The 72,089-nt window shown below is 46.4% G+C and overlaps 1 protein-coding gene and 1 long non-coding RNA gene across 2 annotated transcripts; both read left to right on the top strand.

The window, feature by feature from the left end:
* Positions 1–41,393: 41,393 nt before the first annotated feature.
* Positions 41,394–71,578, top strand: LOC309959260. The gene is made up of 3 exons (XR_014326068.1): positions 41,394–41,701; positions 42,650–42,863; positions 71,402–71,578. It is a non-coding gene; the product is annotated as an uncharacterized lncRNA (long non-coding RNA).
* Positions 45,102–47,005, top strand: LOC309959259 (eukaryotic translation initiation factor 2 subunit 3-like). The gene is given in 3 exon segments (XM_082835461.1): positions 45,102–45,716; positions 45,718–45,942; positions 45,944–47,005. Coding segments are annotated over 3 exon segments (1,419 nt in total). The 5' UTR covers positions 45,102–45,116; the 3' UTR covers positions 46,538–47,005.
* Positions 71,579–72,089: the final 511 nt, after the last annotated feature.

The following is a 72,089-nucleotide window of genomic DNA, read 5'->3' as shown; positions in this document are numbered from 1 at the left end:
GAGACAAGACATTCCCAAGGCCGTAGGAGGCTAAGGTCATCGGGAATGGTGGAGAAAACTGTTAGTGTCCTACCTCCATTATCTGTTCTTCTTTTTCCTTTGTAACAGAATTCCAATTTTCTGTGTGCCCAGTTGAAAAACGGAATTTCCCAGCCTCCTTTGCAGGTAGAGAGACCATGAAAGTCTAAGCAAAAGTCACTGGGTGGAACTTCCAGGAAGTCTCTTTAAAGACAACTGACTAGGATGAGAATGGTGCCTTTTACCCTTCTCCTTATATAGAACTCTAGAACTCAGATGTGATGGCTGGAGCTTCAACAGCCATCTTGGAACATGGGCTGACCTCGAGGATAAAAATCACACACTAAAGACTACAGAGTAGAAGGAGTCTAGGTTCTTGATGGTATCATAGAATATAGCCATCCCAGTCATAGACTGCCTGGCTCTCGATGTCTCATTATATGAAAAATTTAAAAATTTAGTCAGATTTTTAAAACTAGAAATTCAACACAATTTTTTACAGGCCAAGAAATTATGGCGGAAACGGCCTACCATGGCATCCAATATGTACTGAGTAAGTGGATGAAGTAATCAGTTAGTGAGTAAGCTAGGGAGGGACGGGGAAGGAAGGAAAGGAAAGGAGGAAAGAAGGGGAAAAAAGGAAGGAAGGAGAAGAAGGGGAAGGAAGAGAGAGAGGTAGGAAGAGAGAAGAAGGGAGGGAAGAAGGAAGAGGGGAAGAAAGGGGCAATCTGTGATGGCCCAAGAGTGGGGCTCTGATCCAGAAGTCCGTTGAGGGTTTGAAATGAGGAATCTTTTTGGCAAATGCAAGTCCAGACCCTCTCCATGCCTCCCCCTTAGATCACCCTCTTGGGAGAAGGTAGGGGTATCATTTTGTCAATGCGACCCCCCAGGTTCTGGTGGCTGACTCCCTCAGACTCAGGTAAACATGGAGCTGGACTCAGACCAGAAAGGCCTGGCCCCCAGGTTCATGTCTGCTTCACAGAGAACCCCAGAGGCCTCCTTCCCTGTCTGAGCTAGCTTCTCCACCTGGACCCTAAGGCAGACCCTCTGAAGGGTCTGCACAGCTGTGACTCACCCAGTAAGATGTCTTCAGACTTGCCCCAGAGACTTTCCTGTGATAACCGTAACCCCTATGTTCTGGGTAGGCACATCTTCTCCCTTATTCCCCAGGATGACACGGCAAGCTTAATGTTACCAGTATCATAACAGACACAGTAATGGAGGCTCATACACAGACTGCACCTTCCCGGGGCCGCACAGCCAAAGGAGGGCAGAGCCAGCCTTTGGACCCTCGTGGGTCTGACACCAAAGCTGCACTGTCAACATCTGCATTTCATTCCCCTTCCAGACCTTTCTTTCTCTTCACCCCCTCCCTGAGTTGAGACCCCAACAAGTGGAAGAAGCTGGGTAGAAGCTGGGGGCAATTGAGGGTGCTCTGTTCCCCATCACACCTCCGGCCCCTGTCCTCAGCCTCTTCCCATCTCTGGCTCCAGCGTGGAGAGGTGGCCAACCAGATGCACAGCCCAACCCGGTGCCTCTAGGGGAAGACAAATGAAAGCAAAACGGTAATAACTGGGATCCCAGTGAGTGCATGGGCAACAATTTTAGCCAATTAACATTCCTTTGGGGTTTGGGGCATCCCCTGCTTCAGCAGCACCTCGTAAATGTCAGGAGGGGCTTGGGAGCCGCCTGGGTTTCCCTGAGGCCTGGCTGAGGCTGGCACCCTGAGCCAGGCCTGCCCAAGTGGCTTCTCCCTGGGAGGAGAGGGGTGAGCACAGCCTTCCAGGGGCTGCAGGGAAACCAGAGTGAGTGCCCTGCCTGGGAGTGCTAATCAGCCTCACAGGGGCGGGAGAGATTTACGGCAATAACGGGAGAACCTGTCTAATCACGGCCTGGATTGCGTTAAGCCACACACCCCCAACTTCCCTCCCTGGACATAAGCCCACTGGGACAATGGGCCAGTCCTGGCCTCGCTCACACTGCAACGACAAGTCCAAGGATGGACCACAGTTTCTTCCAGATATGATCATTTAGGTGAGAGGTGACTTAGGAGTGTGAAAGCTTGATGGGATCTCTAAGGGAGGTGGAGACAGAGGTCCAGGTAGGGGCCAGACCAAAGTGAGGTCCCACAGCAAGGAACCGCCAAGCTGGGGTCCGAAGCAACCTGAAGGCTCCCTGTGCAGTGCTTTTTCCACTCTCCCAGGAAACCCCACTGATGACTTGCTACCGCTGTCTGTCCCCATACTGGGGGATGCTGGGATTAGGGTCAGCCAGGCCTGGGATCAGAGGGCAGAGAAGCTAGCCACCTGCTCCACTTCTCAGAAGGGCAGATATTCTAGCCTGGGGGTGGGGGAGGGAGTGGAGGAGAACAAACGGTCAAAATATAAAAGCTGTTGAGACCAGAAGCCACTAGAGGACAGAGGTAGAGTCCGATCTTACGTTGTAGTCCCCACTCCACCCCACCCCGCCTCCGACACACCCATGGACTCAGCACGGAGCTGGGCACATGGGAAATGTGGAAAATAAACGCATGCTGACATGTTTGTTCTCTCTGGCTAAGAGAGACGGCGCCCCACCACGCCTGGGGGGGGGCGGTGTTCGGTATCTCTGCTGTCCCTGCACATCTCCTTCGGGGAATCTTGGGAAGTGGAGGGATTTCTCCGAACCGGTGTGTTTGAGGCGCCAGGATCGCTGTGACCTCCGTTGTTCTTGGGGCTGACGGCACCTGCTGCACCAGCTCTGGAGCGCGCGGGTGTGAGCGGGCCGCGCTAATAAATCCCGCCAGGAGGGGGCGATAAACACCAAGACCCAGTGCTGGGGCCAGGATCCTTGAGATTCGCTCACCTTTGGGCATCTAACCCGACACGAGCGGACCTTGGATCGCGCATCTGCTGACGGTCCCACGGCTCTTCCGGCTGCGCTCCCTAGGGTCAGTGGGTGTGAGTGTGGGTGTGGGTTCCCCAGAGTTTGTGTATGTGGGTGAACAAGGTGAACGCCTCCCGAAGACTCCTAGTCCCGAATCTTGAGAAAGAGATGACGCATTTGAAAAGCTGGTATGGTGGGAGGAGGGATGGTAGAGTGATGGAAACCCGGGAAGACTACTGTCTACTTGAACCTCCCATCAATAACCGTGCAATGGGACACTTCTCGTCCGTGTTTCTCTGTCTCCTCCTAGTGGAAATCAAGGAAGCTTTACAACCTTTTTAACAAGGAAGATATTCCTTTTTTGTTTTCCTTTTCTGTCCCTCCCTCCTTCCCTTCCTTCCTCATCATTGCTTTATTTTTAAGTTTTATGTGTCTTTTTCCCCCTCCTTTACTTTTAAAGGAAATAGAGTATGAGGCAACGAATAAAATACTAAAATTTGTCTAGTTCCTGGCAGAGTTCCAAGTCATACTCTTAACTTATAAAACCGAGCTACTGAATAATATAAACTCGTAACTCCGTATGCGTACATGCACATACGTATGAATGTAAATGGCCCGAAGAGTTTGGGGAAAGATCTGAAAGGATGCACACCCAACATGATGACTTCTGGGGAGGGAGAGAGGCAAAGAGATTTTAATTTTACCTACAGTGTTTGCATTGTTAGATGAGAATGCACTATGTGAAATTAAAAATTAATAAAAGTCGCTTTTTTAGTGTACTAATTTATGTTACTTGAAAAATTACAGTACTCACTATATGGTTAAGTAAAATGCTAGTTGTGAAGTAATATATATGGTATAATTCCATTTCTTAAAATAATGTGTGTGCATACACAAAAAAAAGCTGGGAAAATAAAAATTTTACCAATAGTTACTTCTGAGTGATAGGGTTAAGGCAATCTTTTATTATTTATTCAATACTCTATGTCAATACTATAGGTCTATATTATCATTTTTAATAGTCTATGGACATGTAATTTATTTAAGCAATTCCTTATTGATGGACATATAAGCAGCTTCCAGTATTTTCCTATTACAAATGATGTTGTGATAAACGTCTTTCATTACATAAGGATAAATTCTGGAAGGGCAACCTCTGGATCAGAGCGTGGCACGTGACATTTTGATATATATCTCACCAAACTGCTGCCCCCAAAAGTCTGACTCCTTCTCAGTTCCTACACCACAAGCCCCACACACTTAGCAGTGTAGAGAATGTGTGTTTTCCCACTTAACCGCCAACACTGAAAATTGTCATTCCAGATATTTCCAGCCTGGTACGTATAAAAGTCTCCCTCATTTTATTATTTATTTATTTATTTATTTAATTTATTTATTTAATTTATTTATTTTTGGCTGCATTGGGTCTTTGTTGCTGTGCGTGGACTTCTCATTGCAGTGGCTTCTCTTGTTGTGGAGCACGGGCTCTAGGCGCGTGGGCTTCAGTAGTTGTGGCACGCGGGCTCAGTAGTTGTGGCTTGCAGGCTCTAGAGCACAGGCTCAGTAGTTGTGGCGCACCGGCTTACTTGCTCTGCGGCATGTGGGATCTTCCCAGACCAGGGCTCGAACCCGTGTCCCCTGCACTGGCAGACAGATTCTTAGCCACTGCACCACTAGGGAAGCCCGGCTGTCTCATTTTAAATTGTGTTTCTTTCATGACCTAAGTGGTGACATAGGAAGACACGTTTTCCTTATGCTTTTCCTCCTCTTAATATGCGTTCCAGGGACGGTACTCTCTTAATTATATATAGTCTTTATACTAAGTCTTGCTATTTGATAGAAGTGTCCCTTCTACGTCTTCCAGTTTCATTAATTTGTTGACTATTGTTTACACTTCCATGTAACTCTAGAATAAGTGTATTTGGCTGCCTCGTGTGAAACAATAGGAATAATAAGTCCTATCCTGCCCACCCTGTCAACGCTGTTGTCAGAACCCAGTCGAACAATGTATGCAGAAGTATTTTATAAGCTGTAAGAATAATTAACAGCAACACCAGCTTATTTTCAGCTTCTGCTGGAAGCCAGGCTCAGCGCTAAGCATACACATGCATTACCTCACTCAGGTCACACCACAGCCCTACGAGGTCTGTACTGGTGCTAGTCCCATTTTACAGATGAGGAAACTGAGCCTGAAGGAGGCTGAGTGACCTGCCCAGTGTCCCAGACCTGGAATGACCGTCAGGGTCCCAAACCAGGCAGGCTGATTCTAGAGTTCACTTCCTCTACCCACAGCACAAGGCAAGGGCTGCAGAGACAACAACCACAAAACAAGTGTTGAAAACCAGGACCTCGACTCCTAATAGGTGAAGTAGCCACGTGCGTCTGTGCACAGCTCTACAGGCAGCTGAGTGTTCTGTGACGAGGGCCAGCTGCAGGCTCCATCCTGACAAGCTTGGGCAGGTCCCTTGACCTCGCTAAGCTTTAGTTTCTCGAGGACAAAGTGGGGTTAATGGTATCGGCCACCATGTGCTGGAGATTAAGTGAGATAATGCCTATAAAAGTGTTAACACAATGCCTGGCATGCAGGAAGAAGGATTTTCTTTTAAAAATCTGTCACCATCTTAACCATATTTATTTGTTTGTTTTTATTCATTTTTAAAAATTGGGGTAACATTGGTTAAAAATATGAAATTCTTCACACTTTTGCACAGGGGCCGGCCGTGCTGCTCTTCTTGGTATCATTCCAATTTTAGTGTATGTGCCACCCAAGCGAGCACAGGAGCGAGGATGGTAAAATGTGGCCTTTTCTCCTTCCAGCTGTGACACCACAGACTATCCCTGCGTGATTTGGCCGTATCGGCCAACCTTTCGGTGGCTGGGTTTCCTTTTCTTGTAAGCGGTGATGAGGGCAGCGCCGACCTCGGGATTTTGTGTGTGGGTTTATGGAGGGTGGGTCCCCCTGGATGTGGGAAATGCTGGACCGTGTGGCCATGCCATACCCAGTGATGTCACTGGTCAGGTCCTCTGCTGGGGGCTACAGAGGGAAACCCTGAGGGGTTCCTCAGGAAGAGAAGGCATAAATAAGGGGATATGTACACTGTTAAAAGGGCCAGCTGGGAAAGCAGCAGCCCTTGCTGCAGAGGGACCCCCCCCCCGGGGTGGGGTTGCTGAGCTGTGGAGGGCTGGCAATGAACCAGGCACGTTTGGCCCAGCAGAGAGGGGAGGGAAGAAGCGCTGAGGTTGACCTGGCTGCTCGCTCTAGGGTCCCCTGCCTCCCCCCGCCCCAGGGCCGTCTGGCTCAGGTAGGTACCCTGACTGCCGGCTGCTGCAATGCCACCTCCGTCCCTCTTGGGAGGGATGGGGATGGCTGGTGGCCTCGGCTGAGTAACGAAGAGCACCAGCTTCAGAATCACATCCCCCCTCCCCAGGATTGACGCCTGGTCTGGGAGCCTGGCCAGATGACCCCAGGCCAGACGCTCCCGGCTTGGTGACCCCTTGCTGCTTTCGCTTTGAACCTCCCTGGGCCTCCTCTGGGTCCATTTTCCCACAGCCACACTGAGGCCCTCCTCGCTTGTTGCTTAACCTCTCTGGATCTGTTTGCTCAGTGCTAAAAGGGGAAATGGAACCTTCTTCCTCCTGCTGGGGACTGTGGAGGCTATGGGTTTAGCTAATAGATGTGGAAGGGATTCATGTCAAAGAAACCACCCTGCGGATATTAACCTCCTTTCTTGCCATGCAGCCTTAGACCCACCTGTTCCTTAGCCTTACAGAGCACTGCTTCTTCTCTGAGAGTTTGGGGACACTTCTGCATGAGGTGTCTCGTTGCCATGTTCATTCATTCAGCCAGTGTATTTTGGGGTGCTGGGCGCTTTGGGAGCCCAGCCATGCTCAGGCAGACCCCATCTCCTCCTCTCTGCTTCCCCCAAGCTGGCGGGCAGTCCCACTCCAGGAGGGAGGTTCCCAGTGCTAAGCCACGCACCAGAGCACCGCAGGGTAAGAAAACTCAGGACCATGTGGCACATTTCTCACAGAGCTACATTTATCTAACCACAAGCAAATTGTAAAAAGTTCTTTTTTTTTTTTTAATGGGATGGTAACCAGAGGGAGTAGTTGATTTTCTAAATGTTCTTCGTCGGCGAAATGAAAAGCTGGCAACTCTGATGTGGCAGGAAGGTTCTAGAATGGCTCCCTGGGGTCCCCTCTTCCTAGTATTAAGCCCTTGTATCATCCCCTGCCTTGGAGGATAGGCTGGGCCAGGTGACTCACTTCTAAGACTAGAATACAGCAACAGTTCACTTCCATGATTAGGTGGCACAAGATGTGACTTCCATCTTGCTGGGTGACTCTGCTCATGTCTTCTTGCCTTGTATGCACACTTTGATGAAGCAAACTGCGACTTTGGAGAGACTGACAGTGTGGCCAGGAACTGCGGGTGGCCTCTGGCCAGCAGCTGGAAGGAAGTCAGTCTAGCAGTTTATGAGGATGAACCCTGCCAGCAGCCGCATGGGCGTGGAAGCAGACAGCTCACCAGTGGAGCCTTGAGAGTACTACAGCCCGGCTGCAGGCCCCGGACTAGCGTGAGGCAATTGGGGCATGTAGGGGCAAATGGGTTTTAGGGCGCTTCCTGATGAAGCAATAGATAACCAATACAGCTGAGTACTTTTTTAATGTTCCTGACCTGTGGGGTCCAAACTTCAGGTGCCTCTGGTGGTAAAAACAGGTCCTTACAACCTCTTCTCAGATAAGCATGTAAGGTGGTATCTTAAGGGTGGTGAGGCAGCCCCAGGACAGACCTGGATTCTAACTCAGCCCTTTCTTGCTTAGCTAAACAGCTTTGGGCAAGTTACTTTGACTCCTCTAAGCTTCAAGATCCTCAGACATGAAATGGGTATAATACTGCTTTCCTGGGGCTTCCCTGGTGGTGCAGTGGTTAAGAATCCGCCTTCCAAGGCAGGGGACACAGGTTCGAACCCTAGTCTGGGAAGATCCCACATGCTGTGGAGCAACTAAGCCCCGTGCGCCACAGCTACTGAGCCTGCTGTCTAGAGCCCAAGAGCCACAACTACTGAGCTCACGTGCCGCAACTACTGAAGCCCGTGTGCCTAGAGCCCACGGTCCGCAACAAGAGAAGCCACCACAATGAGAAGCCCAAGTACCACAAAGAAGAGTAGCCCCAACTCGTCGCAACTAGAGAAAGCCCACGTGCAGCAACGAAGACCCAACGCAGCCACAAATAAATAAGTTAATTTTTTAAAATACTGCTTTCCTAAAATAAGATAATGGGCGTAAATACCAATAATTACCATTTCTAGAACTTTCTTTGGTGTCAGGGCCAGTGTTAAATACCTTACATGCATTATTGCATTTTATCCGCACAAACATATAAGGTAAGTTATTACCAACCTTCTTGAGATGAGAAAACTGAGGCTTATAGAGGCCTGGGACCATTGACTCCAGCCACACTCCAAGGCACAGGGCTCCTGTGTTCCTGCCGCTTTGTAGACCCTGGGTAAATTGTGACTTGAATGAAAGGGAGGAAGAGAGAAGGCAAGCATTCCAATGGATGCTTTCTCACTTGTGACCACCAGGTGGCAGCAAAGACAGGCAGACGAGCATCCACCACTTAAAAGCGTATGTGAAAATTTGATTCCTGAAAACAAATTTGTTTAGCTGAAAATTGACTCCTACCTTATTTCCCTAACTATGTATGGAATGCTTGTTATGTGCCAAATGATTTACAATAATTAGTTGTATTAATGCTCGTCACCGCCCTATGAGGTCTGTTATTACTAACTTACTAAGTAGGAAACTGAGGCAGAGTTAAGTCACTTCCCAAGGTCACACAGCAAGAAAATGGCAAGAATTAAGTTAGTCATTTGGTGTGACTCCTGCCAGAACTTTCCCATGCCAGTATACCTGAGTTGCTATTTACCTTTATCAAGAAGGAGAGAATAATTTTGTTTATGTGTGTGTTTTCAGAATTCTGTTCATACATATATTCTTCAACGTCCTTTTTCACCTGTGAAAAACAATGAATCTTGGAAACATTTCCAAGGGAGTCCCGAGCCTTCTGACATCTGTATTGTATTCCATAGTGTGGCTGGATCACAAAATGTCTAGGTAATCAACCCTCCGTGGATAGTCCTTTGAAATCTTCCAGTATTGTTATGCTCCTACCAAAAAAGAAAAAAAGCTTCTGCAAACATCTGTGAACAGATGTCTCTGTGGTAGAATTTGTGTCCCGCCGATTCCCAGGAGTATGACCCTGGGTTGTGAGTTGTGTATGTGGCTGTGTGTGGGTAGAGACGCTAATTACCCACAGGCAGGCTGTGCCTGTTTTGTTCCTGCCTGCAGAGAATGTGAATGCCAACCTTGGGGTGATCAGTGTTCATGCTTCTGCCAGTTTAAAATAAGAAACTTTTGCTAATGATTTTGGTAACAGACGCAGCTCCCTTCAGCTTCCTCCTTCCTTGCAGGTGAGTGGTCAGAGGTTGGGTGACCAAGAGTGTCCTGGCGGGGAGAGATAAGAGAAGAAAAGGGCTTCAGTCCCCTCCCAGGCAGAGGCTCCAGCTGACTGGACACCCCCTGTGTGTGCACAGGGCACATTGACAAGATGCCACTTTTTAGATTTCAATGTACAAGTCCCATCACAACCAGACTAGAAGCCCCTAGGCTTTTGTTGACACCATAGGGCAGCAGGGAGGGGAGGAGGTAGGATTTGAGAACAGCTGGAAAATACCTCAAGGGAGAAAGGGGACAGGCAGGACTTGTAGGCCCCACCCTGTGATTTCGAGACTCTCAGAGGGATGATCTCTTCAGCCTCCTTACAGTAGAGGGGGGGCTTCCAGAACATGGGGCTATTGCTCAAATGAGACTTCTGTGCCAAGTCCCCGCCCCTCCCCTGACAGCATCATGCCTCAGCTTCCTCCTTCCTCTCCGCACCCTGTCAGCTAAGAGCAGTGATTCCCTCATTTTACAGATGAGGAAACTGAGGCTTGGGGAGGTGGATGCACCCCGTGGCATAGATGGGGTGGTGGGCAGTACAGGGCGGTCCTAGCCTCAGGAACACCAAGCTCAGTGGCCATGAGGGTGCTCCTGGACCAGCAGCAGAGCTGGCAGGGGCTCTCCCAGGGAGGGCGAGCTGAGTGTCATTCTCCTCCACCCTCTCCTGGGGCTGCCCCCCCTCCCCGGGGCACACGTTATCTGTGTCCTGGGCACACAGCTGCATACTCTCACCAGCTGAGCCCCTCCCTGGAAGGCAGCATCTGACCTTTGGAAATGTAAACAAGCCTTGGCCTGGCCCGGGGTGACCAGGCTTGTCCTCGGGGCCTGCAGACGTGGGCATGACCAGGCAGGCACGTGCACATGGGCTCAGGGTCACGTGGCCTTTGGGCTTCCACTTATCACTCAGAGTTGATCCTGGGGGCCCAAGGGCATTGTGTCCATCCTGATGTGGCCCATACATTGGGGGCTTTCAAGGGTGTTTTCAAGGCCCAGGTTACTTCCTAAAAGAGGACCAGCTTGGAACCAAAGAATCCCAAGGAAACTCGAGGCTCAGAGAGGGGATGATACGTGTCTAGGGCCACACAGCAGACCAAGTCAGGTCCACAAACATAGACCAGGCTGGTCACACCTTCTCTGGGTCTTATCAGCCTTGTCTGTCCAGTGGGGAGAGGTCCATCAACATCCCTGGCTCACACCCCACTTCCCTGCTGCAGACCCAGGCCCCAATGGTTCTCATCACCCACCCCTCGCAGCTCCTGTTATCTCCAGGGCCCTGGAGGCTGCTGATTCCTAGGTCTGGGCCCACCCTCCCTGGCTGCACCAGATGGGTGGGACTGTAGGGGCTGCTCGGGCCTGATATGGGCTCGCTTGGTGGGCCCTGGCTTTATCAGTGGGGCCTGGGGCTCTGGGCAGGCATGTGGCCTGTCTGGAGGAGGGAGCAGTGAGGAGGGGATGCCCAGGTGAGATACAGGACAGGGACTTTTTTTAGTAATTAAGAAAAAAATCTATATTGCTTTCTCTTGATTAGAAAGGTTCAGGCATGTTACAACAAATTTAGCAGAACAGAAGCAGATGGTATTGAAAGCGAAAGTGCCTATAAATGTGTTTCCTACACATAATCCCCAGGCCCTGTTTGGGGTTGTCTCTCCAGATTTTTTTGTACACACAGACTAACCTTGGCAATTATTTATAGGATTGGAGTCACAGTAGGTTCCAACCGTGTGGCTTCTTGGCTTCATACGTGTTACTTCATCTCTGTGAACCTCAGTTTTCTTCTCATCTATAAAACCTTGCATGGATGTTGTCAATATTACACAAAGTACTGCGCGTGAGGCGTGCAGCCTGGGCCCAGCCCCCAGAGAGCTCTCAGTAACCGTCAGTGTCACCTGCGTTGCTACATAACTGCCTTTATTTTTCATTTGACAACACAACATGGACATCTTCCCATATTGGTGCCAAACATGTAGCCCACTCCTTTTGACAAATTCAAAGTCTCCTTGTCTGTGTGAGTCATTATTTATTTATTTATTTATGTTTTTTGGCAGTAAGCGGGCCTCTCACTGCTGTGGCCTTTCCCGTTGCGGAGCACAGGCTCCGGTCGCACAGACTCAGCGGCCATGGCTCACGGGCCCAGCCGCTCCGCGGCACGTGGGATCTTTCCAGACCGGGGCACGAACCCGTGTCCCCTGCATCGGCAGGAGGACTCTCAACCACTGCGCCACCAGGGAAGCCCCATCATTTATTTTTTAACCGACTTTATTGTGGTATAATTTACATACAGTAAAATGCACCCATTTTAAGAGTACAGTCCAATGAGTTTCAAAAGTTATACCATCATCAAGATCTAGAACATTTCTTAAAAAAAAAGAAAAAAAACAGGGACTTCCGTGGCAATCCAGTGGTTAAGAGTCCGCACTTCCAATACAGGGGGTGCAGGGAACTAAGACCCCGCATGCCACGTGGTACAGCCAAAAAAAAAAAAAAAGAACATTTCTATCACCCCCAGAATTCCCTCATGCTCCTTTGTAACCAACCTCTTGTCCCCATATCCAGCCCCGGATAACCACTAAACTAGTTCCTGTCCCTACAGTTAGATTTCCCTTTTCCAGAATTTCATTTGAATGGATTATACAGCAGGCAGTCTTTGGGGCAAGGCTTCCTCACTGAGATTCACCTGTGTTGTTGTGTTCTGAGTTCATTGCTTTTCATTGCAGCAGAGTGTTCCACCACTTGGATGTGCCAGTTTGGGTTTCCCTTCACCTGTTGATGGACATTTGGATTATTTCCCTTTGAGGCTATTAATGTCTTATTTTTAAAACTGCAATGAGGAAGGACATTAAGATTGTTTCCAGGTGTTTACTGTTACCTTATAAATGATACCGTAGGGAGCAGCCTTACACGTCTCTATGGTCATTATTGCCAGGGGAACGTCATGAAGCTGGAGGTACAATACCTAGAAAAAATTTTTTAAATAGACCTCTTTGCTCCAGCTGGAGACCCAGAGGCCCAGACATGACAGACAATGTGCCTAAAATCCGCCTGTGGATCAGTTTCTATGCAGAGGCCAGAACCTACCTCTGCCTTGACCCACCACTCCCCAGGGCTTTGCACAAAGCAGGGTGGGCACTCTGTAAGGAACAGCCCCAGCGTATCCCCTGATGGTGTTCGGGACCTCAACGCTGACAATAATGATAGTGGTGATGGTGGTGGTGATGATGTCACAGTGTTAACTGCCGGTACTGAATGCTAGGCAGTGTCCTAAGTGCTTTGCATGGATCAACTCACTTTAATCCACGCCATACCCAATTGAAGGAGGTGAAATTATTATTCCCATTCTATAGATAAAGACACTGAGGCACAGAGAGGTTAAGCATCTTGCATGAGGTCACATGCCAGAAAGTGGCAACGTTGAGACTTGCACCAGGCAGGGGAGCTCCAGAGCCACCACCCTCAGAGGCACATTGGTCTTGAGTACCTGCTGAGCAAGGAAGGTGGCATATGTCATCACGGTACAACTTGAGTCAGACACCAGGCGGCCTGGGCCCTCTGTCCCCAACTTGCTGTATGATGTGGGTGGTCCCTTTCCGTCCCTGGGACTCAGGTTCTTCCTCTACTAAAAAGGAAAGGGGGCAGGTGGGCAAGATGGCTCTCAGGATCCTTTGGCAATGTGGTTCTAGAATATTTTCTAGAGTCGGGAGGACAGAAGAGGGAGCTAGAGCTTGTGGCTTCACTCCTTGCAGGAGGTCAGGAGAGGCAGGTGGTACGGGGGCTTTTCTGGGCTGGAAACTGGAGGCCTGATCCCAGTCCCCAGTGGCCAGGATGGTGAACTGAGCAAGAGATTTGGCCCTTGTCCCCTGGGGCAGGCAAGGGTGGCCCTCCTGTCACAGCATATTTCACTGCTGGCTTGGGCACCTGAAATCCGTGGAGTCAGCATCAGGGGATGCCCAGCACTTGAGAGCACCACTTTCCTAGTCTCGAGGCTCTCCTTCGTGCTCCAGGCCACCCATCTCCTCACTCCCCTGGCCCCTGCCTTCATCTCTCCAGCTTCAGTGAAACCGTGTGTACAGCCTTGTTCTCAAATTTATAGCAACTGAAAGATGTATACACTATATATAACATTTATTGAGTACTGTAGTAGTTTACGTGACTTAATATTTAATCTTCCCAATGACCCTATGATGTAAATATCTATTATCACATTTTACAGAAGGAGTATCTGATACTCAGAGAAGTTGAATGCTTTGCCACAAGTCACACAGCATGTACAGGGCAGAGCCAGGACATGGGTCCGGGCAGACCATTCCTGAGCCCATGCTCGTAACCACCACACTACATCTCCCTCCCCACTTAATGGCATCCCAGAACCTCTGGTTCCTCCGTGATACCATCCCTCCTACAACATCTGTCCATCAGCCAGGGTCTGGAGTACAGTTTTGCTGTTAAAGACACAGTTCCCCAGAATTGATGGTCTTGGGTTCAAATCCTGACAGTACTGTTCACTGGCTGTGTGTCTTTGGGCAAGCCTCACAACCTCACTGAGCCTCACCTTGGGCCTCTATAAAATGGGAATGACAACCAGATCCACCTCATAGAGTTGTTGTGAAGATTAAATCAAGCGTGCAGACCAGTGGTTCACAAAGTATGGTCCAGGGACCCCTGAAGACCCTTTCAGAGGATCCATGAGGTCAAAACTGTTTTCATTGTAAGACTAAGACCTTTTTTACTCTCTTTCTCTCGTGAGTGTACAGTGGAGTTTTCCAGAGGCTGTGTGTTATGTTATTTCATAGCAGATTGAACACAGATGCAGTTGTGAGAATCCAGCTGCCCTCTATTAAGCCAGACATTAAAGAGATTTGGAAAAATGTAAAACAGTGCTACTCTTCACCCTAATTATTTTCTAGAATATGGTTGTTTTTCATAATATAGATTTATGTTAGAATGCTTTTCATTATTTTTACATCATTTAATATTTGTTATATGTCTCAATTTCTATTTCTGATACAGTAAACATTGATAGACATAACCACCATAAACAAAAATCTTTGGGGTTCAGTAATTTTTAAGAGTTTAAAGAGGGTCTTGAGACCAAAAAGTTTGAGAACGGCTATGTGAGTGCAAGGCACAGGCTGCGTTTGTGGAAGGAGGTGCCCTTGACCTTGGACTCACTAACACGCATCATTTTCTGTCTCCAGGGCCGAGTGTCCACTCCTCTGCCTGCCCTGCTGGAGATCATTGCTGAACTGCAGGTGGCTGAACACTGGCCAAGAGAGACATGGTTCCACAAAGGTTGGTTGCTCTGTGACCCTGGACTAGACCTTGAGACACTTTCAGCTTCTCCCTTCTCCACATGAAGGACAGGCATGGTCAACCAAGCAAGTTTCTCAGGTACCTTAAACTGGTGGATCAAGTGTGAACAGTAAGTCCTAAACCTGCCAGCCTGGAGGCTGGAGCTTGAGAACCCCAGTGGGAACACACAGTCCGCCCCCAGCTTGGAGAGGTGAGATTCCCTATAGCAAGGTCAAGAGACAGGATGTGACTGTGGAGAAGGCTCTGCACTGGGGTCACCTGGTCGCAGTTTCCAACCCCTGCAAACTCTGGTGCAGGACCCGCAGCCTCACGGCACCTCAGTGATGGCATCTGTGAAGTGGGAAGGTTGAACGCTTGCAGCTGATGTTCCCTTGGGAAGCCCTAGGCATGCAGGCCTCCTTTTCCCTTGGTCTCCTCACCTAGAAGGCAGCAAGGTGCAGAGGTGAGAACACGAACAGGAGGAAGAGCTGAATTGGGAGCTGCATGGCCTGATCCAGGCTCTGCCAACTTCCCAGGTGACCTCAGGCAAGTCCCTGCGCCACTCTGAGCCTCGACTCCCAGGAATTTAACATAGGCACAGCCTGATGGAGCTCAGAGTTGGCTTCTGCTACCCTGTAAATCTGATGGCTGGTTGGAGATTCGGCAGGCACTGGACTCTCAGGACCTCATATCCCAGCTGAAATGCCATCCCCCAACATCCTTGTCCTTCTCCAGAGGGGCAGGCTGTTCCCCAGTAACTCAACAAACCTTTATTCAGCACCCACTGTCACCAAGCCACAGGGCTGACTGGAGCCCAGATATTTTCACTTCTTTGTATTCCATTCTACTTAATCAGGATTCCAGGAACATTCACTTGGGGCCCAGGGCTGGGCTAGAGATAAGAGAAATGAAAAGTGTGGTCTTTGTCTTATAATGAGCCTGGGACCTCACTAGGAGAGGCCTTGTTCATTCATGCATTTATACATTCATTCGTTCAATAAATATTTATTGAGCACCTACTCTGCACAGAGAAAAGGTCCTGTGCTATGAAGAAAGCAGACACAGGCCCTGCCCTCATGGAAATTATAGTTTAGCAGAGGAAGCAGACACTAAATAACTGAACACTCAAGTAAGGTATTATTATACATTCTGATGATTTCCATAAAAAAAATGGAATGAGATGGAATAGTAGGAAAGATATTTCGGGGGGATTATGAACAGCTGTTATTAACCCAGACCTTGAGGACAGTGGCATCAGCATGTAACTTTATTTTCTTCTCATAATGAGAAGTCTGGAGGTAGGGGCTGCTGGTGTTGGTTCAGCAGTTCAGGGATGGGGGCCTCGGTTGTACCTCATGTTCCCAAGATGGTTACTGGAGTGTCAGCCTTCACGTGCGTATTCCAGACAGAAAGCAGGAAGGATGGAAAAGCAAAAGGGCACACCTAGGTTCTCTATCCCCTTTTAAGGAGCCTTCTCAGAAATCCACACAATCTCTGCTTATATCTCATTGGCCAGAATATGGTCACATAGCACAGCTGGCTGGAAAGGAGGCTGGTAAATGAAGACTTGAGCTGGGCATCCTGAATGAATTAAGAATTCTGTAAGAATTAAAGAGAGACAGGTTACTGAGTGGGTCTCTTAGTTTCCTGTTGTCACTGTAACAGAGGACCACAGGCTTGGTGGCTTTAAACAACTGACATTTATTCTCTCACAGTTCTGGAGGCCAGAAGTCCAAAATCAGTATCACTGGACTGAAATTAAGATATTAGCAGGGCTGCACTGCCCCTGGAGGTTCTAGAGGAGAATGCATTCCTTGCTTCTCCCAGCTTCTGGCGGCTTGTAGCCACATAACTCCAGTCTTCAAGGCCGGCATCTTCAAATCTCTCTCTGCTTCATCTTTGTATTACCTTCTCTTTGTATGTGTGTCTCCCTCTGCGCCTCCTTCCACAAACGCAGCCAGTGCCTTGCACTCACGTAGCCGTTCTCAAGCTTTTTGGTCTCAAGACCCTCTCTTATAAGGATATATTGGATTGCATTTAGGGCCCTCCCCGATAATCCAGAATAATCTCCCCATCTTGAGGTCCTTAATTTAATCAATCTGCAGCTGTTGCCCTTTTTCCAATTAAGGTAATATTCATAAGTTCCAGGGATTAGGCCCTGATTTCTTTGGTGGCCATTTCTCAGCCTACCATATAGTAGGTGACATCGGTTTCTATTCCCAGGGACTTCATTTAAACTGAGGAGTCAGAGAAGTCCTCTCCAAAGAAGAGATATTGCACCTGAGATGGAAAGGATGCATGGGAGTTAGCCTGGGGAAGTGTGGGGGAAGAGTGTCTTAGAGAGAGGGAACAGCATGTGCGAAGGCCTGAGGTGATAAAGGGTTTGCCATATGGCAGTGGGGCTGGAGGGCAGCAGAGAGAGATGACCTGGGGCCCAGGAGCCCGGCAGCCATCGCAGGGATTTTTGTCTTTATTCTACTTTTTTTTTTTTTTTTTTTTTGGCGGTACGCAGGTCTCTCATTGCTGTGGCCTCTCCCGTTGTGGAGCACAGGTTCAGCGGCCATGGCTCACGGGCCCAGCCACCCCGCGGCATGTGGGATCTTCCCAGACCGGGTCACGAACCTGTGTCCCCTGCATTGGCAGGCGGACTCTCAACCACTGTGCCACCAGGGAAGCCCTATTCTACTTTTAAGAGATCACTCAAGCAGCTGTATGGAGACTAAGGCTGTTGCCATAATCCAGGTGAGAAAGTGTGGCAGCTTGGCCAGGGCCATAGCTGGGGGTTGGGTCAGAGAGGGCAAAGGGCTTGGTGAGAGATTGTATAGGATGGTGCTGCAGCCTTGATACTGGACCAGAAGGATCCAAGGCTTTCTCAAAAGAAAAAAAAAATTCCTGAGTTTCTATAGTTGAAAGAGACCTTAGAAACCATTTTCCAGCTGGGGAAACTGTATCCCAGAGAGGGACCTTGACTCGCCCCCTCCATGGGGAAAGAAGAGCAAAGCGGGGACATAAATTCATTCAACCATGCAAAGAGGAAGAGGCCAGAGAGTGGGCCCATGAAGCCCTGAGAGTTTTCCTGCAGGAGGCGGACGTTTGATGAGATCCAGATAGAAAGAGGGAAGGGACAAGGGGGCCTTGTGATAGAGCTTCGTTTCTTCTGGGTTTCAAGTCTTGCCTTTTCCTTCCAGCTTGGGAGCACTTTGGGCAGGGGATGTATTTGAGACTATTTACCAAACCCAGGAGTTGTATGCAGGGCAGGGTAGTGTGAAGGTCACAGTGGAGAGCCCGTGACCTCGGACAAACCCTTCTGTCTCTGAACCTGTTGCCCCATCCATGAAATGGGGTAACAACAGAGCCTACAAGACAGGATTGTTCTGAGGATTTGGTGAGGTAAAGAATTAAATCCAGGGGTGGATTTACAGAGAAGCGAATGAAGCTTAAACTTCAGGGGCCCTCACTTGCCCTGCCACTTCCCCTGGAAGGGGCCCTGGAAATGTGTCCACACAATGATCAAAGGGCGTGTGGCCAAAAACATAGGACGAAATATAAGAGAGCTGTGTCAAACAGTTACTTCATAACGTGTTACTTTATTTCTCTGAATTTTGTGATGTTTATGGAATTGGTAGTTGTTCTTTATTTTTCGGACGTGCTTTGCTGTTTGCAGGATCTTACTTCCCCGACCAGGGATTGAACCCGGGCCAATCGGCAGCGAAAGCACCGAGTCCTAACCACTGGACAACGGAGAACTCCTGGTAGTTTTTTACAATTTGCTGTTTGCTGTGCTTTCTTTTCACGGGCTAAGTAAACATTCGTGTTGTGCTAATTTTGTATTTATAATTTTGGATTTTGTACTCTTTTTCTTAAAGAAGCCTGCTAAGATCATGTGAGGTTCACCAAACCTGTGCCTGTTGGCTGGGTGGCACTCACTGTCCTAATCTGCCCACTGGTGGGCTGAGTGGGGCGTGTTGCTAGCAGATCCGCCTGGTTTGGAGCATGTAGGTGAGCAAAGAGCAGGTGCCAGGGACCCTTTCTCTCGCCACCTTCAGACTCTCTCCCCAGGAGTGAGCTCCATGAAGGCAGGGATCTCTTCTTACCCCTCACCAGACCTGCTCCACTCACCACAGCACCTGGCACGTGGCAGGCCTTCAGTCCAAAGGAGGTGAATGAGCAAACACGTGACAGATGAATGAAGGGTGCTGCTGCGTGGCTCCTGGGCGGGGCTGACCCTGGACCAAGGACCCGGGGGCGGATTCAGAGGGATGAGAGGATGAGACAGCTGTGGCCCTGGCCTTGGCTGTGGAGAAGAAAAAGTTCTACCCCCATCACTAAGCCACAAAAACGCCTCTCCTAGAAGGGCCACTACCCTCCCGACCATATGCCACTGGGACCTGAGCAAGAGCTCCTTTTCCCCCTGACCTTGGGCTGAACTTCAGACTCTGAGCAGGCCACCCGCTGGTTCTCAGGGCACAGGGTGGGCAGAGAGCAAATTGCTCGGGAAGTGATGCGGGAACTGACATAGGTTATTTAACCTTTCTGGACATCAGGTTCTAGGAGATGTGTAACTCTGAGCAAGTTACTTCACCTTTCTGAACCTCAGCTTCCACATCTGCGAAAGGGGGCAGTAAACATACGTAGCTCATAGGGTTGTGGTGAGGATTAAGTGGGATAGCCCCGTAAAGCATTTAGCACAAGACTTGGTGTGTAGTAAGGGCTCAATAAATATCAGTTATGATTATTCCTTCTACTTATTAGTCCCAAATCAGTCTGAGAAGTTTTCTTTGATTCAAGGTGAAATGAGAAAAATAAATTATGGATGGAAAGCTTAATTTATTAATATCTCTATTTTCTTCTATTTATCTTTTTTTCCAAATCCCAATTAATGTATTAATTTTACAATAAGAAAAAAGGAGCAAAAGTCATATATAAATTAGAAATACCACACACATGATAAACATATATATATATATATATATATATATATATATATATATATATATATACACAACAGCAATTTTTTCTCTGGGCGGTGAAAATAGGGGTGAGTCGTTTATTCTGTTCATGATAAATTTTCCAAATGTTTTGTAATGAGTATGTGTTTCTTTTACTAAATAAGTTATTGGAAAACGAGAACAAAATTTTATTCAGCTCTCTATTCTGAGAGTGTGTCCTTCCCACTAATTTCATGTTAAAAATGTTCCTTCTTTTTATGAAATCATGGTCAGAATAGATAATTCAGTTTTCTTAAAACCCATTGTGGGCAAAATTTAAAATGGACATCCCTATCCCCCCATTTTTTTTCCTGAAATTTTACTGGTCTGTGATAACCACCCACCATTCTAGATCAATGACCTTACTTGAGAGATGAGGAAACTGAGACCTAAGAGGCCAAGCAAGCTTTCCCCTTTTTCATTCTAAAAACGTAAGAAATACAAACAATAATATCACAGGCATCCAAGTCTTCCTACTCAGAATTGACAGCTACTAAAAGTTTATTATATGTGCTTATCCTGTGTGTTTATTTTAAATTACAAATAGAGTTGAAGCCCCACTTGTCTCCTTCATTCTCTGTCTCAGCCCCTCCCCCCCACTCCCCCAACCCCCAAACCCCACCACCACTGTCACATGCAGCACATGCATCAAAGACCAATATGTGTAGTAGTGTTCAGTGTATGTGTTTCAAAGTTACATAAATGGTAATCGACTGCACATATCATGCTGCCACTTGCTTTTTTTCCCCACTCAACATCGTATTTTCAAGGTACATCTGTATAAATATAAACACTCTTTATCATTTCTCTTTAGTATTTATATAAATACTAAAGCTCTGTATACCTGGCTGGTATAACCATTTCACTTTGAAGCACATTTAGGTTGTTTCCAGATGACTTTCCAAGGTCACACAGGAGTCAAATGCCCTTTCCACTGCCGAAGAGCACAGACGCACAGTCACTCCATGGCTGATACAGTTCAGAATACAGAGCTCCACCCGTAGTCACCCCCGGTCCATCTCCCTGGACCCACACTTCTCTGTTCTCCTTACCTCCTGGAGCCCCAGAGATTCAGGGCCAACTCAGCTTCACAGTGTGAGTAAAGAGGGTTGCGAAGTAAGGGTCTTTATTCCAAGACAGAAGGCAAAGACACACTTGGGCGCTTCTGGCCTGGACTCAGTTGTTCCAAAGCAAGGTTCTGATCGTCAGACTCCTTCTAAATGGTCAGCAGAAGAAAAGGCCTGTGGTGGTCGTCAGTGCTGTTCACCAAATATTCTCGTTCTCCCTGCTCAGGGCACACAGCAGGATGTACACCTCTGCAGAGTTACGCGTGCCTACGTGACTTGCTTTGTCAAAAAAAAGTGAGAGGAAGTAAGCAGTCATTTCCAGGCGGAAGCTTTAGGAGCCAGTGTGCAAATGACTGCATTCTGTCTTGCCTCCTGGAATGGCTCGTGGCAGTATTCAGGTTGGTGGCTGCTCTATCAGCTTAGGGCCTGGAGTAAGGACAACACAAAACAGAGCCCCTGGGCTTCCCTGGTGGTGCAGTGGTTAAGAATCCACCTGCCAACGCAGGGGACATGGATTCGAGCCCTGGTCCGGGAAGATCCCACATGCCGCGGAGCAACTAAGCCAGTGCGCCACAACTACTGAGCCCGCACGCCTAGAGCCTGTGCTCTGCAACAAGAGAAGCCACCGCAATGAGAAGCCCGTGCACTGCAACGAAGAGTAACCCCCGATAGCCGCAACTAGAGAAAGCCCGTGCACAGCATCAAAGACCCAACGCAGCCAAAAATAAATAAAATAAAATAAATAAAATAAATTTTTAAAAATAAAAATAAAATAAATAAATTGAAAAAAAAATAGAGCCCGTCACAGCCCCACAATGGGCGTCTTAAGCCACTGTCTTGGGGTTGTTTGCCACTGCAGCATAACCTGGCCAATCCTGTCTGTTACAGGGCTGTGTCTGGGGAGCCCCTGTTGCTGTGAGCCTGTCCTTCTGTTAAACGTGTGTTTGCAGACTCCAAGCCCTCTAATTTCCCAGGAACGTGCTGCAGAGGAAACACAGGTACTCCTTGGGGGCCCTTTTGGAATAAGGAACTTCAGCAGTGAGAAAGCAAGGGATTCTCAATCCTTATAAAAGGCACTCTGTTAGACAACAGAATGATAGCCTGAAAGTGTCATTTCCTAGCTGATGTGCTTGGGCTGGTGGAGGATTGAACAAGGTACATGCATCAGTTATCTGGCACAGCCCCTGGTACGTGGTGAGCTCTGGGCAAATGCCTGGGCAGCAAAGATGCTCCGTGAAGCCTCATTGTTAATAGCAAAGAATTAGAAACTAAGTATCTAACAATAGGGGAAATAGTTTAATTATGCAGTGTCCATGTACTACTAAGCAGCCAAAAAGAGGGGAAAGGGGAAGGAGGTAAAACCATGTATTATCCATAATTACAGACTATCAGGTGAAAAACGCAAGTTATCCAACAGTTTGGTTGGAGACAGACAGACTTGGGTTTGAGTCTCAGCTCTCATAGCTGTGTGTCTTAACTGCTCTAAGCTTCAGAGACTGACAGTATTAGGAGCTCCATAAATGTGAGCTATTGTCAGTACTTTACTGTTATCACTATTAATAACAAACCTATGGGTGAACATTGGCAGAGTACCTGACTCCTTTTATCATCACTCTGTCATCCAGTATTTCATCGACCCAATGACCCTGTGAAGTTGATCTTAATCCATTTTATACGTAAAGACACGGAGGCTCAGAGAAGTTAAGTCAACTGCCCAGTCCCCAAATCATTAATAGGGGAGTCAGGATTTGAATCCAGTTCTGCCTGGTTACAAGGTTCATACTCCTTAGCCACTGCACCCTGCTGGCAAATGGAGCAGATAACAAAGTTTCAGTGTCATGGGATCATAGCTCTTTATTTCTGATGGAGTCAACCTGGGACACTGCTGGAACCACACCCCCAAGGGGACCCCACAGGCAGGTCCAGATAAAATGAAGCCATTGGATGAGCAGCTCTCAACTCTTTGGTGTTCGCAGCCCAGTTTGAATACTGGATTTGATTTGAAATCCAGAGTCTTCCATACAGTAGGAAACAAATGGGCAATGATGACCACTATGATAGCCTGCCTCCAAGATGGCCCCATGATCTTCACCTCCTGGTATTCACGTCCTTGTGTGGTACCCTCCCACACTGAGAAGGGCTGACCTGTGTAAGCAACAGGTTATTCAGGAAACAATGTTGTGTGACTTCTGAAGCTAGGTATAAAAGACAACGTGGCTTCCATCTTGCTGTCCCTTGCTCCGGGGAAAGCCTACCTCCATGGTGTGAGGACACTCAAGCAGCCCTATGGAGAGGTCCACATGGTGAAGAACTGAGGCCTCCCGCCAACAGCCATGTGAATGCGCCATCTTGGAAGCAGATCCCCCAGTTCCAGTCAAGCCTTCAGATGACTTCAGACCTGGCTGACATCTAGACTGCAACTTCATGAGAGACTGCAAGCCATAGCCGACATAGCTAAATCACTCCTGCGTTCCTGACCCACAGGAACTACAAAATAATATTTGTTTGAAGCCACTCAGCTTTGGGGTAATTTGCTACATAGCCATAAATACACCATCATAGTGCAATGAAAAACAATGCCTTGAATATCTTTAAAAGAAAACAAAACAGTTACCAGATGCCTCTCTGTCCCCTTTGGCACATGTGTCGGAAGAACTAACCCTTCCACAAAGGCCATCCTCTCTTATATACTCACCTGGCCTTGTTCTCACAGCTTCTGGTAAACACACCATCTTTCTTTGGCACCAGCTTTAAAATGGGCCTCCCATCTGTCCTGTGACTTGTAGCAAGTTAACACCTTTCTGTACCTTCCTACAATCCAATTCAAACAAAAAGCACTGGAACAATACACACCATGGCTTGTAACAAAAATAAACTTTATGCGCTAGTAAAAGCTTGGCAACTCCTCTTAGAGGTCATGAGACCACAGCCCACTATGTTAGGTGATTTCATCAAAAGCTGAAAAAGGAAACTTCACCCATTTTGAGCCAAACCCCTCCTTCTGTTCCGACCCTCACTGCCTTCTTCTCTGGGCCTCTCAAATTCCCCGGGGGCCTCTCAGCTGGAGAGGAGCCCTTCCTTCCTACGGTAAAATCTGCTTTCAGTGGAGAAGCTCAGAGGCTTTGTAGTAACAACACTTTGGTTCTGGTTCATTTTAGCTCTGTCACCTTGGGTAAGTCACTTACCATTGTACCTGAACTTTCTCTTCCCTGCTGAGGCTAACAACAGCACCTTCCTGTAGAGCTGCTGAAGGGATCAAATGAGAAAAGAATTGTGCAGGGCTTAGCACAGTGCCTTGCAATTAGTAACTGCTCATGTGCATTTCATTGTTAACAGTAATGGTAGCTGTTATTTATTTATTTTTAAACTTTTTTAACATCTTTATTGGAGTATAATTGCTTTACAATGGTGTGTTAGTTTCTGCTTTACAACAAAATGAATCAGCTACATATATACATATGTCCCCATATCTCCTCCCTCTTGCGTCTCCCTCCCTCCCACCCTCCCTATTCCACCTCCAGGCGATCGCAAAGCACCGAGCTGATCTCCCTGTGCTATGCGGCTGCCTCCCACTAGCTATCTACCTTACGTTTGGTAGCGGATATATGTCCATGCCTCTCTCTCTCCCTCCCTCCCTCCCTCCCTCCCAACCAACCTCCCTCCCTCCCTCCCTCCCTCCCTCTCTCTCTCTCTCTCTCTCTCTCTCTCTCTCTCTCTCTCCCTCGCTTTGTCACAGCTTACCCTTCCCCCTCCCCATATCCTCAAGTCCGTTCTCCAGTAGGTCTGTGTCTTTATTCCTGTCTTACCCCTAGGTTCTTCATGACATTTTTTTCCCCTTAAATTCCATATATATGTGTTAGCATACGATATTTGTCTCTCTCTTATTAAGGGCTTACTACAGGCCTAGCATCTTTTAGTGTACTACTGTCTCATTTCATCCTGCCAGATTGGGCTTCTTAAGATCCCCATTTTCAAAATGAGGAAAGCTAAGGCACAGACAGATGAAATGCCTTGCTCAAGACCACACAGGTTCAGGCGATGAGGCATCAGAACCCTCACCCTTGACCACGTGGCTCTGCAGCCTCCCAAGAGGACTGGATATAGGACCCTGTAAATATCAGGAATACTGCAGGGATTGGAGACTAGGAGAGACGGTGCAGCGAAGGAACACATAGCTAAGAGGCAAAGAGAGTTTCCTGAGTGGCAGAGTCAGGCATGACTCTGTGGAAGCAGAAGGCCTCTGCAGGTGTTATCACTTGTGTCTTGTCTGTAACTGGAGTCTGGGCCTGGACATGTGCTCGTCCTGCTGATGGCTCTGCCTCGCCCCTCCTGAGCACCTGCTCTGGCCACAGCATAGCAGGTGCTCATTAAAATTGGGTTCTGCTGGTGGAAAAAGTCAGGCTGTTTTATTTGCAAAGTTGAAACAGCATAAATATGAGAGCGTTGCCTGGGACCAGCTTTGGCCCAACTCTGTAGCACTGATTCCTCACTGAACCAGCAAGCAAACTTGCAGAACCAGCATCGTCTACAGCTTGGGGCCCTCTTCTTCCTGGCTCTGACCCAGGGAATCCCTGTGACTCAGATGATAATAGTAAGAGCCGTGGAGGTGCTGAGCCCTGTGCTTTCTGTGGCTGGGACTCAGAGAGGTTGAGTTGTTGGATAAGGTGGCCCAGCTAGTTAACATTCTGTTTGACTGTGACAGAGGCCGGGCGCTTCCTGTGTGCAAGTGAGGATCACTGTGAAAGGAGAGGGACTGCTGAAGCCACCGGACAGGGTGCAGATGGTGCAGCCCTTCAGAAAACATTTATCCAGGGAGGCAGGATAGTCTAGCGCACTGGTTCTCAATCGGGGGGGGGGTGGTGGTGGTGGTCATTTTATCCCCAGGGGACATTTGGAAATACCTAGAGACATTTTGGTTGTCACAACTGGAATGGGAGGTGCTACTGGCATCTAGTGTTCAGAGACCAAGGATGATGCTGAACATCCTACAGTGCACAGGGCAGCCCCCCAGCACTGAACTATCAACTCTCCGGCCCCAAGTGTCAGTAGTGCCGAGGTTGTGAGACCCTGCCTGGTCCAGCAGTTGAGAGGGCATGCAGCCCTTGGAGCTGGAGGCACCCTTACTAGCTGTGTAACGAGGAACAGGCACTTCACCTCCTCAGTGGCCCCCTCTGTAACATTGGGGATACTAAGCTGAGCCAATGCCTGTTCACAGCTTTTGGGGGACAGGCACACAGTAAGTGGTCCATAATGTTGCTTTTTTTTTTTTATTGGAGTATAGTTGATTTACAATGTTGTGTTAGTTTCAGGTGTACAGCAAAGTGATTCAGTTATATATATTCATATATTCATTCTTTTTCAGATTTTTTTCTCACGTAGGTTATCACAGAATATTGAGTTCCCTGTGCTATACAGTAGGTCCTTGTTGGTTATCTATCTTATAGATAGTAGTGTGTGTGTGTTAATCCCAAGCTCCTGATATAGCCCCCTGCCCCACGTTTCCCCTTTGGTAACCATAAGTTTATTTCTAAATCTGTAAGTCTGTTTCTGTTTTGTAAATAAGTTCATTTGTATCATTTTAAAAAAATTAGATTGCACATATGAGTGATATTTGGCTTTCTCTGTCTGACTTCACTTAGGATGATAATCTCTAGGTCCATCCATGTTGCTGCCATTGACATTATTTCATTCTTTTTTATGGCTGAGTAATATTCTATTGTATATATATACCACATCTTCTTTGCCCATTTCTCTGTCAGTGACATTTATGTGGCTTCCATGTCTTGGCTATTATAAATAGTACTGCAATGAACATTGGGGTGCATATATCTTTTTGAATTATGTTTTTCTACAGATATATGCCCAGGAGTGGGACTGTTGGGTCACATGGTAATTCTATTTTTAGTTTTTGTTAGTTTTTTTAATATATTTATTTATTTATTTATTTTTGGCTGTGTTGGGTCTTCGTAGCTGCGTGTGGGATTTTCTCCAGTTGCAGTGAGTGGGGGCTACTCTTTGTTGCGGTGAGCGGGCTTCTCATTGTGGTGGCTTCTCTTGTTGCAGAGCACGGGCTCTAGGCATGCGGGCTTCAGTAGTTGTGGCACGCAGGCTCAGTAGCTGTGGCACGTGGGCTCTAGAGCGCAGGCTCAGTAGTTGTGGTGCACGGGCTTAGTTGCTCCGCAGCATGTGGGATCTTCCCAGACCAGGGCTTGAACCCGTGTCCCCTGCGTTGGCAGGCAGGTTCTTAACCACTGCACCACCAGGGAAGCCCCTAGTTTTAGTTTTTGAAGGAACCTCCATACTGTTCTCCATAGTGGTTGTACCAATTTACATCCCCACCAACAGTATAGGAGAGTTCCCTTTTCTCCACACCCTCTTCAGCATTTATTGTTTTGTGCCCCTAGAGGAAGCCTGCATACAGCAACGAAGACCCAATGCAGCCATAAATAAATTAATTAATTAATTAAAAATAAGAGATACACATACAGACTCCTATACATCCTCCCAAACACACACACAAAGACATTACAACAAAAAGAAAACCTGTCCTCTCTATGCACACAGATATGCTCCTGTAGCACATTTCGTTCATTCATCAATTCATTTATATTTTTAAAAATTGCTAAGGAAACTTCCTTGGGCCACCTTCCAAATTCAACCTTGCATTATAGCTACTGTGTAGCCCAGCAGAATGTACCAGTAGATCATTTCTCCCTTTAAATTTCTACTTGTGGGTAGGCGATGTGGATTTTCTCTCTGCCTTGCAAGACCCGGGTTAGGAGGGCCCCGGCTCCCTCATCTCCGTCCCTTTCTAACTACCCAGTGCTCCAAGGCCTCCGCAGGGAGAGAGGTGATCACTAAGGGTCCGTGTCTAAAGGTGCCTTTCCCAGCACTAATCCAACAGCGGCAGGGGTGGGTCCGCGGGTGTGGCTAGGAACCACGTGCCAACAAGGACACTCCGGGATGGGGGATGAGTGCTGGAAGTTCAAGACCTTCCCTTTGGTGCCTCCCCCACCTCACCGCCCCCACCCCCACTCCGCTCTTCTCAGGCACGCCAGCACCCACCGAGCCCTAAGTCGTCTGGCTGCGAGCGGGAGGACGCGGGGGCTGGGCTTTCGGCCTCCCCTCCCCCTCCCTTCCTCCGCCTCCCTCCCTTTCCCCTCTATCCTCCTTCCTCCTCGCTCCCCTCCCTCCTCCGTTGGCCCGGCCACGCCCGCCCCTTCCCCTCCCCCGCCTCCTTCCCCTCCCCTCCCTCGTGGCTCAGGCTGCCCGGGGCTGAGTCATCGCCGCGGACGCTGCCCGGAGAGCTGGCGAGCAGGTAGGGAGATTGTGAAGAAAGCGACCCTGTGCGACCCGTGACCGCCACCACGAACAAGGCTGAGTCCCGGCGCATGGCCCTCTCCCCGAGAGGCCTGAAGAGGCACGGACAGGGCCCAGGATCGCGATGGGGAGGAGCGACGGGCCCCGGAAGGCGCTGATTCTGCCTCCCTTACAGCAGCATTTTGAAGAGCTGCACATAGGATGGAATCTAAGCGTAACATTAGGTGGCATCCAGGCCAGGCATCGCAGACTGGCGGCCCACGGGCAGGTTTGGCCTGCACCTGATCTTTATTTGGCCTACACAGTGTTGTTTGTTTAAGTTTTAGCCAGATGCCAGTGTTTAAACACCACAGGATATTTCATGGGGGGGGGGGAAGTCTGATTCCCAAGTCTTGAAAAATTAGAATATATGTCAACACTGGGCCAGTATTTCCCATGACAACAGTAGCGTCCTGCTGAGTGGAGCTGTTTCTTTAGTAAAGGCATTGCGTCCTCGAATTCCCCACATTCCCCACTACTCCTTCCTTTTTCACCTAAGCCATTGAACTTCCTTTGTGTTACCTGTGAAGCCCCTGATTTAGCGATTCCTAATCTATCTAGTCCATGCTACTAATTTCTCAGATGGGAATGAGGAAATGGAGGTGGGAGTTTCCCAGTCACACAACATGTGGCCTTAATGCAGAAGGAGAATCCAGCTTTCCCTCACCTACCAATCTTCCACCAAACCATTTTGCTTCCTTTGGAATGCAGGCTAAGGAAAGGAATTGGCTTGTGAAAAGTGGGTCCCAGGAAATGATCTGGAGATCAGGGTGGACGCCAAATAGAAGATTTTCTGGAACAGAAAAAACCAGAGAAGGGTACAACTTCAGATTTCTTTCTATATCAGGGCAGATCTGTACTAAGGAATTGAGCAGAAGTAGAGTGTACAGCAGCCTGACACTGGAGGTGATGGTAGCTTCTCAGGATCTTTCCCTTGGAGTTGGAATGGAATACAGAACTAGGGTAAGCGGATGGATGGCACAGTTGGCAATTCTGGCAAATTTGGTTATAAGAAGTTGTTTTCAAGTCACTGGAAACTTGGCCTTTGAGATACTAGACTGTTGTATAAGGGTTGCAAAGACAGTGTGCCAGCTTGCTTGGATTATTCTCTAGTGTAGGGCTTCTCAGTCTGGAATGCACATGATTTTTGTAAGAGGAGAATTGATTCACTAGGACGGTGATGGAACTGAAGCTCCTACATTTCTGACAAGCTTCCAGGTGATGCCAATGCTACAGGCTCCCAGACCTCTCTTTGAGTAGCCAGGCTCTGAACTCCTTGTGCCTTCTGTTTATTTGCAAGGGTCTTTGTTACAAGGCAGCCAAGTGGAAGGGCTCAGAATCAGAGACCTGGAATCCCAGCCCACCTTTTAGTAGCCAGGTAACCTTGGGCAGGCTGCTCATCCTCTCTGTGCCTCCATTTTCTCATCTGCTCAGTTGGAATCAAAGAATACTTACTTGCTTAGGAGGATAGGGAAGGAAGAGTGAACTGGGCATGTGGCCTCACCGCAGTGCGTGGCTCACGGTAGGAGCTCTGGAAAGGTAGTTTGTGTTATCATGCTCTCTGTGGGATTGCCCATGGGCAGTGACACCCAGAAGCAGCATGGTCAGGGAGGGGGAAATATGGGACATTTCAGGATGAGGATCGAACCCCTTAACGTGGCCTTACAGGCCATGTGTGGTATGGTCACTACCCAGCCCACCCTTGCCGCACTCCCTGTCTATCCACGCTTCAGCCACACTGGCTGCCTATTATTAATACATTCTTCAGCTATGGTACTTTCTGTCCTCAGAGGCCTCGTACATGGTGCTCCTCATGCTTTAGCTGCCTGGCCCCTTCTTACCTTCAGTCTCAGCTCCTATTCACTTCCTCAGCGATGCCTTCCTTGATCCCCAAAGTCTTTAAAGTAAGGATTTAGAGGGTGTGTTCTGGTAGAAAGGGAGTACAGGGGACATCTCTTGAGGAGATATATATATATATATATATATATATATATATATATATAAAGAGAGAGAGAGATCACTGTTTTTAATAGAGTCTGTGTTTATTTAGAGCAGCTTTTTGGGGAGGAGGTGGTCGGAGGGGAGGAGGAACTAAACACTGCCCCTGTTAGACTACAAAATGCTTCTTCGCAAATTAGAAAAAGGCACAGCATTGGGAATTCCCTGGTGGCCTAGTGGTTAGGATTCCCGGCTTTCACTACCGTGTCCTGGGTTCAGTCCCTGATAGGGGCACTGAGATCCTGTGAGCTGTGCGGCACAGCCAAGAAAGAAAAAAGAAAAAGGCACAGTTCGGGTAGGACTGGCTCTCCGCTCTCGCCTGCCCTCTCCACCTGTTACCTTTGTGCAGTATATAAACTATGCAGCCTTAGTGCTGATGCTTCCCTGAGCAGCCTCGTGGTGACCAGCTTAACCTTCCTGCCTGGATTAAGTTCCTTTTAGAAACTCTCTTCACTCCATAAAACTCATCACACATCGGAATTAGGTGTCTTGAGAATGATTAATTTAAAAATACAGCCCCCTGTACTAGACTCTATATTCCATCCAGGCAGAGACTGTCCATCTTGCTCTAGGCTGTATCCCCAGTGCCTAGCCTGGTGCCTGTAACAAAGCAGGTGCGCCATAAATATTTGCTGAATATAGTTGACTCTTGAACAACACAGGTTTGAACTGCGTGGGTCCACTTATACCTGAATTTTTTTTCAATAAATACTACTGTAGTACTGTATGAGCCACAGTAGGTAGAATCTGCGGATGCAGAACTGCAGATAAAGAGGGCTAAATAAATAAATAGATAGATAAATAAATAAATAAATAAATAGATAAAGTTATATGCGGATTTTCCATTATAGGGATGGTCAGTGCCCCTAAATCCTGTGTTGCTTGAGGGTCAGCTGTATTTTAGGGGCTCATTATCTACCAAGAGAGGTAGGACTCATCAAAATAACCATTGCACGAGCTGGGGACTAAATGTTGCAGCCCCAGGGAGGGAGGTGTCACTTCTCGCTGAGGTCATCTGGGAATGCTCACAAAAGAGGTGGTGTTTCTGCTGAGCCTAACAGAATAGGTGGAGTTCATGAGACCCACATGAGTGCGAGGGTGTTCTTGGCAGTGGGAACAGCAAAAGCAAAGGTACGGAGGGAGAAAAGTTCACTGTGTTCCTTTGACAGGTCACAAATTGTGATCAGCAGACTGGCCAAATGTGTATTGTGAATTAGCTGCTAATATTTAAAAATAAGATTTCACATATAGATCCAGATTTCTCAATTCTCTTGAAAAATTGAAAGATCCCAACAGGCAGCAATTGATTGACATCAAGAAGTGACAGTCCTGGGGCTTCCCTAGTGGCGCAGTGGTTAAGAATTCGCCTGCCAATGCAGGGGACCCGGGTTTGATCCCTGGCCTGGGAAGATCCCACATGCCGTGGAGCAACTAAGCCTGTGTGCCACAACTACTGAGCCTGTGCTCTAGAGCCCGTGAGCCACAGCTACTGAGCCAGTGTGCCACAAGTACTGAGCCTGTGCTCTAGAACTCGTGCTACACAAAAAGAGAAGCCACCGCAATGAGAAGCCCGTGCACTGCAACGAAGAGTAGCCCCCGCTCTCTGCAATTAGAGAAAGCCCGCGTGCAGCAACGAAGACCCAATGCAGCCAAAAATAAATAAATGAAATTAATTAATTAAAAAGAAGAAGTGACAGTCCCTTTAGAAGGTATATGCTTTTGCTCCCGTTTGCCATAGTATACGCCTTTCCCCGTGGCTTTTTAAAAAAAATATATACGTATTTATTATTTTTAAAATTTTTATTTTTGTCTTCATTGGGTCTTCGTTGCTGCGTGCGGGCTTTCTCTAGTTGTGAGCGGGAGCTACTCTTTGTTGTGGTGTGCGGGCTTCTCATTGCAGTGGCTTCTCGTTGCAGAGCATAGGCTCTAGGCACGTGGGCTTCAGTAGTTGTGGCACACGGGCTCAGTAGTTGTGGCTCATGGGCTCTAGAGCGCAGGCTCAGTAGTTGTGGCGCATGGGCTTAGTTGCTCCGCGGCATGTGGGATCTTCCCAGGCCAGGGATCAAACCCACGCCCCAGGCAGGCGGATTCTTAACCACTGCGCCACGCCACCAGGGAAGTCCCCCCCATTGCATTCCTATACCCAGCTCTCTTCACTCATTTTTGTCCCTTCCTGGCCTGGCTGTGCAGCTGGCTAGCAGACCATTTGATTGGCTTAATGGGAGTTGTAAGGACAGGTGGTTCCCATCTTACAAGTCAAATGCCAGACTAAGGAAGTTGGCCAGTACCCACCCTAAAGGAAACGAGGAGCCATTGAAGGTTTTTGAGCTTCTAGGTTCAGTAAGGCTGTGATGGACTTTAAGAAGATCCACATGGACTGTAAAAACAGGCACAATAACCCAGAGCAGGGGCATGAATGCCACGGCTTTTTTTTTTTAAACTGGTGAATAACAGGCCTTCTCGTCTAATGAGGTAAGCTCGTAACTGCAGGGATTTCAAGGGTCTTCAGCTCCACAGAGCACAGCCAGGCCTGAGTTCAAAAAGAGGACCCTCAGGCAAGGAGGCTGGTGAAGTTCTGGAAACTGAAGGAGTGGGGAGCTCTGCGTGAGGCTTTCAATGAGGAAAAAAAAACCATGGACTGACTCATAGTTGGGGGACAGGTACTTCCAAAAGGTAGAATTTTAATCTTAAAGGTTTCTAATGACTCACATGTAGATGACATCCAACTTGCTTTTGCTGAGCCTTGAATATTTGCAAATACATTATTTTGCTTTAAAAATAATTGTACTTTTCTTCTGTTTATAAAAATAGTATGTCCTCATTGGGAAAAAATGGAAAATGTAGAAAAATGAAATGAAAATAATAATCACCAGTAATCCTACCACCATTGCTAACATGTTGGTGGATTTCCTTGTTTATTTTTTCAGTGTATTTATGCTTTTTTAAACAAAGTTGGGGTCACATTTCACATATAACTGATTGCCCTTTTTTGACTAATACTATGACTCTTTCACCGTGAGAATGTATTAATGCATCTTTTTATAAAACTTTTAAATAAGGTAAAATTCAGAAAAGAAAAACACTATATACTTGCATTTTTCTGGTTTATGAAATATGCTTTGAGAAAACATTTTGCCTCTTTGTTTCTTCCCATTCGCAAAGTGTGGTCAGGAATCTGACTTTTTTTCATCATGCAAAACAGATACTATCACCCTTATTTTACTGAAGAAAATGAGTCACAAAGATGAAATCATTTACCCCGAATTGATTAGTCAGCAGCTAGTCCAGGGTAAGACGACTAAGCCCCAGGCCTTCTGAGCCTGGCTTAGTGCTGTGAGAGGAGGGGGGATACACAGACTGCGCTTCCCCACTGCCATTACCTTTAGTTGAGAGAATGACAGCTGTGCTTTATTTTTTTAATTAATTAACTTATTTATTTTAAGTTATTTTCTTTTTTTTTAATTTTTGGCTGCACTGGGTCTTCCTTGCTGTGAGTGGGCTTTCTCTAGTTGTGTTGTGCGGGCTTCTCATTGCGGTGGCTTCTCTTGTTGCAGAGCATGGGTTCTAGGTGCGCAGGCTTCAGTAGTTGTGGCACGGGGGCTCAGCATTTGTGGTGCGTGGGCTCTAGAGCACAGGCTCAGTAGTTGTGGCACAGGCTTAGTTGCTTCGCGGCATGTGGGATCTTCCCAGACCAGGGATCGAACCCATGTCCCCTGCATTGACAGGTGGATTCTTAACCACTGTGCCACCAGGGAAGTCCCTTTATCTTTTTAAAATATTTATTTATTTATTTATTTGGTTGCGCTAGGTCTTAGTTGCGGCTCACCAGCTCCCTAGTGGTGGCATGCACACTCTTAGTTGAGGCATGTGGGCTTCTTAGTTGCAGCATGCATGTGGGATCTAGTTCCCTGACCAGGCATCAAACTCGGGCCCCCTGCATTGGGAGAGCGGAGTCTTAACCACTGCATCACCAGGGAAGTCCCCAGCTGTGCTTTAAATTCTGGGAATCAAGGAGGCTTTAAAGTGAGCACAGTTAATCCGAGTATACTTCGTGGAAGAGGCAGATTTTATGCAGCATCTGGAAGGTTTGTCCAATAAACAGATAAGTCAGTGGCAGGCACCCAAGCCTACTGATTCCCAAGTGAATAGTAATACCGGGCTTTATCTTGTGGCAAGCCTTACTAAGCCCTTGAACACGTTTATGTTATTTAATCCTCACACCCAACTGTGTGAAGCACTGCTCTTTTCATTGATTTAAAAATGAAGAAACATGGGGACTTCCCTGGCAGTCCACTGGTTAAGACTCTGTGCTCCCACTGCAGGGGGCACTGATTCGGTCTCTGGTGGGAAACTAAGATCCCATAGGCAGCATGGCCAGAAAATAAAAATTAAAATAATAATAATGAAGAAACAAGCATAGAGCGGGGAGGCCTCGCAGCTAGTCAGTACCAGGGCAGAGGTTTGAACGCAGGTATCCTGGCCCCAGAGCAGTTACCGCGTTCCATCCACACACCCTCCCTGCCTGAAGCTTGAAGGTTGAGCAGCAAGGCCCAAGCTTTGTACCACCGCCGTCACTGACAGCTGACGGGTTGTGCTCCAGGGACCGAGGGACGCACAGGCAGTGCCGGGGATGCTGCGCCGTTTTGGGGACTGTGAGACAACAGCCAGCTGGGGAGGGCGCCCGGAGCCCTCCGAGAGGATTCCTAAAGTGGGAAAATATAAATAAAAAATTCCCCGGAGCATTAGGCATCCTGTGGCCATTCCTCAGTGACTGTTTCTTGATTCTTCTTTTGATTCCAAAATAAACTCCAGCCTGAAAGGATAGAATCTACAGGACGGCTTGCGTTCTAGTCCTGCCTCAGCCACTATCTATTTGTGTGATCTTGGGCCAGTTACTTTCCCTCTCTGGGTCTCGGGGATTAAAGCTGGTCCTTTCACCTGGTCTTTGCAGTTCACATTCCAGCGCGCTGTGGCCAAAAAAATGCTGGGCCTTAGGGATGACTCGGTGGAAACTGGAGCTGTTCGCCATGTGCAGGGGTGCGTGGGTGCTGCGCCCACCCTGCTTTTGCCCCGCACCCCAGCGTTTGCGTGCGCAGGAAGGCTCTCCGGTGTCCTGGGGAGAGCCCAGCCCAGCCGCATCCCTGGGCAGTGCACTTGGGAGTGAGGACATGCACATGGTTGGAGGCACTTGAATTCCTTCCTAAGATCTCTGCTCCCCAGGGCCCAAGTCACCTGAAGGGGCGCCCAGCCTTGGGTCTACTAGCTCAGCCCAGCAGCTCCACTCCACCTTCACCGGGCAGCCGGTGATTCTCAGGCACAGCCATGCCTGCCCCTACGAGGAAGCCTTCGCTGGCTCCCCGCTGCCCCAGGAATAACATCCAGGCTCCTCAGAATGGCAGAGAAGGCCTGCTTCCACCTACCCCAACCTGCCTCTCCAACTCTTTTGCCCTGTCACCTTAATGTAGAGCTTTGTGGTTTTAAAAGTAGGGGCACCTGGATTCAAATCTCCTGAGTCTTCCTGTTCCTGGCTTTATGATCTTTAGGCAAGTTACCACACATCACTAAACCTTGATTTCCACACCATTAAAATGGGGGTGGTAGCACCCATTCCATAGGACTGTGTGAGAAATTAAATGAATCACTTAGCATGGTTCCTAGAACGTGGTAAACTCTAATAGGCCTTAAGTGCCTGTCCTTATTAGTATAACAATTCTCAGCCTCATTTGGCTACCACCTCCTACTTCCTGAAGCTCAGCACTCTTTCCCAACACTGTCTCCATACCTGGAAAGCCCTTCCCTGTCCCTCTTCTCCACCCAGCAGGCTCCTACACATTCTTTCAAGCCCTATTCAAAAGCATTGCCTGTGAAGACATTTCCCTCCTTCCCACTTCCTTCCTCCTCTCTGCTTGTCAGCACTGTATCCCAGGGGCCATGCTTACTGTCACTTATGGTGGAACAACCAGCATTACACACCTCTCGGTAGGATGCAGTAGACTACACGACTCCATCTAATTTTGCTCCTGCCAAAAATATTGAGCCTGAACCTAATCAGGTCTTCAGAGCTGGCTTCAGTTTACAAGAATTTCAGGGGGTGGAGGAACACGTCATGTAACCCACAGAGAAGCAATCAGGCAAGTCCAGAATGTGGGACAGTTTATAAGGCAACTGGTGTGATTTCTTCTTAAACGTCAACATCGTGAAAACAGAACAAAAGCAAATGCACTGGAGGAGGAGGTTCTAGATTCAAAGAGATCCTAGAGTCTAACAAGTAAATGTAAGATGTGATTTTTTTTTTTTTTGCGGTACGCGGGCCCCTCCCTGTTGTGGCCTCTCCCCTTGTGGAGCACAGGCTCCGGACTCGCAGGCTCAGCGGCGATGGCTCACGGGCCCAGCCGCTCCGCAACCTGTGGGATCTTCCTGGACCGGGGCACGAACCCGTGTCCCCTGCATCGGCAGGAGGACTCTCAACCACTGTGCCACCAGGGAAGCCCAAGGTGTGATTCTTGATTGTATCTTGGCTTGTTTTCTTTTTAAAAAAGCTATAAAGACCAAGTTTTTAGACATTGGGGAAATCTGACTATGAAGTGCGTATTAGATGATATAAGGAAATTATTAATTTTGTGAGGTGTGGTAAGTGTATTGTGGTTATGGAGGAGAATCCTTATTTTTTGGAAATGCATGCTTAAGTGTTTAGGGCTGAAGTGTTAGAGTATCTGTGCTAAACTTTAAAATAGTTCAGCCACAAATTTAACATATAGTAAGATGAAGTAAATATGGTAAAATGTTGACAGTTGTTGAATCTATGCGATTATATGTAGGTATTCATTTTATAATTCTTCCTACTTTCCAGTATGTTTCAACATTTTCGGAATAAAAAGGTCTTTTTATTTATTTATTTAAAGTTTTCCTTCTCCAGGGCTCCCACAGCAAGTTTTTAGACCTTTATTAAAGAACAAATCACAATATATGGAGGCGACATATGCCAGTGAGTCTTGCCATTCAGATTACAGGTTACGAACTCCTGGCAGTAGGATCCAAAGTCTGGATCAACTTTATTTCTCACAGTGCCAAGTTCATAATAAATGCTCAATAAACATTTGTTCAATGAATGAAGACTTTACTCGTGCTACAGTGCATTGTCCATCAATAAACTTACTTGGTAATCTCCAGAATGAAAATGATAATGACAGAATTTAATCAAGCACTTACTGTGTGCCAGGCTTGGTGCTAAGTCCCTAACATGCATTATCTCATGTAACCCTCACAGCAGTCGGAAAAATATCGATCCCATTTTACACGTGAGGAAACTGAGACACAGAGAGGTGAAGAAACTTGCCCCTAAGATCACTCAGTAACGGCAGAAGCATGTGTTTCTAACCATTACACTATGTTGCCTTGTCCCTCTCTGGCACAATCCTACTGGCACAGGTAATTATGTAGGTACGTGTTTTAGTACCTACCTCTGCTGAACTAGGAGCCCTGCAAAGGCAGAGGAAAGAAAACATGTCTACACAAAAACTTGTATACAAATATTAATAACAGCATTATTGAGAATAGTCAAGGAATGAAAACAGCCCAAATTTACATCAACTTGATGAACGGATAAACAAAATGTGGTATATCCACACGATAGAATATTATTCAGCCCTAAGAAGGAATGAAGTACTGATACAATCTACAACATGCATAAATCTCGAACACATTACACTAAGCGAAAGAAGCCCATCTCAGGGACTTCCTTGGTGGCCCAGTGGTAAAGAATCCACCTTCCAATGCAAGGGATGCGACTTTGATACCTGGTCAGGGAACTGAGATCCCACATGCTGCGGGGCAACTAAACCTGTGCACCACAACTACTGAGCCCACGTGCCTTCGAGTCCACACGCCACAACTAGAGAGGGAAAACCCGCACGACCACAACTAGAGAGAAGCCCAAGCGCCACAACGAAGAGACTGCACTCTGTAATGAAAGATCCTGTGTGCTGCAACTAAGACCCGACGCAGCCAAAATAAATAAATAAATATTTTTTAAAAAGAAACCCATCTCAAAAGAGCATATAATATATGATTCCATTTAAATGAAATGTCCAGAATAAGCAAATCCATAGAGATAGAAAGTAGAGTAGTGGTTGATTAGGGCTAAGGGGTTGGAGGATTGAGAGGTGATAGCTAAAGGGTCCAAGAATTCTTTTTGAGGTGATAAAAATATTCTACGATTGATTGTGGTGAAGGTTGCACACTCAATATATCAAAAACAATTGAATTTACAATTTAAATGGGTGAATTGTATTGTGTGAGAATTGTATCTCAATAAAGCTGGAAAAAAAAGCAGAGGAAATATCTTATGCACCAGTGAATCTGCCAAGCTAGTTGAGTGAAAAAAGAATGAATGAATGAATGAATGAATGGCTGTTTCCATTGCAAATGACAAAAATCTTCCGTATTTCCAAAGTCTAAAATGAATTTCCTTGACAGCCTTACAGGCATGCTCACTCTTAGCTCCCAGGAACTCAACTATATACTAAGAAACCTGATAATTCAATAAATAATTCCTGAGGTTGCCAGTGCTACTCCAGAAGAAAAGAGAAATGCACAGATGATTTCTTTCAGATACAAACTGTGGGATTGCTGAACAAGGAGATGCCAGGATGTTCTGTCTGGGAAGGGTCGTGGAGATCTCACTGTGATCTGTTTCCACTTGGCAAACCTAGATTCATTTATTTGGACTCATCTGACTATTCCTGTGTTTTTTTTCTCCTTGCCCTGGTCATTCAGAAGGATGGTTGTAAATGAAAGCTCCAGGATAAAATACTTTATGAGGTTCTGTGGAAATAATAGGGAAGGACCCAAACACTTCAGTGGGTGTCCGTCAAGTGGCTGGGAAGTTTGCTTGTTCAAAATATTGGTTCGGGCCTCATCCCTGGAAGATTCAGATTCAGTTCAACTAGGGTGGGGCCATAGAAACTGCGTTTTAAATAAAGCATCTGCAGTGTCCTTGATACAGGGGAAGCCTGGCCATATGAGAAACACTGACCTAAATAAAGCATAGACAGGAGGAACTGAAATGTGTACATTATCTCAGGCAGAAAAATGGGTTCGCTGAGGGATCTTAGAGATCATGGAATTTAAAGGTTTTCATGCTGTGCCCCCTGGAACTCCTAAGGACTCCATGGAGCACTTGGAGGGGCTGTTGAGTGGGTGGAGGTACAGAGGTGCAGATAGGTCTACCTCAGCACATGTCCCTTTTTCTTTTTGTTATTTATTTATTTATTTATTAGAAGATGTTGGGGGTAGGAGTTTATTAATTAATTAATTTTTGCTGTATTGTGTCTTCGTTTCTGTGCGAGGGCTTTCTCTAGTTGTGGCAAGCGAGGGCCACTCTTCATAGCGGTGCGCAGGCCTCTCACTATCGCGGCCTCTCCTGTTGCAGACCACAGGCTCCAGACGCGCAGGCTCAGTAGTTGTGGCTCACGGGCCTAGTTGCTCCGCGGCATGTGGGATCCTCCCAGACCAGGGCTCGAACCCGTATCCCCTGCATTAGCAGGCAGATTCTCAACCACTGCGCCACCAGGGAAGCCCCCACATGCCCCTTTTAACAGCTCTATTTCCATTTTTTTTTCTAAACTAAGATATTGGGTTCTGTTGCTTGAATGCCATTAATCATGCCCTGTCCCTCATATGCAAGTGGAAAAACTGAGGACTAGAGAGGAAAATATTTTCCCAGGGTAGCAGAGTGACAGCACGCGGATGGCAGAACCAGGGCTGCTACCAGGGCTTCACTTCCAGCCCAGGGGCCCTTCCCACCAGGGAATGCCAGTTTGGACACATCTCTTCATCTCAGGGTGGCTTTCCCTCTCTGCCTGCAGCAAATCCCACAGAAGACAGCAGGGCCTAGACTAGGGTAAGAGGAATTGAGGCATCCTGCCTCCAGCACAAAATTTAGGGGGGTGCCCCAAAATTCAGAAATCAAGACAAATAATATTTTAATGCAATATATTAAAAATCAAAATTAATGCCAAAAAATTCATGATGAACAAAATACCAAAATTTTACATAAAAGTGAAATCAGTAGTTCTGATTTTTCCTTTTGCCCCAAGCTTCAGTATGGCTCTCTACAGCACTATTACTTATCCTGCTTTCATTTAAAGTTTTGGTATTTTGTTCATCATGGATTTGGGGCATTAATTTTGATTTTTAAAATATTATATTTGAACTTCCCTGGTTAAGAATCCGCCTGCCAATGCAGGGGACATGGGTTCGAGCACAGGTCTGAGAAGATCCCACATGCTGCGGATCAACTAATCCCGTGCGCCACCGCTACTGAGCCTGCGCTCTAGAGCCCGCGAACCACAACTACTGAAGCCCACGCGCCAAGAGCCCGTGCTCCACAACAAGAGAAGCCACCGCGATGAGAAGCCCGCGCACCACAACGAAGAGTAGCTCCCGCTCGCCGCAACTAGAGAAAACCTGTGTGCAGCAATGAAGACCCAATGCAGTTATAAATAAATAAATAAATAGATTTATTTATTTATTTTTCTGCAGTACGCGGGCCTCTCACTGTTGCGGCCTCTCCCGTTGCGGAGCACAGGCTCCGGACGCGCAGGCTCAGCGGCCATGATTCACGGGTCCAGCCGCTCCGCGGCATGTGGGATCTTCCCGGACCGGGGCACGAACCCGTGTCCCCTGCATCGGCAGGTGGACTCTCAACCACTGCGCCACCAGGGAAGCCCAGATTTATTTTTTTAATAATAAAATATTGTATTCAAGTATTATTTATCTAGGTTACTAGATTTTTTTGTGTTTCCCTTAACTTGGTGCCTGAGGCAGGTGCCTCATTTGCCTCGCCCTAATCTTGGTCCTATAGAACAGGTCTTTTGGCAGATTGCTGAGTAAATGCCCCATTGTCCTCTGGGAATCCCTCCAGATCCTATCACTTTATTTGTCTGATGGAACTGATGTTTGTTTGGTCTCACTGTGACATTGCCCTTGCCACTTGACCTGCAGAGAGGTTTGTAATCTGCAGGGGATATTTGTTTTGCTGACCCAGCAACATTCTCCCCTCTCTGGCAACAGTAATTGTTAAATTGTTCCGGTTCATTCCCTCCCCATCTGTGCAGCTGACTCCAGCCCATAGCCTAGAGGTCGGCATGTGACTCAGCTCTGCCAATCAGAGGCTTGCATCCCTTGGCCACAATGATTGGTTCAGGAGTGGTCATGTGACTCAGTTACAGCCAATGAGACTCAATTCTGGAGGTCTGGTCTGAACTTCAGGAAAGGGAGACTTTCTCTTTTCTCTGGTAGCTGAGGGGACAGGATGTTAGCCACCTCGGGCAGCCTCTCTGAGACACAGAAGGCTGCAAGGTGGACAGCAGCAGATAGAGGCAAGGAAGAAACGTCCTGGTGATATTGCTTGAGCTCCTGGATCCAGCTGTGCACAAGGCAATTCTACACTCTGGACTTAAGGGAAGTGTGGGCCAGCTTTTGCCCAAGTCAGTTTGAGTATTGTCTCTGTCACATAGCTGATTCACTCCTTCCCTGCAGTCTGTCCAGGTTGTCCCTGGGAGATGCCTTGGAGAAGCCCAGCCCCAGACTTCCATCCTGAAGATCTTCATCCAGGTGATGGCATCCTTCATCCAAGGGCAGCCTTAGAAGGCAGAGTATTGGTAACAACAACTCTAGATACCATTACTGAGCAGTAGTGCCACTGTCGGGTCCTGTGGTAAATATTTACACACCTATATACTCATTTTCTCCTATAACAACTCTACAAAGTAGATTCCATTACTAACTCCAGGCTGAAATCCAGTCCATCCATCCCCAGGCCAAATGTCCCAAATCACCCACTAGAGGCAAAGGGAAGGCCCCGGTTAACCAGCAAATGAGCCTGCTTCCCACTCCATTGTGCTCTTTCGTAAATGGATAGACTTTCTAGGAGGCAGACTGTTTCTAAGAACAGCGGAGCCTGGGTGTTAACAAACCCGTATCCCCACACTTTCCCGTAGCACTGTCAGCATCTTGAAGTAAAAAACCTTAGGCCAGCTTCCTTTGACCTGGGAGTGAAGCTCAGTGCCACAGCACAGCGATGGCCTATATGAGAAAAGAATCTAAAAGAGAATGACTATATGTACGTGTATAACTGAATCACTTTGCTGTACACCTGAAACTAACACAACACTGTAAATCAACTATACTCCAGTAAAATCAAAACAAAACAGAACAAACAAAAAATTAGTGGGTGGGTCGACTCACTGACCGTGGCCGTCTTTGCCATCTTTGTTCATTTATTTATTCAACAAACATTGATTGAGTGCCAGCTATATGCCAGATCCCGTTCTCAGCACTGAGGATACAAATGTTGAACAAAACTGGGGGCAGTCTCTGCCTCCAGGGAGCTGACAGTCTTGTCAAGGAGGCATGTATTAAACAAATAATTGCACATGGAATCATTTAATTACAAGTAGGGTAAGCAAGGAGAAGGAAAAGTTCAGGCTGATATGAGAATGTGCAATAGAAGCATCTTAAACCCATTGGCGGACTAACTAAGCAACTTTATTCATTTGACAGGTGTGTTTGGATTGACTGCTCAGTGCTAGGCACTGTGTTTGCTGCTGAGTGCTGGACAGAGAGGGGAACAAGGCTCAGCCCCTGCCCACAGGGATCTTGCCATGCACAACAAATACACCATCTGACCAGCTCTCCCACCTGCAGCCTGTGAGCAGCTGCAAGTTTACAGCTTTGACATCCACTTGAAAGAACAATGCCATGCCTGCTTCCACAGGTGAACCAAATATATTTGACTAGTTCCATTGGCCTCATATTGGTCTTACTATGTCTTTCTCTGACCCTCAATGACTTTTGCTCTCAAGGGTTGGAAAAATTGGGACAAATGGTCACTGAGCTTATTGAGAATGTTTTATGATGCTCTGTAAAAATAGGGTCTTGGGTGAAAAATACACATGGTCTCATTGGGAGAAGAAGGCATCAGGAAAGGGAAGGGACTGGGGATTGAAACTCCCTGGGCCTTGTGGCTCCAGCCTGCTGAGGACAGGAGCTTGGCTTTGATGGCAGGCCTTTGGTGATATTTCTGGCTGCCTGGCCCCAAGGGTATGAACTGGAGTGTGTTCCCAGCTCGCCACGGGGAACTTTCTGGATGGCTTTATTATTCAGAGCATAAGATGCTTTGGCTCCAATAGCCGGAGACAGTCAGCGATTCTGCAGAGCTGGGTTCTCAGCAGCAGAGGTGAGCATGTGGGTGGTTTCAGACACAAGAGGTTTGGCTCAGTCCTTTTTAGAGCTAGCCTCCCGCAGAGCAGCCAGAATCACTTGGCCCCCTGGGCCCTAATCCAGGCCTGAAATGTGACAGGGTGGGGAGAAATGGGAAGGGAGTGGCCTCTGACTGTATCCCCCCTGGACCGAAGCACTTAGAGGGTTGGGAATGCAGCTGATTCTTTTTTGTATCTCCCAAGCCTGATGCCCTGGGACAGGTGTCTTGTATCTCATATGTTGAGGGCTTACTATATGCTAGGCATTAGTTCATTTAATCCTCACAACAACCCCATGTGATAAGTTCTGCTATTATTCTCATTTTATAGGTAGCTGAGGCTCAGGGTAGTGGAGGAGGATCCACAGAGATTACAAAGCTGTGCTACCCTGTCGTCTCAGCATGGCCCTCAGAGAGCAGACAGTCAGCAGAGTGGGAGGGTGGTGAGGATTCTCTTACATGTGGCTGCTTGGGGTGAAGCCTGGAATAGAAAGCAGCTAACTCCTGGGACGAGCCTTCAACTTGGTACAGAGCCTTGACCATCCTGGCTCTAAGAAGTATGACATTAACTATTTGGAGAATAACATAGAATGTAGCATTTTGTCGCTTCACCAAGGCCTTACTTTATATCAATAATAATACAAGTACATAACCAATCCATTAAGGTCTTATTTCTTTTTGTTTGTTTGTTTGCGGTACACGGGGGCCTCTCACTGTTGTGGCCGCTCCCATTGCGGAGCACAGGCTCTGGACGCGCAGGCTCAGCGGCCATGGCTCACGGGCCCAGCCGCTGCGCGACATGTGGGATCTTCCCGGACCGGGGCACGAACCCACGTCCCCTGCATCGGCAGGCGGACTCTCAACCACTGCGCCACCAGGGAAGCCCCAAGGTCTTATTTCTTTTCAGTCACTGAGGCAAGGGCTTTATGTATATCATTTCATTTAATCCTCACATCAAGCTGTGAATAGGTATTATTATCCTTCTGAGGAGACAGACATTAAATAACTTGGCCAAGGTCACAGCTAGTGAGTTACAGAGCCAGGATTCAACTTAAGAATGCGTGGCTCCAAGATCTCCTGATTCTCTGAGCATCAGAGACCTGGCTCAATTCCTGGTTCCTCCATGAACCAACTGTGTGCCCTTGGCAAGTCGGTTAACTTTTCTGGGCCTCATTTTCCACATCTGTGAAATGGGTAGGTTGAGCTAGATGATGTGTTAGGCCCCCTCCGTCTCTGATATCTAGACTTTGAACCCCTTGAAGGATATCACTTCTGTATCCCCAGCACCTAGCAGAGGGCCTGGCCCAGAGTGGGTCTAAGTCCACACCTGTTGAGCTAAATCTATCCTGATGGGGCCCCAGCTCTTAGCTCCACAAGTAGTTGCCATTTCCAAATCTCTGCATTTCATAACCTCCCCCATCCAAAGATACCATAATTTATCCATTTTGATTGTTTTCCATTTTTCGTATTAAAAAAAAATGTTACTGGCCCAGGGAGGTGGGGCCCGCCGCCAGGGGGATCCGTCCACTGTCGTTGCAGAGTGGAACCCTGTCACGTGGTCAGCCTGCCACACGGTCATTCTGCCGGCAGGCACTGTACAAATCCATGGGGAGAAAAGTCCAAGCAGTGAGGCCTCCGCTGCACCGGCCATCCTCTTCTCCCAGGCCTGGGCCCTAGTTGGCCCTCCCGCCTCCACTGCCCCGCCCTGCACAAGGGGGCTTGCAAATGGTCAGGCAGCCACCCAGACTCCTTCCTTCCTCTCCAGGCAAGATGGCGGGGTGCGAGGCTGGTGTGACTCTAGGGCAGCCGCACCTTTCTCGGCAAGATCTCAACACTTTGGATGTTACCAAGTTGACGCCACTTTCACATGAAGTTATCAGCAGACAGGCCACAATCAATATAGGTACAATTGGTCATGTAGCTCATGGGCAATCTACGGTTGTAAAAGCTGTTTCTGGAGTTCACACTGTCAGGTTCAAAAATGAACTAGAAAGAAACATTACAATCAAACTTGGCTATGCTAATGCTAAGCTATATAAACTTGACGACCCAAGTTGTCCTCGGCCAGAATGTTATAGATCCTGTGGAAGTAGTACACCTGATGAGTTTCCTACAGATATTCCAGGGACCAAAGGGAACTTCAAATTAGTCAGACATGTTTCCTTTGTTGACTGTCCTGGCCACGATATTTTGATGGCTATTATGCTGAACGGTGCCACAGTGATGGATGCAGCTCTCCTGTTGATAGCTGGGAACGAGTCTTGTCCTCAGCCTCAGACTTTCGAATACCTGGCTGCTATAGAAATCATGAAACTGAAGCATATTTTGATTATACAAAATAAAATTGATTTGGTAAAAGAAAGCCAGGCTGAAAGAACAGTATGAACAGATCCTTGCATTTGTACAAGGTACAGTAGCAGAAGGAGCTCCTATTACTCCAATTTCTGCTCAGCTAAAATACGATATTGAAGTTGTCTGCGAGTACCTAGTAAAGAAAATTCCAGTACCCCCAAGAGACTTTACTTCAGAACCCCGACTTATTGTTGTTAGATCCTTTGATGTCAACAAACCTGGCTGTGAAGTTGATGACCTTAAGGGGCGGTGTAGCTGGTGGTAGTATTCTAAAAGGAGTATTAAAGGTGGGCCAGGAGATAGAAGTCAGACCTGGTGTTGTTTCCAAAGATAGTGAAGGAAAGCTCATGTGTAAACCCATCTGTTCCAAAATTGTATCGCTTTTCGCAGAGCATAAGGATCTTCAGTTTGCTGCTACAGGAGGTCTTATTGGAGTGGGAACAGAAACTGGCCCCACTTTGCGCCGGGCTGACAGAATGGTGGGGCAGGTACTTGGTGCAGTTGGAGCTTTACCTGAGATCTTCACAGAATTGGAAATTTCCTATTTCCGGCTCAGACGGCTTCTAGGTGCACGCACTGAAGGAGACAAGAATGCAGCAAAAGTGCAAAAGCTGCCTAAGAATGAAGTGCTTATGGTGAACCTAGGATCCCTGTCGACAGGAGGAAGAGTTAGCGCGGTCACGGCTGATTTGGGCAAAATCGTTTTGACTAATCCTGTGTGCACAGAAGTAGGAGAAAAAATTGCCTTTAGCCGAAGAGTTGAGAAACACTGGTGTTTAATTGGTTGGGGTCAAATAAGAAGAGGAGTGACAGTCAAGCCAACAGTAGGTGATGACTGAAGAATTAAATAACAGATTTGGATGAAGTCGGAATTTCTCTTCACCTAGGGGTATATTTTCAAAGCAATAGTGAGGAATTAATTTCACAGCTTATTACCTTAGGAGTAGCTGTAAGGTTATTCTCATTTTTTAGTGATGAAAAGTTAACCTCTAAAATAGGGTCTACAATAAATGTAAAAATGTCATAATGTTGGCATAATGTTGGATTGAATCTACATTTTACCAGAAACTAATCATTCCCAAATAATGTCTAATTTATACATCAGTGCAGGTTTGAAAGGAAACTGCTACAACCAGCCTTTGCTGTAGCACACATCCCACTGAATCTGTCTGAACTAAAATTTTTCTTCTTAAAAAAAAAAAATGTTCCTGTATGTCTCTCTCTTTTTACTATCCTGCATGTCTCTTAATGGACTAAAGTATCACTTAGTGTATATCCAGATGTGGAGTTCTTGGGTCATGGGGTGTACACAAATCCCTCTCAAAAGTTGTTGTAGGAATCTCCATTCCCACCATGTGTAAGAGCTACCCTTTCCCCATATCCTTCCAAAACTGAAGTTTGTCAGATTTTAAAAATTTTGTCAGTTGGCTGAGTGTGAAGTGGCATAAATATATTTTAACTTTTCATAGTGGAAAATTTCAAGTATTTACACAATAGTAGAAAGAATAGTATAATGAACTTCTACTGTACCTATTATTCACCTTCAACAATTAATAACTCCTTATCAATTTTGTTCCCTTTCTATTCTACCACCCATTATTTTTAACTGAATCCCAAATGTCATACCATTTCATCTGTAAATATTTCAGCAACATCTCTAAAAGATAAGACCTCCCCTTTTTAAACACAACCACAGTACATCATCAAACAGCACCAAATGTCAACAGTTCCTTAATATTATCAAATATTTGAGTCAATGTTCACATTTCTCCAATTACACTTTTTTAAAAATATTTGTTTGAATTGGGATTCAAACAAGGTCCATACATTTTTATTATTATTTTTTTATTTTTTGGCCACACTGTGTGGCATGTGGGATCTTAGTTTCCCGACCAGGGATCGAACCCGCGCCCCCTGTGGTGGAAGTGCAGAGTCTTAACCACTGTACCACCAGGGAAGTCCCAAGGTCCGTACATTGTGTTTGGTTAATATTTGCTAAGTTTCTTTTAATGTATATGTTAAATCTCTGTCTCTCTTTTTTAGTATCTTGACATTTATTTGTTAAAGAAATCAGATTGATTTTCCTGTTAGACTTCTTCCTAGTTTAGCTTTTGCTAAACGCATCCTGGGGGTGTCATTTCATGTGTTCCGCAGTCCCTGTATTTCCTGTAAGTTGGTAGTCAGGTCAAGAACAGGGGTTAACAAGCTATAGCCCATGGGTCATATCTAGCCCCTACTCTTTTTTGTAAACAGAGTTTTGTTGGAACACAGCCATGCACATTTGTTTAGTTATTGTCTGTGCCTGGTATCTGTACTATTCAACAGCAGAGCTGAATAGTTGCAACAGAGATTAGAGCTATATAACCTGTAAAGTTTAAAATATTTGTTACCTGGCCCTTTAGAGAGAAAGTTTGTCAACCCCTGCGTCTAAAGTCTTGGTCAGACTCCTGCTTGATTTTGGAGGCATGATTTCTTCCTAGAAGGTGGTATTGATTCCATCAAAAGGCCCATTATGTCAAATTGTTTCTGTTTTTGTAATATTTTCAGTTAGATCAGCTAATTCATAACAAGTGATGATGTCCCAAGTCAATCCTTCTTCATTCCTTTTTCATTTTATTTGTTGGAATGCTTATGTAAAGAGCAGCTTCCTCTCCTTTACTATTTGGTTGCCTGAGGCACAGTTCTTACAGGAAAGACAGAACAAGTGCTTAATTGTTTCCCTTTATTTACTAGTTTTCAAAATAATGAATTGATTTCTTAATATCTTCTGAAGATGATCACTGAAGTTTTTTGTTTATTTTTAATATATTATTGTAGACTCGTGGATTAAAATATATTTGATGTTTTTCAACTAATTGCAGTTATTTTCTTTACTGATGCTCAAATTGTCCTGACTTTGGCCAACCGAGACTCTTCGGTTGCCCGCTGAGTCTCTTTGCCATAACTAGCTTCCTTGATTTTTGGCATTAAAAGATAGTCTAAGTACATATTGTGCATTTTCTGCCCTAAAGCTGGTATCAGCTATTTATTTGTTTGTTTGTTTGTTTATTGAGGAGCCTGGTTCCTTTTAGTGTGAAATAGTATTTAGAGACTACAGTCTGGACAATGGAGTTGCTTTCTAAAGTGTTGCTCATTGTTTCTAGACCTGAAAACAGTAGGCAGAGCTAGGGAATATGTGTCTGTTTTCAGGTCAGCTGCATCAAAAATTCACACTGAAACTTCCATTTTAAACCCAGAATTATAAGATTTTCACTGAACCCCTTTCATCCTTCATATATATCTCCTTTCTCTGGAACCAAGTCCTGGTTCTCAACACCAGCAGCATCAGAACTCATTTGCTTCATCCCACATTACCTAGCCGACAGTCCCAGAATAACAATTCCAATGCTGCTGCTAACAATACAATGACTGAAAACCGGCAGCCCTTTATAAACACCAGAGTGAAAAATTCTGAAAATGAAACAGGAGAGGACCTCAGCAGGAAGGGTCTGTGCTGACCCCATATAACTGTGTGGCAGTTTGCATTACTGCTGGAATTTTTTTTTTTTTTTTTTGCGGTACGCGGGCCTCTCACTGTTGTGGCCTCTCCCGTTGCGGAGCAGAGGCTCCGGACGCACAGGCTCAGCGGCCATGGTTCACGGGTCCAGCCGCTCTGCGGCATGTGGGATCCTCCCGGACCGGGGCACGAACCCGTGTCCCCTGCATCGGCAGGTGGACTCTCAACCACTGCGCCACCAGGGAAGCCCACTGCTGGAATTTTTAATACTGTATTCTGTTGGTCAGGATTTTGTTCTTCAGTGTGATCAACTCTTAAAATCATAGTTTTTATCCTTTTAAGTGTCTAGAGAATGGAGAAACAGGAGGTTATAGCAATGTAGGCTGGTGAGATGATTGTTGGGTTGGTAACCCACGTATGCTGGTAAGCTCCAGGCTTCAGTTTCCCTCCCTCATACATGAGGATAAAGAGAGGAAGGAGATATTTGCAGGAGGGGCTTTGGGGCAATCAAGTCATCCCTCTGAATCATTTCCTTATCTATTAAAAAAGGGGGGCAGGGATTGGACTTTACTCTCGCCACAGCAGTTTTCTTTCTGTTCTCCAAACACACCTGCTCAGGGCCTTTGCACTTGTAGTTCCCTGTGTCTGGAACACTCTCTATCCAGCTCTTCCAATGACTGGTTCCTTGTCATTACTCAAGTCTCACCTTCAGTATCACCTCCTCAGAGAGAGCCTCTCTGACCACATAATGTACAATAGCAACAGCCATTACTTGATCGTATCGCCTGTTTCCTTTCTTCAGGGGACTGTTACCTATCTGATCTGTTTACTTGTTTAGGTCTAGCTCCCCTCTTTCTAGAATGCAAGCTCAATAGGAGTAGGATACTTGACTTTCTTGTTCACTGATGTACCCCTAGGCCCTAAAACAGGCCAGGCAGGCGCAAAATAGTTGCTGAATAGTGATGCCTATTGAATCAGTGAATTCCTGGTAAATGAATAGTTGGCTTAGAGAATCTCCAAAGTCCTTTTTAGCTCTAAGTGTGAGTGTAATACAATATACAATACAGTGAGTGTGAACTTACACACAAGCATGACTTTGCCTGAGGAAACTGAGGCAGTGAGTGACTTGCCAAAGTGGAAACTGAGGCAGTGAGTGACTTGCCAAAGGTTTCACAGAGAAGGCAGTGGTGTGGTCTAGAGCACTGTATGGGACGTCAAAAGCAGGGGATTCAGGTTTGGGTCCTCACACCATCCTACTCCATCAACCTTCCTTTGAATAGCCAGGCGAACTCAACAAGCCCTTTACCTCTCCCAGCACGATTTTTCCATCTGAAAGAGAAGGCTTACTGTCAACTCTGGTCTAGGGTGACTGTGAAATAATGAAGCTTCCTAAACTGAACAATACTAAGCATTTTGCAGAATGTTTTGCCCTTTCTTTACTCCCATTTAATTCCCGGAGTTGGGGGCTGGGGAGGGGAAGGAAGCCCAGGACCAGGGCTGTGGAGGAGGGGCGAGCCAGCTGGTTGCCACAGTCTGTTTACTCCCTGGTCTGCCCCTAGCCTAGCAGCTCTCACCTGCTCAGGTAAAGAGGTAGGGGGAGCCTTGCTCAGCCAATGAACTGCTGCCCTTCTCTTAAAGGCACCCAGCAGTTGGCAGGAAAACCAGCCCTGCGATCTGGAGAGCTCCCAGGCAGATGCCAGGAGGCAGCTGTGCAAGCTAGATGTAGCGAAGCCCTCTATGGCCACACTGTGACCCCAGGCCTGGTCACTCCACGTCCTGGAGGGTGCTTTCTTCAGGGAGGCCTCCCCTGCCTTGCCCAGAGCAGGCTTTCCAGGAGCCTCCCACGCCTAGCTGCCTCGGCAGACACCTGGGGAGGAAAGACAGCGTGGCCTTGGCAGCCGCCGGCCAGGAAGGAGCCCACAGGTGCCAGGGAGAAGCCATTTCCCTGTCCTGATCCCCTTCAGCAACCCTGGTGAGTCCTGCTGCTCTGGCCTTCTCGAACCTCATCCCAGAAGGGTGGGGTGGGAAGATGCCTCTCCTGAGGGGCAGAAACCTTGGGGGCCAGTTCCAGCCCTGCTCTGTGACCTTGAGCAAGTCACTCCAGCTCTCCCAACCTCACATGTCCCATCTGGGAAAATGAGGAGCTCACACTTCCACGTCAGCTTGCCCCTTGTATTACTTTCGCCTGTCACACTCTTTGTTTTGGAAGATTTTTGTCTGCCAAGCAGTACCTGTTACATAAGTCGTTAATTGGTTTTTCCCCTTGTATGTTAATTGGGGCCCTATCACAATCAATCAGTGTTTTCTGGTCAGCAGGAGCAAACCCTGGCATTACCACTGAGCTGCTGTAAGTTTAACCATAGCAAAGAGATGTGGTGTTTTAGTCTGTGAGATCTTGTCTAGAAGCAATATTTGATTTTCATTTGGCCTCTTGAAATAGGAGAAATAGGGCATGGCAAGTAGTTCCAGAGAACGGGGACCCTAGGTGAGAAGCCCCTAGATCTAGCTTGCATGGTGTGTGAGGGTACCAGGCAGAAATACTGACTTCACGCCCCAAGCCCAGCTTTGATCTCTACAATGCTGCCTGCCACATGGGATGCATTCTTGAAAGTGGGATCCTTTGGCCTGAAAACTTCCTGTGTGGGGTTGGACTGTTCCCAGGTGTCTGCACACTGGGTTCATTCCCCATCTCTGAGTGAGGCTGGGGAACCCTGGGTTGGGGAACTGACGTCTCCCTCAGGCCTCTGCTGGTGGGTAGCCCGGGGTGGGGGTGGGGAGGTGGGGGAGGTGATGGGAACAAGTTACTGTGAGCGCAGGGCCTGAAAGCCAGGAGTGTACGGTGGACACAGCTTGTGCGGGGGAATCAGGAAAGAGGGCTAATCTGCATTGACTAGCTCTGTGGCCTCAGGCTAGTCTCCTAACCTCTTTGAACCTCAGTTTTCCCAGCTGTAAAATGGGGATTATAATCTTGGCAATGTTCACCTACCAGGATTATTCTTAGAGCCAAATAATATTGTGTATTTCATGGAAGCTTAAATTTCAGTCTTTAAAATGCATCCAAAATTCAGAGATTAAAGGAACCACAAACATGCATTTTAGAATGGATGCAATAGAGTAATGGATGTTTTGTAAAATGTGACCTCCATGATAATTATTTCAGTGATGAGGGAATGGTGACTGCTTGTTGTTTCTTTTCCTTTTTAAAAGTACCATTTATTGGGATTTTTTGAAACATAGACTCATAAACAAAACGCAGTGCGGCACAGCTCATTGAGTAATGGTATTTTCTAATGACTTCTGGAACTGAAACCGAGGCCTGGAATGTGGTCCTAGCACATGAGGCAGTATGATATGTGGTTAGAACGTGCACTTCGGAGTTAGGCAATGTTGGGTTCAAATGCAGGCTGGGAGACTTACTGGTGACCTTGGGTGTAAGTCACTGTGCTTTTCTATGCTTCAGTCTCTTCTAAACTCTAAAATGGCATGGGGGGAATGTCACAAGTCCTGGCTGACATCGTTGTTGATAAGTTGGGGTTTAACTTAGGATAGGGACTCAGCACCCACATATATGTTCCACTAGAGATGCCCAGATCCAGAGGGCTCCTGATCCTTGGAGATTCAAGTGGGCCAGATAAACTGATTCAGGGCAAGACACTGCGGTCAGTTTCCCCATCTGGGGCCCCTTACACCCTTGTCACCTTCTGGGGCAGAAGGAGGCTCCAGGGAGATGCTGGAGAAGCAAGTGCTTGGAACCAGTAAATTCCCCCGAGTGCATGGGGCTATTGCTGCTCCTTGCTTTGGGGGCCCAGCCAAGGTCCTAGCCCCTTCTGTTTGGTCATTTGAGCCTCCTCACCCTGTTATCCCCTCTCCTGCAGCTCCCTGATGAGCACATCAATCACAGGAAATGAAGTTCAGGGGTCGTGACAGTGTCTCCCCTCCCAGCGAGGCTGCAGGAGGATGAGGTGGAGTGAGAGCTGGAATAGAAGCTTTCCAGGAAAGGGAAAGGGAGCCCCTCTTGTCCAGGCTTTGGGCAGAAGGTGTGTGAGAGTGTGCGTGTGTGTGCACACGAGCTAACAAAATTCAAGTTGAAAAATTCTAAGAGTGTGAAGGCCCCCAGAGGTCATGTTAGCCAGCCGCCTGCTCTGGGCAGGAGTCGCTTCTATCCAACACAAGAAGGTTGCAGCTGTACCCCAGGGAAGCCTTCTAAACATCTTTCCTTGGTAACTAGCCATGGCATCTCAAAACCCTCCCCAGGGTGCGTGCAGGCTGTGTGTGTGCATGTTTGAGGGCCTTGGGTGTCTGAGTTAGAGTTCCATGGGCACTGAACACTCAGACCTTGCAGAAAAACAAGTATGAGGTGGAGGGACTGCAGTGCAGTGAGGGCTTTGAGGTTTTCTCCAATCACCATGAAGTTTAGAGGCACTTTGGAGGAGCTACATTTATGGGGTGCCTCTTATGAGCTAATGATTGTGCTAGGTGTTTTAAACTCATTACCTCATTTAATCCTCACAGTAGCCCCTTTTATTATTCCCATTTTACAGATGAGAACACTGAGGCTCAGAGAGGCTACAAATCTTTTTGTTTGTTTGTTTTGGCTGCATCGGGTCTTAATTGCGGCGCACTGGCTTCTCTCTACATGTGGTATGCAGGCTCAGTAGTTGTGGCACGCAGGCTCCCTAGTTGTGGCCTGCGTGCTCAGTAGTTGTGGTGCACAGGCTTCGTTGCCCCGCGGCATGTGGGATCTTAGTTCTTCTACCAGGGATCGAACCTGCATCCCCTGCATTGGAAGGCGAATTCTTAACCACTGGACCACCAGGGAAATCCCGAGGCTACAAATCTTGAATAAGATTGCTCAGCTAACAAGTGGCAGAACTGTGATTCAGCTCTTTATACGTCTACATCCAGAGCCTGGTCTTTTACCCATTCCACTGGTAGTTGCAAATCAGGCCAAATACTAAAGTTCCCAGGTGCATTTTGTTTGGCTTACACAGTGTTTTGTTTCGTTGTAACATTTAAAAAATATAGATGCCAACCTTTGAAAATGCAGCTATTTAACATAAAAATCTAGGTTCTGATTTCTCTTTAAAGATCAGAAGGAAGACGTGGCATTATGGGTCCACATTCTCATAGCCAGCAATCAACTAGAACTGATGATCAGCAGCTGCCTTTAAACAGGGCATGTGACCTCTAGTTTGCCACAGTCCTCACCACTCCCTACTCTTCCATCCAATCCACTTTCCCGTTTATGGTACCAGCCTGGCCCCACGGGCCTGTGGATATCTGGGTTCTGGTCCTAGCACTTGAACTGGCTATGACTTCAAATAAGTAATGGCATCTATCTGGGCTGTAGCTGTAACCTGGGCTAGGTAACACTCTGAAATAACATCCTAAGTGGCTTTCTGTGCTGCTTGGGGGAAAAGCCCTAAGTCTCCAGCACATCCACATTTTGGTGACCTGGCTGTGCAGGATCTGAGTCTGTGTACATTACTCCAGGAGTGACTGGTGTTATTTGCTCTTTGTCACCATCATTCCACTGCACTACATGTGTGATGTCCCTGGTGACAGGACATTTGGCAAGACGTAGGGCCTGGTGGCACCACTCCTGGTGTGGTGCCCATTCTTAACACTTTGATCAAAGAGTCTGACTTCCATGTGCCTCTGTTTACCTGTTCCAGAAAGCCAGACTGAGATTTCAAAATCTGAGTATCTTCTTCTGACCCCATTTTCACTATAGGGTGCGTGAGAGAAAATCTACATCCCAGCTGAGAATGTCCTCTTTTTCTCTGTTAAACACACACACACATGCACGCACGTACACACACACACATACACACACATGGTTCAGAAATAGCCATGCTTTATAGGTCTTCCCATCTATCTAGTGTCTTGTTCATATTTCTGAGATCAGATCTTTAGAGCCATGGAATAGTAGAGATGGAAATGTGTAGATCATCTAGTCCAATAATAGCAAATATATTTTTACTTCGTTTGCTGATTCCTATCAATCAGTAGAACATTGAAAAGGCTTCTGAAGCTACATATGAGCATGGAATGGTCATATACTGAGATCTGTCAGCACTAGCTACTGTGGGCATGACAAGGGGTTGTAGCAGTACTTATGCCAGAAATTATACAGATATGAAAACTGGGCTGGGAAGGGGAGATGACTTACCCGGAATACTCAGCAAGACAAGGAAAAGTCAGATCCAGAAGCAGGATCTTTCTTGACCTGCAAGCCACTATTGCATCCACTATATTAATTCAGAGAAGGAAACTGAGAATAGGAGGGAAAATGACAGAAGCAAGCTGAGGACCCAGGAGTCCCAGCTCCCCCAAGAAGCGTGGCTGGGGTTGGAGCTAAGGAATTCAGTTCTGTCCCACTAGACTGAGCCCTGCCAGATGACCTGTTGGCTTCTGCTCCACTTCTTAGAGTCCCTTTGCTCCTGCCCCAGTTTCCTGTCTCATTTTCCTCAGGCTCAGAGAGTGCATGTCGCCTCCTGGGATCCTGAGTCCTACATGCCCTCTTTTGGGAACGAGCTCCCCAGCCCCCTCTGTTCTGGAAGAGAAGTCCTAGGACACAGGTTCTTAACCTTATTGATGCCATGGATTCCTCTGGCAATCTGGTGAAGCCTACAGACCCCTTCTCAGAGTGTTTTTAAATGCATAAAATAAAATACATAGGACTACAGAGGAAACCAATCATACTAAAATATAGTTAACAAGATAGTTTTAAAATTGTTTATGATATAGTATGTACTTCATTAATACACTTAAAATGATATTGGGCAGCAGATATAATAACCATTGTAATTTTAGAGTAATAGTGAGCATAAAAGATCTATGACAACTGTAATGTGATAGAAAAATACCTGTGATTTCTCTTGGCTTCACAGTCACAGGAACCATCAGAATTACTGTGGTCATTGTCTACATTCAAATGGAACAAAGTACTTAACTTGAGTTAGAGGTTAGTGAAAATAAAGATGGAAGTTTTCCCATGCAAGCTCAGAGACACCCTGAATTCTGTCTGTGGTCCCAGGCTGAAACTCCCTTGCTCTAGGATGTTCAATCGGGAGTCTGCTAGTCCAGTGGTTTGCAAACTGTGGGCCATGGAACACTGGGGATTCGGGTTGGGGAGTGTCTCAGAGGCTGCCAACATATGGAGAAAAGGAGGACCACTGTCCAACTAGACAAACAGCCTCTGAATCCACCGCCTCTGCCTTGCCTGAGCAGGTTTTTTTATTTGAGTTCATTTTTGTGGTTCATATGAGACCCCTTTGTAAAAAAGGTTTCACTTGTTCCTGTCTGAATGTCAAAAACCTTCACTGAGCCCTGCCTGCCTCTTCCTGTGACAGAAAGTAAAGCCAAGGCCTAGAGCAGTGAAGGGTGCTGGAGGCACATGGCGTGTGGTGGCAGGGTCGGGCTGTGGAGTCCAAGGAGGTGGTGGGAAGCAGCTGGGCCAGGGTGAACTTCTGCTACCTCTGCCTGTGAACTGTTCCAGGGAAGCAGTCGGCTGGGGCCAGGTGCGGGACCAAGAGTCAGGAGACCTTGATTCGGGGCCCTAGATCTGACACAACCTGGAGCTTCTTGGAGACAATGATATGTGGATATTGAGAGGACGAAATGGAAAGGTTTTGGGTTTTTTTTTTGTTTTTTTACTGAAGTATAGTTGCTGTTATATGTTACAGGTGTACAATATAGTGATTCACAATTTTTAAAGATTATACTCCATTTATAGTTACTATAAAATATTGGCTGTATTCCCTGTGTTGTACAATATATCCTTGTAGCTTATTTTATACCTCTTTGTAAGAGGTAAGTTTGTACCTCTTACCTGCCCATTCCCCTCTCCCCACTGGTAACCACTGGTAACCACTGGTTTGTTCTCTATGTCTGTGAATCTGCTTCTCTTTTTTTCTATTTTTTAAACGTAGATTTTATTTATTTATTTTTGGCTGCGTTGGGTCTTCGTTGCTGCACGCGGGCTTTCTCTAGTTGCGGCGAGTGGGGGCTACTCTTTGCTGCGGTGCACCGGCTTCTCATTGCGGTGGCTTCTCTTGTCGCGGAGCAGGGCTCTAGGCATGCGGGCTTCCATAGTTGTGGCTCGAGGACTCTAGAGCGCAGGGTCAGTAATTGTGGTGCACAGGCTTAGTTGCTCCGCAGCATGTGGGATCTTCCTGGACCCGGGCTCGAACCCGCCTCCCCTGCCTTGGCAGGCGGATTCTTAACCACTGCGCCACCACGGAAGTCCTTTTTTGTTATATTCACTAGTTTGTTGTATTTTTTAGGTTCCACATATGAGTGATATCATACAGTATTTGCAAAATGAGAAAGTTTTAAGAAACACAGAGAACTATTGAAAGGATTTTAATACATTTGTCTCTAAGCCTGAGACCCTTTTCTCAACTCTCCCTTGGGGTCTTTTTCCCAACACCAACAAACCCTCTCTCCCACAAAGTATAACCCCAGTCACCGAGCACACTGATGCAGTCAGATTTGTGGCTGAACAGCCAATCGGCCAGTCACCTCATCTGCTAGTTGACCTCCTCAATTCCTCCTCTTTGTTGTCCCTGCTGCTGTGTCATGATCTCTGGCCTGCATTTCTCTAACAGCCCCCAGTCTCTCTTTCTGCTCCAGTCTGCCTTCCATGGAGCCCAGACACATTCTGACCATAAGTTTTGACCATGTCCTTCTGCTTCAAGGCCTGTGATGTCTCCTCACTGCACACAAGGCCAAGTCCTGCCTCCAGAGCATGGCAACCCAGACTCCTCAGGATCTGCCTGCAGCCTCTCCCACCCTCCCTTTTCTAGCATCCCCACCTCCTCTTGCAGGGGAACTGCTGCAGTGTTTCTGGAGGCTTCCCTGCCTTCTTCCTGAGCCCAGACAATAGTGCAAGCCCTGGGAGCTGGGGAAGACTAGAGGATTCGGGAAACCAGAGGCTGACGTGATGGGCAGGGGAGTGGCACATGCAGAGGACTCCAAGGAGTTCTGCTGATAAGGGCAGGGGACAGGTGTGGCTCTGTCCTCTGTCTGGGCCAGACAGGGGTTATTTTCAGAGACCAGCCAGTAACGGTGCAGAGAGTTGGGAGCACCTTGCCCGGTCAGGGAGAGTCGACCATTTGCTATGCTTATCCAAACCAGAGGCAAAAACCAGGTCACCAGGAGCAGAATACAGCTGAGCAATGGGGAATTCATAGAATCCCTGATTCTTAGAATGTCAGAGCTAGAAGGGACCCTGTGGATGTTTCCTCTAGTCTAACTCCTTTCTGCTTCAAACAGAAAGGTTAAGCCCAGAAACAGGCAATGACTTGCCCAGGGCCACACGAGTTTGAGGCAGAGCCTGGACTGGAGCTGATGTCTGATTTTCTTCCCAGTCTCCATCTCCTCAGCTCTGGCCTCTGAACTCCTACCAGGAGACTGAATAACTGGCCCAGGACTGATTTACCAACAGTGGCTTAATGTGTCACTTCTAGGCAGTGCAATGCTGACTCTTACCATGGGTTGTCAACCTTAACCTAAAGTCCCCAGAGACAGGTTACAAGTGGAGATATAGCACTCTCAGGTCCCAGGTGGAGCCCAGGGTAGCCAGAGCCCCCAACTCCATTGGGACAGTCACCTGCAGGCCTCAAACAGGCTCATTAGGTTAGCCCAGCGGGTATCCAAATGTTATCATGTACTGTGATGGGAAAAGTCAGGAAGCACTGTCTTCACTCCAAGGCACAAGTACTTTTAGGGGTGGTGTGGGCGAAGGTGGGGAGAGGGGGAGTCTGAAGACACAGGTTCTAGTTCTAGCTGTACTGTTTCCTTCTAACTTGTATATTCTGGGTGCGGTAGGGGGGGATAACAGGAGAAAAAAATAAGAGGTACTTTTTATTGTGCCTCACTTAATCTTTCAAAGAGTTCTTTAAGTAGGTATTATTATCAGCTCCATTATACAGATGAGGAAACTGAGTCAGGAAAATAAAGGGACTTAGCCAAGATCCCACAACTAGGGAGGGGTGGAACTTAGATTTGAGTCTGAGTCTGTCTTTCTTGGGATTCTGTGCTCTTAACTGCTCTGCCATATGGACATGTTTGGGGACTAGTGGCAGAGAAAGATTTGGGGCCTTTCAATCCTAGTTCCCTGACATCAGGGCTGCTGAGTCTCCAACCACCCGAGTCTGCCAGGAAAGGGGAGGCCCAGTCTGCGAAAGGGGAGGCCTTTCGCAGGAGGGAAGCAGGCAGTAGAGAGTCCTGAAGATCCCGAAGAAGTAAAGACTACCCCGACCCTTGCCTTCATGGGTGTGAGATTATCAGCAGGACTTGGGGTGGGTGTTTTGCATGAAGAAAACCATGATCCTGCAGTAGAGTCCCCACACCCGAGGGAGGGAAAGGTAGTAAGACATCACTGGGTGCCGCACCACCTCTGAAACTCATGGAAATAAGGCACCTTGTTCACCATGCCGACCCTCCGTTAAAAAATAACCTCTATTTATAGATCCAGTGATTCAGCCAAGTACCTTATTATACACATTGGCTCACTTTCATCTTCTCAACAGTGCTATCTTGAGTGTTTCCTGTTATTATCATTGCCACTTTACCAGATGAGAGTCTAAAGCTCCAAAAGTTCGTGGAACTTTTCCAAGACCACACAGTTGGTAAATGACAGAACTGGGATTTAAACCCAGGTCTCCTTGACACCCAAGCCCATGAGGCTCTTGACCATTATATTGTAGTGCAATATGGCAGAGTGGGGAAAAGCCCTCTTCTGGATCTGGAGTCAAGCCCCAGGTAGGCCAGTGACTTCTTAATGGACTTTAGTCAGGGAACCTTTGGGCAAGTCTTCTCTGGGCCCAATATCTAGGATTATATAAAGGTAATTCTCATGGTGCCTACAGTGTAAAATTATGAAATTGAAAGCAACTTACAAACTGTTACCCATGTATTCAAATAGTGTCTCTTAAGAACTTAAAGCAAGTGAGGACTCGGCACTGCAAAGAAGAATAAGGCATGGTTCCAGCCCACTGAAAAATATAACAAATGTTAGGTGAACAAGAGTCTTTTATTTCTAATAATTATGGTAGCTGATTGAAGATACACCCTCTCACTGGAAATTGTTAAAATAGCTGAACAAAATAAATGTGTCTATGTATGTGTATTTGAAGACGTTGGAGAACTACCAAAACAAGAATGACCTGAGGGGCAAAGATTCCAGAGGGAAGGGAAATGCAGAGAGGTAAGCCCCATATCCAGCTGCCACTTTGCCCTTCAGTATGCTGTTTCTCAAGAGATGGCTAAGAATCTGAGCAGAGCCTCTGGAGATGTTATGAAGCTGGGGTATAAAAATTGGATTTCAAGGTCTACCAAGCAGGAGTGTCCCTAATAAACACTCCAAGTTTTCAAATGTAACCCCCAAAGGGCTACTCCCTAGGAGTAGAAGTCAATTAGAAATTGACCAGCCCCAACAGAACTGAAGACTAACATCTAATCAGTTAAATCTCCTTTGTATGACTTAGGTGTAAATGCCTGCCAGAAGCAAAAGTACAAATCTCTCTGAAGGAAGATGATACCATCAAGGGCCTCAAATTTTCCTATAATTTTTTTCATATGCAATATTTAGCATTCAATCACAATTTACCTGACATCTCAGTAGACAAGACCAAATGGTTGAAAACCAAGAGGAAAAAATAGACAATCAAAATAGGCCCACAGAAGATCCAGATATTGGCATTATAAGACATGGACTTTAAAACATGTGATTAAGGGGAATTCCCTGGTGGTCCAGTGTTTAAAAATCTGCCTTCCAATGCAAGGGACTTGGGTTCTGTGGTTGGGGAAATAAGATCCCACATGCTGCAGGGCAACTAAGACTTTGTGCCACAACTACTGAGCCTGCGCGCTCTATAGCCCGTGCACCACAACTAGAGAGCCCACGTGCCGCAACTACTGAGCCTGCGTGCTCTGGAGCCAGCGCACCACAACTGGAGAGAAGCCCACATGCCACGACGAAGAGCCTGCATGCTGCGACAAAAGATCCTGCATTGCTGCAATGAAGATCCTGTGTGCCACAACTAAGACCTGGCACAGCCAAATAAATAAATGTTAAAATAAATAAATAAATAAAACGTGATTAATATGCTTAAGACATTATATGAGAAGATGGAGAATTTCAGCAGAGAACTAGAATCTATCAAGGAGAATCAAATGGAAATTCTAAGCCTGAAATACAATAACTGAAATTAAGAACTCAAAAGATGTATGTAAGATTACAGTATATAGTACAGCTAAAGATGAAATTAGTGAACTGAAAAACAGGTCAGTAGAAAATATTTAAACTACAGCACATGTAATACAAGTCATATGGATCTTGGTGAAAATGTCTGAATACAAATAATTGAAGTCCCATTGGGAGGGAGGCAGAGAGAAGGAAAGAGGGAAAAGAAGAAAGAGGAGGAGGAAGAGGAAGAGAAGGAATAGAAGAAGAAGGAAGAAAAGGATGAAGGAAGAAAGGAGAAGGAGAATGGGGAGGTAGAGGTGGAGGGGAGAGACTTGAAGAGAAATGAAATGATACCAGAAGCAGTATTTGATGGTCGATGATTTTCCAAAGCCGGTGAAAGACATTAAGCCACAGATTTAAGAATCACTTTCAACCCCAAGCAAAACAAATACAGAGAAACTGAACTAGGGCCTACTATGTTATAACTTCTAAAAACCAAAGATAAGGGGGAAATTTTTGAAGGCAGCAGCAATAATATTGACAGGTTCTCAACAGAAGTTATGAAAGCCAGAAGGCAATAGAAAGATATCTTCAAAGTGACAAGTGAGTATCAATATTGTGTGAGTATAGATGAATGGTTCTTAAGTTTTAATATGAGTATGAATCACCTAGGCTGGGATAGGGGGAGGAGTGTTAACATTTTAGATTCTCATATTCTGCCCCAGACATTTGGATTTAGCAGCTCTAGAGTAGAGTCAAGGAATCTGCTTTCAGGAAGTATTCTGCTGCTTCTGATGCAGTGGGTCTGTGGTAGTTGATAGCAGTGATGGGAGCAACAGTTCCTGCCATTCCTGTACCCATGCCCATTTGTAGTATGACTTTGCCACAAGAAAGAGAGTTTATTTTTTCTCCTTTGAATCTGGGTTTGCCGTATGGCTCACTTTGACTAATAGATATCAGTTGAAGTGATATTATGGGACGTCTGAGCCTTGGCCTCAAGAGGCCTTGCATTTTCAGCATTAACCCTTTTGGAGTCCAGCTGCCATGTAAAAAAAAAAAGTGAGCCTATCCTGCTGGAGACATACGGGGAGCAAGGCACAGCCAGTAGCAAACACCAATCACCAGATAGATGAGTGAGGAGGCATGGATCTGTCTGGGTCCAACCAGGACAGAGAAACTACACAGTATTTGAACAGGGAAAGTTTAATATAAATAATTATTCGTTATAACAGGAGGTTTGGAGAAACAAGGGACTCACTACTAAGAAGTAAAGAGAACTCTAAAGGATATAGGAATAGCAGGTATAAGGAGCAGCAACTATCCCTAGAGCTGACAGAGAGCACCTGAGGAAGAGCCTCCCCCTTTGCCCCAGGGCTGAGCTCCAGATCTCGTTGGAGAGGACATGGCTGTGCCCACTGAATGGTAGAGAAGTCACTGTGGTACCATGTCACGCCAGTGGACTTGGTAGAAATCATCCTCTGAAAGTTGCTGGAAATGTGCCATCTCAGTTACCAAGAAAGCCATTCATAGAGAAATGTCTCCCCAGAGACACTTCGCTACAAAAATCACTTGACAAGAACTCCCCAGGAAGCCTCTGGCTGCTGTGAACTGCAGGAGCCTGACGCTGGAGAAGCCATCTTTTGGAGGAGCTGGGCATGGGAGACGCACATGCAGCGCAGGAGCCTGGTGAGCCTGCACGCTGAAACCAGGAAGCAAAAAACCTTTCTCACTTTAATGTCTCTCCAGTTCCCTCTACTGACAAAATTAAGCAGCATGCCAAGAAAAGGATATTTAAAGGGCCCAGATTCATTTTCCTAGAGCAGGCAAAAAGGGTGAACAGCAAGGCCATTTGGACTATCCGGCCCCAGTCAGTCTCCGTGACTATAACTGCATGAGCGACCCAGATGATCCTAGCAGCACTCTCTAGCTGAACCCAGCCCAAACTGCCAACTCTCAGAATTATGTGCAAATGAATGGCGTTGTTTTTAAGCCCTGTTTTTTTGTTTTTTAATAAATAAATAAATCATTTATTTATTTATTCTACTTTTGGCTGCGTTGGGTCTTCATTGCTGCAAGTGGGCTTTTTCTAGTTGCGGCGAGCGGGGGCTACTCTTCATTGCAGTGCGCGGGCCTCTCATTGTGGTGGTTTCTCTTGTTGCAGAGCACAGGCTCTAGGTGCGTGGGCTTCAGTAGTTGTGGCACACGGGCTTAGTTGCTCCGCAGTATGTGGGATCTTCCCGGACCAGGGCTCGAATCTGTGTCCCCCACATTGGCAGGTGGATTCTTAACCACTGCGCCACCAGGGAAGTCCCAAGCCCTAAGTTTTGAGATAGTTTGTTTATGCAAACTATTGTAATACCAACGTCGTGAGTCATCTGGAATGTTTTCCATTTCCCACTCTTGAGTCTGTACAGTTCCCTCTGCCCAAAGTGATGTTCTTGGCCCTGTCTGCCTAATGAATGTATTTTCCTGCAACTACTTAATTAATTAATGTTTTATTGACTTACAGCATATATGTAGAAAAGTACACGTCATACACCTACAGCTTGATACATTTCCACCAGTTGATTATGCTTTGTAAACTACAGTCAGATGCCTGCCCCCATGCTCCACTCCAGTCACTAGCCATGCCCCCAAGGATAAGCACTCTTCTGACTTCTTCTACCATGGTGGGTTTTGCCTGGTTTTGCACTTAATGTCAATAGATCATACCGTGTGTTCTCTTTTGTGTCTGGCTTCTTTTGCTCAAAATTATATCTGTGAGATCCATCCCCATTGCTTTGTGTAGCTATAGTTTATTCTCATCACTGTGTAGTTTTCAATTTGGTGAATATACTACAGTTTATTTATCTATTTTATTGGTAGATATTCAGGTTGTTTCCAGTTTGGCCCTATTACGAAAAGTACCACTGGCACGTGCCTTTTGGTGAACATATGTATGTATGTACTTCTGTTGGTTATTCTTAGGAGTAGAATTATTGGGTTATGGAGCACTCTCACAGTATATTAAAACTTTTTAAAAGTCAAAATATAAAGTGGTATGCATAGATTAACAACAACCATAGGAAAGGAGGGAAAAACATAAATACCTATGCATGGAGTAAAGAAGATATTAGAAGAGAAAAATAAAACAAAATGTTGACATGGTTTATAAAGGAAATAGGGGTGATTTTTTTCCTCTTGACATACTGTCTTTCCCAGTGGTTGTATATCATGTACTCTTTTATAATCAAAAGAAACACTTAATCCTGTTGATCTCCAAAATCTTACTCAAATGCCACCTCCTTCCAAGTAGTCTTCCAAATAACATAGCCAGATCACCATAGCCAGCCAGTGTCTTACTTCATTTTTACACTTTCTAGGGCAAAACCACATTGCAGCAGAACACAGTACCTTACCTAGAGAAGCTGCTGTCAGAATGTCTGATCCTTTCCCTATAGTCATATAAATTTCAGCAGCAGCTCACATTTCTCAAAAGAGTATCCCAATTTGCCAGTAAGAAGGCAGGGATCTGAACCCAGATTACCATCTCCATTTTCAATTTGAAAGCATTTGACGCTGGAAGGGTTAAGCAGTAGGCCCATTGTCACTCAGCAAATCTTTGGAAGAGGCATCCTAAACAGCTCATTCAAGAAAGAGAAATCTGGTGCAAAGCATATAATCCAAGTATATTTTGAACAGAGCGAAGAGCAGGGGAAGAGATTAAGAAAAAAAAACAAACATTTGGAAACTTCAGCTTTGTATTACCAGCTATATAACTTTGAGCAAGTTAATTTACCTCTCTGAACTTCAGTTCCCGGTCTGTCACATTGGAGGGATGACAGTGGACTAATTTCCTGCGTGGCAAATAAGGTTCAACTCTGATTAGGTGGTGGCGGCTGCCTTGAGTGCTGTGTTAAGAAAGATTCTGAGGACAAGGCCAGGCTTAGTGGGGAAGGGTGCTATGGTTGATTAATAATTCCTGCCATGAGCAGGGAATTTGAAATTGGTATTATGTTTATTAGAAATTTATTTGTCTTTCCTGGACATATTCCTCTTCAAGATCCTTGCCAGCCCTGTGTTCAGAGTTCCTGGGTTTCGATCTATTCGTGTTTGGTGGGCATAATATTCTTCCCATAGGCAATTCTCTTAATTCCAAAGGGGAAGGAGTTTTAATTATCTTCTGAAACTATAGACTTCGTCTCCAGCAATGTATGTGATATATATTTAAGTTATCTGTAAGACTTCCAGAGATCCTTAGAGATGAAAATATCTGGATACAAAGCGCTAATTACATAATTGTAAATGTTCTTTTGAGATAAATCGTATTATGCCAGTTGCCACATTTGACAGCCTTTCCTGTCGCACATTCCCCTCCCCTCCCGTTGAAGTTGGTCCCAGGAAGTGAGTGTGTATCCTGATTGGTGTAGCGGGCAGTGGAGTTAGTATATAGGTGAAGAAGGGGAAAGTCCTGGGTACAGTACCAGGGTCCCAGACTGCTCCGAGTCCCCAAGATTGGCTCATTAGCTCTGTCGGGACTCACCTGGAATGTTACATGGCTTGGGATTTCTGGAGGGAGGTTGATCTTTGTGTTATCTTTGAAACAAATATCCTATAACCTGTGGGAGAGTGAAAGGTATTGTTTGAACAGTCTAAGTGACACATAAATTATATGTTTGTGGCTGACAAGGCACTCATAAGCTGGATGACAGATAAGCACATCATGTGGGTCTAGCGGAATAGTCAGGCTGTCAATAACACAGGCTTTGGAATCAGACTGCTGTGAGATTGAACATATCTCTGACATTTATAAATGAATTTGCACCAGCCACTTAACCTCTGTTTTCTCATCTGCAGAATGGGTTTAATAATAGTACCTTCTTCAAAGGGTTATTGTGTGACATAACTCATGAAAAGCACAAGTGTCTGGCACAGATTAAGCTTGCCCTACATAGAAAATATTACTATTAATATTATTATCTTAAAAATAATTATTAGGGCTTCCCTGGTGGCGCAGTGGTTGGGAGTCCACCTGCCGATGCGGGGGACGTGGGTTCGTGCCCCGGTCCGGGAGGATCCCACGTGCCACGGAGTGGCTGCGCCCGTGAGCCGTGGCCGCTGGGCCTGTGCGTTCGGAGCCTGTGCTCTGCGGTGGGAGAGACCACAGTGGTGAGAGGCCCGCGTACCGCAAAAAAAAAAAAAAAAGATAATTATTAGCAGTGATTTCTAATTATATATGAAATAAAACTCAAAAATACGAATTCAGGGACTTCTCTGGTGGTGCAGTGGTTGAGAATCCGCCTGCCAAGGCTGGGGACACGGGTTCGAGCCCTGGTCCGGGAAGATCCCACATACTGCGGAGCAACTAAACCCGTGCACCACACCTACTGAGCCTGCGCTCTAGAGCCCGTGAGCCACAACTACTGAGCCCACGTGCCACAACTAATGAAGCCTGCGTGCCTAGAGCCCATGTTCCACAACAAGAGAAGCCACCACAACGAAGAGTAGCCCCGGCTCGCCGCAACAAGAGAAAGCCTGCGCGCATCAACAAAGACCCAACGCAGCCAAAAAAATAATTAATTAATTTTAAAAAGTGCTAATTCAACTTCTGTAAACTTTGTGGACATCAAGACAGGGGCTGGAATGGGGTGAAGTTTTTTTTGTTGTTTTAATAAGTAACAGAATGCTCTGTTTAAAAAAGTTAGAAAATACAGATTGGCCAAAAGAACAAAATCAGTACTCAGAAATAACCACTGTTTATCTTTTGGTGTATATCCTCATGATGATGACCTACATGTATTAAAACAAAAAAGGACATTTGACACAAACAGTATCACACTGAACAAGCTGTTTTATAGCCAGCTGTTTTTCAATGAGTAAAGGGAGGTCTACAGGCAAATGTACTGGGTTTTTGTTTGTCTGGTGTTTTTCTTATTGTAATAAAAGCCACCTAACATAACATTTTCCATTTTAAAGTGTACAGCTCAATAGTGTTAAGTATATTCACATTGTTGTAAAATAGATCTCCAGAGCTTTTCATCTTGCAAATCTGAAACTCTGTACCCACTAAACAATTCTCCTTTCCCCCTTCCCCCAGCCCCTGGCAACCACCATTCTACTTTCTGTTTCTCTGAGTTTGACTATTTTAGATGCCCCATATAAGTGGAATCATACAGTATCTGTTGCTTTGTGATTGGCTTATTTCACTTAGCATAATGTCCTCATGCTTCATCCATGTTGTAGCATGTGGCAGAGTTTCCTTCCATTTTAAGGCTGGGTAGTATTCCATTGCATGTATGGACCACATTTGTTTATCCATTCCTCCACTGATGGACTTTATTGCTGTTTCTACCTTTTGGCTATTATGAGTAATGCTGCTATGAATGTGGGTATGCAAATAGCTCTACAAGACCCTGCTTTCCATTCCTTTGGATATATACCCAAAAGTGGGATTGCTGGATCATATAGCAGTTCTTTTTTTTTTTTTTAATATTTATTTATTTATTTGATTGCATTGGGTCTTAGTTGCGGCAGGCGGGCTCCTTAGTTGTGGCTCGTAGGTTCCTTAGTTGAGGCTCGCTGGCTCCTTAGTTGCAGCACGTGGGCTCATTAGTTGCAGCGCTCAGGCTCCTTAGTATGGCATGCGAACTCTTAGTTGTGGCGTGCATGTGGGATCTAGTTCCCTGACTATCGAACATGGGCCCCCTGCATTGGGAGTGCAGAGTCTTAACCACTGTGCCACCAGGGAAGTCCCCATATAGTAGTTCTATTTTTAATTTTTTGAGGCAGCTACATACTGTTTTCCATAGTGGTTGCATCATTTTACATTCTCATCAGCAGTGTACAAGGGTTCCTATTTCTCCACATCCTCTCCAACACTTACTTTCTTTTTCATTTTTTCTTTTTTTGCGGTACATGGGCCTCTCTCACTGTTGTGGCCCCTCCCGTTGTGGAGCACAAGCTCCGGACACGCAGGCTCAGTGGCCATGGCTCACGGGCCCAGCCGCTCTGCGGCATGTGGAATCCTCCCGGACCGGGGCACGAACCCGTGTCCCCTGCATCGGCAGGCGGACTCTCAAACACTGCGCCACCAGGGAAGCCCTCTTTTTCTTTTCTTTTTCCACATTTTTTTTTTTAACATCTTTATTGGAGTATAATTGCTTTACAATGGTGTGTTAGTTTCTGCTTTATAACAAAGTGAATCAGTTATACATATACATATGTTCCCATATCTCTTCCCTCTTGCGTCTCCCTCCCTCCCACCCTCCCTATCCCACCCCACTAGGTGGTCACAAAGCACCGAGCTGATCTCCCTGTGCTATGCGGCTGCTTCCCACTAGCAATCTACCTTACGTTTGGTAGTGTATATATGTCCATGCCTCTCTCTCACTTTGTCACAGCTTACCCTTCCCCCTCCCGTGTCCTGAAGTCCATTCTCTAGTAGGTCTGTGTCTTTATTCCTGTCTTACCCCAAGGTTCTTCATGACCTTTTTTTTTTCTTTTCTTAAATTCCATATATACGTGTTACCATACGGTATTTGTCTTTCTCTTTCTGACTTACTTCACTCTGTATGACAGACTCTAGGTCCATCCACCTCATTACAAATAGCTCAATTTCCTTTTCTTTTTATGGCTGAGTAATATTCCATTGTATATATGTGCCACATCTTCTTTATCCATTCATCCAATGATGGACAATTAGGTTTTTGTTTCCATCTCCAGGCTATTGTAAATAGAGCTGCAGTGAACATTTTGGTACATGACTCTTTTTGAATTTTGGTTTTCTCAGGGTATATGCCCAGTAGTGGGATTGCTGGGTCATATGGTAGTTCTATTTGTAGTTTTTTAAGCAACCTCCATACTGTTCTCCATAGTGGCTGAACCAATTCACATTCCCACCAGCAGTGCAAGAGTGTTCCCTTTTCTCCACACCCTCTCCAGCATTTATTGTTTCTAGATTTTTTGATGATGGCCATTCTGACTGGTGTGAGATGATTTCTCATTGTAGTTTTGATTTGCATTTCTCTAATGATTAATGATGTTGAGCATTCTTTCATGTGTTTGCCGGCAGTCTGTATATCTTCTTTGGAGAAATGTCTATTTAGGTCTTCTCCTCATTTTTGGATTGGGTTGTTTGTTTTTTTGTTATTGAGCTGCATGAGCTGCTTGTAAATTCTGGAGATTAATCCTTTGTCAGTTGCTTCATTTGAAAATATTTTCTCCCATTCTGAGGGTTGTCTTTTGGTCTTGTTTATGGTTTCCTTTGCTGTGCAAAAGCTTTGAAGTTTCATTAGGTCCCATTTGTTTATTTTTGTTTTTCTTTCCATTTCTCTAGGAGGTGGGTCAAAAAGGATCTTGCTGTGATTTATGTCATAGAGTGTTCTGCCTATGTTTTCCTCTAAGAGTTTGATAGTTTCTGGCCTTACATTTAGGTCTTTAATCCATTTTGAGCTTATTTTTGTGTATGGTGTTAGGGAGTGATCTAATCAGATACTTTTACATCAACCTGTCCAGTTTTCCCAGCACCACTTATTGAAGAGGCTGTCCTTTCTCCACTGTACATTCCTGCCTCCTTTATCAAAGATAAGGTGACCATCCTCTTTTTCTTTTTTGATAGTAGCCATCATAATGGGTATGAGGTGAACATACATACTGGTTTTTTTTTGTTTTTCTTTTTTTGTGGTACGCAGGCCTCTCACTGCTGTGGCCTCTCCTGTTGCGGAGCACAGGTTCCAGACGCGCAGGCTCAGCGGCCATGGCTCACGGGCCCAGCCTCTCTGCGGCATGTGGGATCTTCCTGGACCGGGGCCCGAACCCGTGTCCCATGCATCGGCAGGTGGACTCTCAACCACTGCGCCACCAGGGAAGCCCCATATATATTGTTTTAACACAATCCTAGGGGGAATGCTTAAAATCCTCAAAAGAGCAAACCCTTTTGATACTGAGAAATGTGGAATCTTCCTTTATATGTATAAATGACTAACAACCTTTCGGAAGCTTATAAAATTTAATCTCATCAAACATATTCTGCTTTTGGATGAGCCTCCCATCACTCCAAATTTTAGGGTATTTACTTATCGAAGGACAGTTCCTAGTTTTGTGATGTTGCAGCAGGTCAGCCCTTGATACTTGCTTTCTCCTTCTCAAAAACCGAACTTCCCAGTGTCTCTCTCTTTGATCTCCTCCAAGCCTTTAATCTCCTCCTCCTTCTCTGGTTCCCATCCCTGCCCTCTCCTCTTAAATGAGGTGTTTTCCATTGTTCCAACTTTCCAGCCTGGTTCCAACCCCTTCCCCTCAGCCCTCCCTGGCAGAGGCCCTGAAATTCCCCTACTTCACTCACATGCTGGGTCCCAGGAACCCTCAGATCTTTGTCTCTGGCTTCAGGCCCTTGGTTAACCTGATTCAGGAACCTGCTGGGGTGGGTGGGGGGAGGTTTGCATGTGCGTGCATGCGAGCGCCTGTGTGTGTGTGTGTGTGTGTGTGTGTGTCTAAGGTGAGATACTACAAGCTGTCATTCCCTTTGCAGACTTGGTTCCCACGTATGCATCTCACCACACTGAATATCACCCTATTGTAGAGACACATTCTTTTTCTCACAACCTGACCCCTATATGCCAGTCAGCATCTAATCTGGACCCTCTGAAGAAACAGTCGGCTGTTAAAATGCCCAAAGAAACCATGTCTGAGAGACCATGCTGGCTCCTATGTGCTACCTTTCTAAAGGCTTTTCTTGAGTCCTTAATATTATACATTTTTTTTTTTTTTGCCATAAATGCTGACCTTAGACATTGATCCCCTCATGATACAGGACTCCGCCATACCATTTTATCATTTTTAAAAATTGTGTTTGGGACCTCCCTGGTGGTCCAGTTGTTAAGACTCTGCGATTCCACTGAAGGGGGCACGGGTTCGATCCCTGGTTGGGGAAATAAGATTCCGCCTGCCACACAGCGCGGCCAAAAAAAAAAAAAATGTGTTAAATTTACAACAATATACTGTACAGATTTTCTCATTTTTGCTTTTCTTTTTTAGTGTACAGATTTTAAGTTTACAGTGCAATGAGTTTTGACAAACATAAACCCCTATGAATGACAAGATTTTGATACACAGTCAGCTAATTTAGAGAAATTGCAAAAGTCCACAGAGCTGTTGGAAAGAGAATGGAGTTTGGAGTCAAGAGACCTGGTTACCAAGTCAAGCCTCACATTAACCAGCTGTGTGACTTTGGGCCTGTGCCCTTGCCTCTCTAGGCCTTGGTTTCTGATCTGTTCAGTGAAGAGGCTGTCTCTGGGTCCACATGGCATAACAGGTATTGAACAAAGGTCACACAGGATTCCTGACTTTATGCAGAGCTACTGTGTCCTGCTGATATTTGCAAAAGTGAATGTGCATCACCTGGATCCTGCCAATCAAACTGCTGAAGAAGAGAAACTGAAGAAACAATCACTATAACAATAAACAAAGATGGCAGAAATCAGCCACACCAAGCCCTACATCTTGTAGGAATGTATCAAATGCTTGTAAGTAAACCCTTCTCAAATTTGTTTGCTCTGGTACATTAATAAAAGAAGATTCTGAAAGGATGAGCTTCAACTTCACCAGTACCCAAAACACCGTTTGCCAAATACGTTGAGTTTAGCTCTTTTGCTGTTTGGAATCTAATGTGCCTTGCTGAAAGAGGAAAGGGCTTCTCTGACAACATAAGATGAATCCCTCCCAT

This window comes from Leucopleurus acutus (assembly GCF_964270905.1).
Source record: "Leucopleurus acutus genome assembly, chromosome: 3".
Classification (NCBI taxonomy): domain Eukaryota; kingdom Metazoa; phylum Chordata; class Mammalia; order Artiodactyla; family Delphinidae; genus Leucopleurus; species Leucopleurus acutus.
This window is presented reverse-complemented; position numbering and strand designations above follow the sequence as displayed.